The 71555-nt window shown below is 40.9% G+C and overlaps 4 protein-coding genes and 1 long non-coding RNA gene across 8 annotated transcripts; 3 read left to right on the top strand and 2 right to left on the bottom strand.

Moving 5' to 3' along the window:
- Window positions 1–13648: 13648 nt before the first annotated feature.
- Window positions 13649–38243, bottom strand: LOC122771928 (potassium/sodium hyperpolarization-activated cyclic nucleotide-gated channel 2-like). The gene is made up of 8 exons (XM_044029510.1): window positions 37072–38243; window positions 34601–35024; window positions 32155–32316; window positions 23585–23803; window positions 16989–17135; window positions 16556–16796; window positions 16299–16463; window positions 13649–15756 (listed from the first exon to the last, which is right to left on the bottom strand). Exons 1-8 carry the CDS (start codon window positions 38241–38243, stop codon window positions 14795–14797), a joined length of 3492 nt encoding a protein of 1163 aa, XP_043885445.1. The 3' UTR covers window positions 13649–14794.
- On the top strand, window positions 37981–41134 carry LOC122771946. Its single transcript, XR_006360717.1, has 2 exons — window positions 37981–38158; window positions 40414–41134. It is a non-coding gene; the product is annotated as an uncharacterized LOC122771946 (long non-coding RNA).
- A 392-nt stretch (window positions 41135–41526) lies between these two features.
- On the bottom strand, window positions 41527–48411 carry LOC122771937 (E3 ubiquitin-protein ligase RNF126-like). 2 transcript variants are annotated; one of them, XM_044029523.1, is made up of 9 exons: window positions 48313–48411; window positions 47015–47073; window positions 46880–46940; window positions 46559–46785; window positions 46335–46403; window positions 46173–46242; window positions 45944–46037; window positions 44987–45102; window positions 41527–43918 (listed from the first exon to the last, which is right to left on the bottom strand). In XM_044029523.1, the coding sequence occupies exons 1-9, from the start codon at window positions 48385–48387 to the stop codon at window positions 43766–43768; spliced, it is 924 nt and encodes a 307-aa protein (XP_043885458.1). In that variant the 5' UTR covers window positions 48388–48411; the 3' UTR covers window positions 41527–43765. The 2 variants fall into 2 exon arrangements, with proteins under 2 accessions (XP_043885458.1, XP_043885464.1); XM_044029529.1 differs by having other exon boundaries at window positions 46880–46935.
- Window positions 48412–49090: 679 nt separating this feature from the next.
- sugp1 (SURP and G patch domain containing 1) lies at window positions 49091–56670 on the top strand. Its single transcript, XM_044038960.1, has 14 exons — window positions 49091–49210; window positions 49601–49772; window positions 49958–50052; window positions 51132–51380; window positions 51534–51657; window positions 51736–51836; window positions 53550–53673; window positions 53784–54067; window positions 54185–54291; window positions 54460–54637; window positions 54739–54845; window positions 55540–55685; window positions 55797–55926; window positions 56155–56670. Exons 1-14 carry the CDS (start codon window positions 49192–49194, stop codon window positions 56179–56181), a joined length of 1863 nt encoding a protein of 620 aa, XP_043894895.1. The 5' UTR covers window positions 49091–49191; the 3' UTR covers window positions 56182–56670.
- Window positions 56671–57581: 911 nt separating this feature from the next.
- On the top strand, window positions 57582–71197 carry stk11 (serine/threonine kinase 11). Of its 3 annotated transcripts, none has more exons than XM_044023867.1 (11): window positions 57582–57769; window positions 58536–59474; window positions 62895–62978; window positions 63176–63265; window positions 63513–63654; window positions 64759–64895; window positions 65019–65146; window positions 66449–66506; window positions 67136–67329; window positions 68753–68987; window positions 69365–70699. In XM_044023867.1, exons 2-10 carry the CDS (start codon window positions 59191–59193, stop codon window positions 68959–68961), a joined length of 1326 nt encoding a protein of 441 aa, XP_043879802.1. In that variant the 5' UTR covers window positions 57582–57769; window positions 58536–59190; the 3' UTR covers window positions 68962–68987; window positions 69365–70699. The 3 variants fall into 3 exon arrangements, with proteins under 3 accessions (XP_043879802.1, XP_043879792.1, XP_043879811.1); XM_044023857.1 differs by lacking the exon at window positions 69365–70699 and adding an exon at window positions 70724–71197 and having other exon boundaries at window positions 57603–57769; XM_044023876.1 differs by lacking the exon at window positions 69365–70699 and adding an exon at window positions 70724–71197 and having other exon boundaries at window positions 57604–57769; window positions 63513–63645.
- Window positions 71198–71555: the final 358 nt, after the last annotated feature.

The following is a 71555-nucleotide window of genomic DNA, read 5'->3' as shown; positions in this document are numbered from 1 at the left end:
TGAATAAAGTTTCTAAATGAGTGTGTCTGAAGTGCATTTCAATCCATCAGAACAAGAAATTGTCTAACAATTTGCATTTTGACGATATTCATTCTTTCCCTATTCATAACAGGGAAAAATATTAAAATTTGGAATATTGTGAAATATTCCTACTAGAAAAAAACAAAGAATAATGTTCTAATTAATTGAGCTGGAGGTTTTTGAAGCTTGAATGGAGTTTCTATGTGGAAGTATGTGGAACTAGTTAACGGATCAAGAAGAAGAAAGATGACCGCCTCAGAACAACATAGCGGGAATGTTTGCGGCAATCAAAAACATTCTTTCTGTTCACTGAACAGTCTAACAGATCACATTGTCAAGCGTTGCCGATCACCAATTTCTACATAGGTACTATTTTCTGCTTGGAAGGGCCACAGCGTTCCAGCCAGTGGAGCATGTGATTCTGGTTTTACAAACACAGAACACAACATATGGGAAAGATGTCAATCGGGGTGAAAAACCATAGTGTGCTGCACATTATGCAGAGACAATACAGTGTCATGCAATGGAAATGTCGCCAAATCAGCTGTCAAGTGGCATCTGTAACCAGAGGCTGTGACTATTAACATGGCATCAAGTGTTCAACCTGCACCTACGCAGGAAGTATTTGTCGAAAACAAGCAGTACAAGGAGAACATTTGTGCTGATGCTTTTCACAAAAACATATTAGGAACAAATGCGTATCATCAGCCTCCAAAGCCCAAATCTGTTGCTTTAGTTTTTAATAATTGAATTTTTCCTTCTTTTTTAATGAGAGTGCAAACAAAAATTAAACCTCAGGGGTGCTGTGGACTAACAATATGCCTCGTTCCCACACCTGTCTCTCCGTGTGTCTGTGTGTGACACACACAAAGTGACAGTGGAGGGCATTGTGGAAAGCTGAATTACTGGTGTGGGGCTTGTGGATGAGGAAGATCTGGGGAAACGGAGCATGGAGTACTGCTTTCCCCTTTCAGTGACTCAGCAATATCCCAGATGAATATTTGTAAATAATCCCCTCTTCCTCGTTCCTTATCCATTTGTCCTTTTGACACTCCATCACCCGTGTCTTTTCACTCCCAGTGATCGTTTAAATCTCATTTCCTAATCGCTTTTTCACACAAAAATAACATTCCATTAGTGTAATGACACTCAATTTCAGCAAGAGCAAATTTGACCACACCTCATCACACCTTGTCCAGAAAAGGGATTGAGGTGGGAAACATAATCTGGTGAAATAATAATAATAACAAAAAAAATGAAATAAAGAAAGAAAGGGCCCTATATGAATTCCGTTGGTTTGCGGTGGGACCTTCAGCTGCATACCCGTCACTGACAGCTCTCATCTGTTTAGTGCAGAGAAAGACGTCAGAGGCACTTTGCTGAAAGCAGAGAGACGCAAGGACAGAAATAGACTGGGATATCTGAGGAGGGAGGAGAAGGGAGAGGCCCTGGGTATTCTGCCATCCTAGATAAAACTGTCCTCTCCAGCACACTGGGGTGGAGAATTAATGCCGGCAAAGACAATGGGGAGCAGGAGCATGCACGAGGTCATGGACTGTGGGCTGTGTGTGTGTGTGTGTGTGTGTGTGAGCGTGTGTGTGTGTGTGTGTGTGTGTGTGTGTGTGTGTGTGTGTGAGCGTGTGAGCGTGTGCCTCTCAGCCATGAGGTGGTCAAATCACGGATGGTCTGATAGAAGACAGGGAGGAAAGAGAAAGGAAATTAGCCTTTCATATCAACTCAATTAGGTTAGGAGAGAGTCTGCCAAGAATCAGAGGACACTGGACATTTCACGGACGCAAAATGCAATGTCAGCAGTATTAACTTTCCCCGTCTTGCTAATACATGTATGAAAGCTGCAATGTGTAACGTTGGTTGATTTCTGCCTTCATTTGGTCTTTGTAAAAAGAAACAAAACATTATTTTGTATGTTGTATTCTTCATAAACAGGCTCTGTCAAGCAAGACTATCAGACCTGACTCAGAAAGTCAAAGTTCAAATGAGCAGTTTATATATGTATATATATATAGTTTTCACTTTACACCCCCTCTCTGGTTTATTGTTTTGCCTATTGTGTAGCTGTTTCATTAAAGCATTAGCTAAATAGGACCCTCTAAATGGATCGTAGGTGTGAGTGTGTGGTTAAATGGTTGTTTGTCTCTATATGTGGTCCTGTGATGGACCGGCAAACTGTCCAGGGTGTAGGCTACCCCGCTTTTTGCCCTATGTCAGTTGAGGTTGGCACCAGCGACCCTCATGGAGGATAATGTGGTAGAAGATGGATTAAACCCTAGGGGAGAGTAATTCATTTAGGAGGTAATGGGGGAGTAATACTCTCTTCTTAATCTTAATCCCTGTTGGAGTCTGCATGTGGATGCCGGGGTGTTTGAATCATAAGCAGTATCACAGTGAGCGCAGAGGCAATCCTAGAAAAAGTAAGAAGAGGGAAATCTTGCAGCTATTATTGCAATAACTGCTATAGAGGACTTTGGAGTGTGAGACTTGTTCCATGAGTAAAGCAGTGCAGCTTGAGTTTACTGACTCAAGTTAGCTTGCAAGCATCACTTCATTGGACAATCAGACAAACTGACACTGCGATGGATGGAGGTCATGCCACTCGAGGGGTTCAACAGCCTTCACAGCTGCAGTGCAAACTTGCTCGCTTGTTTGGAGCCATTTCTCTGTCACTCTTGTACTGTTTTTCTGGCTTTCGTTCAGGAGGATGACGCCTCCGCTCTTGGCCTGACCACAAAACTGTGATGGGCTTGGTGTTTTAATCTAGACAGAAGTCTAGAGTAACTTATTGTGCTACTGAAACTTGTCAAGTAATCTTAACTCAGGCGCCCACGCAGCATCTTCAGACTACAAATGATGTCTGTCTCCATTTCAGCCTAAAGTCAGCGGGATACTCGCGTCAGCCACGTCAGACTGAACAAAGGGTCAACATGACTGATTTGACTTTTCCTCGAAGCTCACTGTAACCAAACCTCACTCCCACTGCTTTCCATTAGTCACCGCTTATTTATACTGGTAGGACTTGTTGAAGGCCAGATATGATGCAGAAGACGACAGGGGTTACACGCTGTGATTAATAAAGCAGCCATTTCCTTCAAGGCAAATTAGAGAGCCAAATAAAATATGTTTTACTCCATTCCCCATGAGCATCGTCATGTACCTGAAATAATTATTGTAGCTCTCTCCAGCAGACACTGAATCATCTTGTCATCTGTTTAGAGTGAAATTATTTAAGATGATTGGCAGATTGGCAGTTTTATTGCCACTGGCTGAATGCTTTTATAAACACTGATGTACTTTCATCAGTGAAATTGTTTGTCCTGCAGCTTTTAGCCACATTTCTGAATCACCTCACGTTTAAAGGCCCATGTGTTTGTGGTGTCTATGCCGCCTTCCACATGTCATGTTCCCGTCTTTTGTTACAAGATACGTTTTGTGCTTCCTGTAAGACACTGTGGATTAATTAATGAGGTTTCCTCTTCTTCTTTTTTTTTTCAATTACAATTTATTCCACTCACCTTTCTGACGATGCAGGTCACAGTCATCTGGATAAACACAAACAAATATATAATTACACATTCAGTTTGCAGGGAGGTTTTCTGTCGCACACAATAAAAGCTGCGGGTGGGAATACTGTGATCACTGAAAAGATGTTGGGTTTTACAAGTGAATATTGACTAAAAACACAATTATCCCTAAGTCGAAGAGTGTATTTGCCTGAGCTGGGTTTCCCAGCATGCTCTGAGGCAAAGTGTTAAAAATAGTTTTTTTTTTTTATCATTTTCGTAGACGTTTCTTCATACGTGGTAATTAACATTTCTGTTCTTCAAATGTTTCCAGTAGATTCTCGTTCATGTCAGGGAAGTTAGGTTTGTATGATTCATCTAATATTACACAGAGTGTAAATAGTCACTGAGATGCACTGAGTGCTGTTATGAATGATATCACACAACGTTTGTGTCGCAATGTCTAAATGCATTGAGTCGCTACCATGTGATTGGCTGATATGATACTTAATTATTGTACATAATAAAGTGGCTGTTGAGTGTAAATGGAGTGGCAGGATATAGTGGAAACCTGGGAGTAAAGAAGTCAAATTATCACTTGCATCATAAAACGGGGGAATGACATTTGTAATGACATGGCTGTGATGTCATAACTTCCTTTATCTGATGAACATCAGCTGTTTCATTGACGCATCACCATCACTGGCTCATTCTTCAGCTGTTTGACTAATGTCCAGTCATACCCATGATATTCATGTGGGTGTACAGCAGCACAGCCTCTGTGACCCCTGATGGTTCACTTATCTCCAAACTGTTTACTACTTCCACTCTCACCTCCACAACAACTACTTCCTCCTACATTTCTCTGTTTTTTTCATGCATGCATTTTGGTCCCACATTCAAAGTTGCGTGGTTAAAACAAAACAAAGCTTCGCTGAAATAAAGGTAAATGTGTCACGTCATGATGAGAACTATAAGTGGCTTGTCAGTTGTAGCAGCCAGACTCATTAGACATTATAGTGAGCACAGAGACAAAAGAACGATCCATTGCTTTTATGAGCGGTTCCCTGGTGAGAGAAAGAGAACAGGGTGCTGTTAGGACCCAGGGTACTCAGCGTGAATGTGATGGATACTGTGGGGTTTCGCTATCCTCCTAACAATTAGACCATTACTGCTGTTCTCACCTATCACCTAGAAACGATGGCCTGCTTGAGATGCCACGGCATAAAGTCATTAATCTTTTCTCAGGCCACTTAAAACTTAAAAACCACTCACAACTCCAGATTGTGTTTCTGCACAGAGTGCTGAATTCTGCTAGAAAAGGCAAGACCCTAGAGCAGTGCATTAGTGATTATAGTCACATAGCCAAACACAATGACAGAACAGGTGAGCACACCGGCCCCGTGGCTAATGCTCCATGCCAGAATTAAATAGCTGTGTAACAGGGTCAAAGCCGCAAATAGTTTATCTTGTTTATAGTTTTTCTCTTTTTTTCTGTCACTTTCTCTCTGCCCCCACAACCCCTCATCATCTGAGCTGTTAGTGAATAGTTTTCATAAACACAGTTGTTGATTTCCCCCCCAAAAAACCTGCGAATGCAATTAGGAATTGTTTGTGTTGCAAGTATAAGTCACTTTTTATTATGTCTTTCAAGAGGTGACGTTTTCATTCCCGTGAATTGTTTGCTTCTCTGAAGTTTTGTGCAGGGCCTAAGGCAGTAGAAACCACTTACTTTTCAACTGCAAACCATTTGTCAAAACAAATCAATATCTATAAAATCTATGAAATCCATAATTGAGAGAAGTTACCATTTAGCAAAGTCTTCAGTTGATAGTTCTGCAGATTCTACTGATTGCCAGTCCATCACAGGGCCTCATATAGAGACAAACAACCATTCCCTCTGAGTAAAACGGTACGGTGGTCTATTCTCATACAAATGTTGACATCTCCTTGTCAAAAGTCTGACCCAGGACTTAACCACTCCAAACCCTCCAGTAGTTCTGCAACACAACAAATCGTACCATGATGGAAATGTAGGGACCTACTTTTTAAGGATGAAATACCCTCGTGGTTTAAGTCAAGTCCGTTGTTGCTGAGAGTCACTTTCACTGCAGGACCAATCAGCTCCCACCTAAAACTCATGCATGTCAATCAATTATGCACACCTGGAGCCCTTCACACACACTTAAACAAAAAAGCAGAGCGATAGAGAGAGAGGGAGAGACAGGGAGGGATGGGGCCCAATGTTTAGTTGCTTCGATTTCTTGGCATATTATTACCACCAGGGAAATATTGTGATCAATATGAAACCATCCGCAGCATCGTGTTTTGTATCACCTGCAAATAAACTATGATGTAGTGTTGGCATGTGCTGGCACACAGCTTTGCAGTGTGTTAGTGTATGTGTAGCTTTGTGAGGACCAACAATCGTATAAATCATATGGATACATATATATATATATATATATATATATATATATATATATATATATATATATATATATATATATATATATATATATATATGTATATACATATATTATTTTAGCTGCTCCTCATATCTTGGGCTTTTTGGGGGTTAAGACCTGGTTTTAGGGTATTAAATTGTGATGGTTAAGGGGTTAGCAGATGAATCGTGTCAATACAGGTTCCACACTACGACTGCTGCACAAATGTGTGCGCGTGCGTGTGTTACTGCTTTGATGAATTGTCCCTGTGTCACTGAGTACAGGCTTTGAAAGAGCAGAACAGCTGAGATGATTCAGAAGCCTTGGCATTGTCCTGCCTCTCGTCACTTCAGCTGGAGGCTCAGAGTAAATATTATCTCTGGAAGTGGATGGTAGAGTGAAATTATTGAGGAGGGACATTCGTTTCCTGTCTCAAAACAATCACAGTTAAAAGACTGGAGGAGACTGAATGTTTAATGACACAAAGTGATTGGGGAGAAACAAGTTAATATCTGCTGTAGCAGATTTATATTTATACACATATATATGTGTATATACATATATATGTATATACGTATATATACGTATATACATATTTATATGTGTATACATATTTGGCGTATGTATATACGTATATACATACGCCAAATATATATATATATATATATATATGTATATGTATATATGTATATATATATACATACATATATATATTTCCCCTGTCCTCTTCACCAGGGAGTTGGTAGACATTCTGGGACATTCATAATGGGAAGTGTTTAGCAGAGCAGGTGCATGGAGTACTACTCAGACCAGCTGCTCTTGTTAGAATCACAAAAAAAGTTGATTGATGCCAATAAAGAAACAAGAATGAAACATTGTGCTTTTAGATCTTTAAACAGGTTTATCAATTTTTGTGGGCAGACATTTTGTGGGCTTAATTCTTGGCTTTCTTCACAAAGGAGAGGAAAAATGTGTGTTTTCCATGCCCTGCCTACTGATGCATGTGTGCAGGAAGCATGCCACCCAATGGTAAGTTAGATTACTGTTTGGTCATGTCAGTTGTAGGACATGTGTTCTTGGATGGAAGGGCCAATGATCACGCAAGAGGAAAACATAAAAAAACAAACAAACAAAAAAACTATAAAGGCCACAGTTACGATGACAAACAAATAAAATAACATTTCTCCCCAGCAAAAACTCACCACGACACACATTAATCAAAGGCACATTTACCTTTGATCAATATTGACATGCTGCATACCCACAGAAAGCTCAGAAACTCGGCTAAAAACTCATAAAAACCAACTATATTCACCAAACACAGACTAAACGCCAAGTAATCTAACCAAGACCAGCCGATAACACCATAACAGTGTAAACAGCAGAATCAGCGTCGTCATGTTGAAAAAAATGGTGATATTTATATAAAATGCAATATTTCATTGGCGAAAAAATCCTTTTCCATTTATTGTGGGTCCCATCTGCATTTACTCTGGCACAGTAGTATCTACAGGGAAACTTACACTGGAATCTCACAAGTGATATCTTTATTTTGAGATCAAGATAATTCACATAGAGCTTGTAATTGCAGAGATATACTCTATTAAGTTTGGGCATTTCATTTTCGAACAGGGACCCCAAAAAGAGGGTTAGGGAAGAAGAGATTACATTTATTCCTATCTTATGCCAACATACTCACTGTATAGAGGACAGTGTGACAGTTTGCTCTTGACCATTTCAGATTGACGCACTTCTCACTCATTCTCCAGCCCACTGTCCAGAAAACTGTGATAGTACTGATTGAAGCTGTATGATGATTTCCTGTATCCCCCACCCCTCTCTCGTTTTCCCATGTTTCTCACTCCCTCTCTCTCACTTTCTCTCTCACTGACTCATTCATGGATACATAGAGCTTTAGACAAAATACTAATCCTGGCATTCAAATCTGAGCTGTGTTCTATAGATGCTCCCCAGTGCAGAGAGAGAGAGAGATGCATGGTTAGAACAGCATCTGGAGAGAGGAAACATTGACAACATTGGATGAGATTTTGTGTAACATAACAGGTTTCGTGAAAAGCAGCAGGTGAAAATGCAGATTTTGCTTCATAAGAAACTGCTAAAAACACCATAGGCAATGCAAGGAAAAGAACTGAAAGAGATGGATGGGAAGGGGTGTAGATACCAGAGAGCAGCTAAATAAGCAAATTGCCCTCTAGAGAAAACAGCCAGGGGGGTAGTCCTGGACACGCTGATATGATTAATTGAAGTAGGACAGCCAGGGACACAGTAGAGGACCAGCAATGCAGAGGAAAAGAGGTAGAGGACAGTCCTTGGCCATCTACATGATGAAACTATATACTGAAGCTACATATAGCTTCACAACTTGGTGTAGTACGCGCCTGCGGCCACTATCAGTACATTGCTTCCTCATTGAATTACAATGAAATGGATAGAGAGAGGGAAAGAGAGAGAGAGAGAAAGAGGTTGTGTGTCAATAGAGCGGAAGAGAGAGAGAGAGAGAGAGGACATTATGTCACGTTAAGGTAAAACTATGTACACGCACTGCGGATGGCCTCACCCACATTTGTAGTAGCTGCATGTAGATCTGAGGAACATGACGGTGTGAGCTCTGTGTCAAAGCCTCACCTTGCATGTCATTTTAATCTCTCTATCCCACTGTGCCATGTAGAATCGCTGAGGATCGAGACTGTGTGTGTGTGTGTGTGCGTGTGTGTGTGTGTGTTTGTGTGTGTAAACAAAAAGGCTATAGACAGAGAGGTGGGTGCTGCTTCCAGGCTGCTCTGCTAGGGGAGTGTGTCCTTGGACTGCCCTCATCTCTGACGCACCCACCCCGTCACACACACTCACAGACAGACACACACACACACAATCCTTCCACTGGTTCATTTACTCTCTCTCCATAGCAGACACATACAAACCCAGGGTTTGTGGACACACGTGTTTTTCCAGGAATAAATACATTTAGTGTGATGCTGTGTGCATTCACATTCACAATCACACACACAGGACACTGCATTCACTGGACAACACAGTTTATCCCTAACCTTAACCATAACAAATGAATGCCAATTTTTAGCCCTAAACTTAACCAGTTCCCTTTAGAAATGAGGTTCTGACTCATTAGGACCAGGTCTCCATGAGGACTACTAGTCCTGACTAGGTCAGTGTTTATGCCAAAAAAAAAAAAAGGTCCAAAAGAGGTAACAAATACACAAGCGGAACGCTCTTAGACTAAACTCAGACATCTCATCAGGGATGCAGCAAGGTCCCTGTCTGCAGAAAGGGAGCAAGAGAGAGAGAGAGAGAGTGAGAGAGAGAGAGAGAGAGAGATATCTCATCTGATGTGGTGTAGGACGTGGGTGGAGGGGTTGCTGGTTGATTTACAAGGTTGAAGTGTGTGCGTGTTTGTAACTACCAATTTAACACCAGCGGGTATGTTAAAGGTTCTCACACACACACACACACACACACTGCATTTATCACAGAATACATACAGACCAATGAAAAGACACACCAGTGAATAACAGTCCACACACTGAGATATGTATGCCAATGCGCTCATCTTTTTATTGCACAACAATGTATCCTCTTTTTATGAACGCTTAAACAACATTGCCACTGACTGACAGACCAGCTTATTGAGAGAGACCAGTGTGCGGCTCTGTGTTCTCGGCCAGCAGAGGTGGTGGACAAGACAGCCTTTTGAACACAGGTTCAAATCAGCTCCATGCCCTCGCCGCCAGCTGTGCATCTCTGTCTGAAAGGACTGGACGGCCACAAGTATGGCCATCCTTCCAAGTATCCCATCTGATCTTTTAAGATCGATTTGGAAGTGCTGTGGCTCGGGCTCGGTGCTGACTTGTCCCTGGATTGTAGACATCAACTTAGACAGAGCTGGAGTTCTGACATACTTTAACCTTTGTGTTAAGAGCAGAAGCACAGCCAGGAGTGGATGAAGACTGGCCACCAGTTCGAAATGGAGAGAGAGGGATACAGAAAGAGAGAACACATGCTGTGTCAGATATCTGTGCTGTTGTCTACATGGTGCTGGTAAAGTGTATCTGGAGGCCCACACTGAGCTGCTTGTGTAGGCTGTGGAATGCTACTAAGTCTAGGGATGTGCCAGAGTCATTACAGTTTTTTTTTTTATTTTGTTTTATCATTATTATTATTATTGTTATTATTATAATTATTATACTTAATATATATATATATATTTTTTTTTTTAAACAAATGGAGTTTGTGAACAGGTAACACTTCCGAGCTTGTGGTGGCATCTCTCCTTAGCCTGTCACGCATTTTCAAATCCCTCAATGGCATCATATTCTCAAGTGGGACCAACATTATAGAAGGAAAGGCACAGGAACACACACACGCACACACAAACTCAAGCACACAATACACAGAGTCCTGAAGCAGAGAGAAGGCTTAGGTAAGTTAAGCAGGCTACAGTAGCTACGACACAAAGATTTAACTGTTAGACTAAATAAAATCATTGTACAGTAGTTGGTACAAGACAATGTCTAGATTTGAAGGTCCCACTATGAATCGTACACAGAACTTTGCTTAGATATGAAAAATACTAGCATGCACTCTGCTATTATCAGTTAAGGTAAGTCAACCAAGAGTAGAGCTCGTGACTGCTGTGGCTTGTGAGCCCAATTCAGCCTTTGAGAGATCTTTATTTTTTATTTTTTAAATGGCAAACACCAGATCAGTGTGCAACCAGCATAAGAGTGTTCAGAACTGTGCAGCAATATATTTTTGAGAAAGATTTTCCAGCATGTGCACAGCCGAGTTTTGTTTCTGTTCTTATTGTGCAGCCATTTCCACAGTTTATTTTCTTCGTCATTTTTGGCTCTGTGCAACAAGCAGATCATCTAAGCTAACGTCTAGACTGCCGATATCCACCAGAAGCCTGTCAGAGCTCACCCGCTCACTGTAGAAAATGTTTCTGATACAGCAGGTTGTGGTAAAAACACAACAATGTGCCCCACATCTCTGTGTATACCATATGTACAGAACATGAAAAGTACAGAGTACAGCGCGCATGGTGTTGGAAGGCTCAAACCAACAAAAATGTGCAATTTTGTGTTTCCCAAATTAGGGAAAATTATATATACTGACATTGTCATTTTAATTCAGCAGTACTAATCTTCATCTAATGTTTTTTTTGTTGTTTTTCTTTTTTACATATATTGCAAGTTGAAAATAAAAACACATGTTTGCATTTGTACAGGCACATACATACCACAAAAATAGACTATGTGGAAACTAGATATACTAGGCACAAGGTATATACAGTCCATGTGCATGGGGCACATTGTAAAAACAATAACCAAACAAAATACACTGATAAATCATAGACACATTTACAAACAAAAACAATACCCTGATTTGCTAACATATCAACACCAAGGCATTCAGTACCCTTTATATCTGGTCCAGCAAGAAAGAGAGGTTTGAAACTTAGACGCTCTCAATAATAGTCAGTCAGTGTCAAACATGTATGAGGGATTTCAATCCCACTTCACAGCAAGGTCCAGAAGAACCATGAAACAATTGCAACTGTGAACCCCGAGTCATCAGGCAAATACAGCACCCACCACATGTGGCTGTAAGCCGACTGACTGAGCACACTTGTGACACAGACACAAAACAGTGTATGTGCTTGTCCGTGGGGGCTGTATCAGCCTCACAGCTGAGGGTTCAAACAGAGTAGTACTGTTCAAAGTGTCTCGGATGCCATCCATTGAGTGGGAGTGAATGACACACTACAGTATCTTATTGGATGGATGCAGTGAAACAGAGACAGTGCCTGATATTGCCTGAAACATTAGCTCTTGAACTCTCATTCCATCTTGCTTTCATTGACTGTGGATTCATTCAAATAATATCAGCACAGTCCTGATAGCAGCTTAGTAGGGCAAACTCTGGTATTAGCACAAAGGAATAGGGAAGAGGACCAATTGATTGCACTGGAAAAGTATTGAACCACACAGCGTCTATTGACTCAAAAAGACTTCATTCACAATTGTATTGGCATTTTGGCATGTACCTTTCCTACAGGACAAAAGCAACAGAGTGTTTTGCTGATGACGCACTGTGACCCGACAAACAACAAGGTTTAGTGCATGTTACTGATCAAACAGACAAGACAACGTGTGGCTGCTCCACGGTGACGATGAGCCAGGGATTACAAGCAAAATAATGAAGCCCTTTCAATAACAATAATAATAACAAAAAAAACAATCACCTACACTTTGTTTCAAGATTTAAACAGCTCTCAGGAAGAGTGATCAAAACAGACCACCAGCGAGTTATGCTCATAAATATCTGAGGGTTATGACTCCACTAAATCCACCTAGTTTTTCGAAGCCAATTGAAATTCAAGGAGTATCGTTCCGCTTGGTTAAATCAACAAGTTGATTATGGCAGGATAGACAAGTCCACGTAAATCAATGGAAAGCGCTGCGCCAATCAATATATCACTCTGGAAAGGTAGCAAACCTGAGTAAAATGTCCACTGCATCGAATTTACTGTTTGGATCGATGCTCGGCACTGAAAAAGTTGGATGTGAACGAGCTGCCTCCTTTTTATCCCAATAGGATTTGATTTGCTTCATCACCGTTTAACCAAATAATGTTTCCAGGAGAAGTTACTGCAACTGTTTCAGGGAAAACAGAGTATTGACTTTCATTTTGAGTACAAGGTCATAGTGCAACACAAGGCGCTTAAATGGATGTCCTCAGTGTTTGCTATAGAATGAGGAATTCAAATTGGTTACAACTCGCTCCCATGCACACCCTATCTTACAAGAAACTAAAAAGAATAATCTTGTGTTAGGTCAGGTGTTACGGGTGTAGCATACGGATTACATACAGCAACATTCAACCCAGAGAGGCATCACGGAAACTGAAAAGATCACACACTCAGCAACACACACATAAATGCCCACAATCTCCCTTGCATCGTAAAAGCTTTTTTTTTTTCTTTTCTTTTTTTTTAAATCTCTGTCCCTTTATTTACATGGCAGTTTATATCTGATTAGCTGTCTTCCCTCTCGTATGGCATACATTCAGCAAGAGAAGGCTTTTGGGTTCAACAGGATCAGATTAAGATTAAGGATGAGGAAAACACAAGCGTCAACACAAACCCAAAAATGTAACTATAAGGTGGCTACGGATCTAAATGTTACGATATTAAAAGTTGGAAGTTTTGGATGATGCGGGGCACAGAAAGACATGAAAGATATGAGGCGACGACTTTTTACAAGTGAAGCATTCCTGCCCCATATTGCCTACCTAAAATCCCCCATTCATCTTACACCACTTAACACCTTCAAATGGGCTTTAAAGTGACATTTTATGAGGATCTGACTTGCTGAACTCAAAGTGTGGTATTCTCCTGTGGCTCCAAAACCAATTGCTCCTTCCTCGCATTCCCTCATTCCAACATTTTTGGTTAAGATAGCACATAGTCACTGGATTACAATACCTATCAAGTGAAGCCACAATAGCTGCTGGATTCTTTCAAATTTCACAATTAAAAAAAAAAAAAAGAAGAAGGTAAAAGTTCTATTTCCTGTACAGAATATGTATAGATATTTATAGTCATATATATATGTGTGTACATATATATATATACACATATACATATATATATATTTGTTTATTTATTTATATATATAGGCGGGGTAGAGTATTGCAGAATTATATTGCATGTGTTAATCAATAAACCTAGACAAAAACAAGCAAGTATACAGTGTGGGTTGTTCACAAATGTTTCCATTTGATAAAGCTCAGATTATTTAACCACCTTTGCCTTCAGGATTACAATCAGTATGCTGACCACCTCCCAGACGTTTGGTGAAAAGTGCCAATGTCAGCATGTCAGACCAATCACGCTTGACAAAGGATTGTAGAGATCATGTGAGTCCGTTCTCTGAAAATAGAACCAAAACATACCAACAAAGTCACACACGCAAACCTACACCCACATATATACATACACACAAACCAAATATATGGCTTCTAACGTTGAATCAAGGCAGTTAAATAAATGGCATTTTCTTCTATGCTTCTTTTTTAGTTGATACAGACACAACCAGACTTTGTGTTTGAGCTCAACTTTGGTTTGGATAGATACAATGAATATAATATCCTTCCATACGTTTTCATCAACTATGTACACATCGATGTAAGATCGACCAGCGGTCTAAAACACTATTTTTACTACTATTTTAAACAATATGAAGAGCGGTGTGTTCTTTTGCTACGACAGCTTATACAGAAAAAACTTACACTCAAAACACTTTTTGAACGCTTAAAATGTCATTGTCATTTGACCTCAAGTCCCTGATTTTCATTTTTAAGTCCAGCTCCTGCTAGATTGCATTGCATGGATTCTACACAGTATGCAATAGTTACATTAATCATATGTTTCTTCTTATCTTTACAGTAAAGACAGCAATATACAGTAGGTGTTTGGAAGCAGAGTGTACGGGGTGATACTAAGACTAAAGGTGCTGGTACAGCAGACTAGACCAGTTCGACCTTAAGTTATACATGTTTAACTCTATAGACTCCTCATAGCCAAAGTGTTGCAAGACTCGGAGTTTCTCTTTTCCTTCTCCTGACGCCACCACACGGTGCATCCAGGTCAAATGACTGGTGGCGATGGTGGTAGCTGATTGGTCATTTCGCAGGCTGAGAAGATCAGCTGGACTGACCTAAAACAAGCAGATTCTCCTACAAAAAAGGCCTCTTTCCTCAACTCTACCAGGGTCACAAGTTGGAAGACAGCCGGGATCTGGCAGAGTCTAGCTCTGGAAGGCTGACAATTGAATCTTTCTTGGGAACTCCAGAGTCTGGAGGTCCGGCTCCAGCAGCTGCTGCTGCTGCTGCTGCCGCTGCCGCTGCTGCTGCAGGTCCACCAGGAGGCGGAGTGGAGGCAAAGGCCACCCTTTGTTGACCTCCTACTGATCTCCCCACCCCTGAGGACCCGGGCAGGCCCGGGTGAGTGGGCTGAGGGGGACCGATGGAGGTGTTGGAGGTGCGAGTAGAGGGTGGAGGGCTGGGGGCTGCAGAGGCAGCTTGTGGTGTTCCTTCCTGGGGAAGTGAAGGTTGGGAGGCAGAAAGGGCCCGGGTGTCCTGGCTCAAGCTGCCTGTATGAAGGGAGTGGGTGCTTTTGTGTGAGGCAGGCCTCTGCTGGGTATATGTCGGGCTGGGTGCATGATGCTGTACTAGGGACAACTGGGACCCAGAGGGTCCTGCGCTTGCCATGTACTGGAAAGTCCGTCCTGAAACTGCAAGGGGGCTTTGGACAGGAGGGCTGGAGATTGCTGAGCCGAATGCTCCTCCAAGAGTCTGAGGTGGTTGAGACTGAAGAGGAGACATGGAGACTGGACTGGACAGGTTCTGCATCACCTGAAACCTTCGCACCATACGAGGAGACTGCAGAGAGCCTGGACCCACCAATGGACTTGCCATCTGAGGACAGAAGCTCATGGCCACAGCTTGTTGGAGGGTGGCAATTGCAGAGCCTGTCTGCGATTGACCAGGAGGAGCAAAGATACCACCAATGGAAGGGGTCATGGACATGGCTCGTGGGCGCTGCAGGTCCACCAGCTTCACCATCTCACGGTCATACTTGACAATCTCCTGGATCATCTCATTCTCCTGGTTGTTGAAGACACCAGAGTTGAGATCATGCTGAACCTTATGCATCAGGATGGAGTTCTTTTTACCTGCAGAAACAGATACATTTATTGATTACTAGAGAGCTGTAAGTTGTAATTAAAAAAAATGTGTGAAAGAAATGTGTGAAAACAAGAGGATTGGGAGAAAGGACAATATGGGTTTGATACAGGATGTGATGTACCCTGAGCCCAGGTACATTCTTCAGCAGAACAAGCCCAGAGGAATGGACGTGTCACCCTGTACTCTGATGTTCAGAGGGAGTAATACAGCCTATTTTACTGCATATTTTAACACTGATACAATGGAAACTTAAAACATAAAACAAAGACTTAAACATATAGTATGTAATTTCACGCAAGTCCAAATGAAACTGTAATAAATCATATTTGCCAAAGATTATATGATTGGGAATTGAATTGCTACTTATGTATATGTTCAGTCAGACTAGAGTTAGACTCAAGCTAGTCTGGGCGCATTGCACATGGTCTGATACAGATTTTAGGCCCATATGCCAGGCTCTAATCTTACATGTACAATTTCATTGCAATATGATCCGCTGTGAATCTATACTTTTTCTCTATTTTTTTACCTATTCGGTCCAGACGGTCAATGGCAACAGTCTCAAAGGCTCGTCTCATCATAGGGTATTCCTCCAGCACCTCATTAAAGTGGTCAACAGACAGAGAATAGAGTCGACAGTAAGTCTCTGCTCGCACGCTGGCTGTCCGCCGACCCCTCGTCAATAAACAGATTTCTGAAACGAGGAGAGAAAGTAAAACAGCTTAAGAAAGTTTTAAACACACAGAGAAAAAAAAAACATGTGGAAGTTACAAACAGGATTCCTACCTCCAAAATAAGAGCCATCAGAGAGTTTCATAGCGAGGGTGCCCTTGGTAATAACGCTGCAGACTCCATGCTGGATAAAGTACATTTTCTTTCCAATTGTGCCCTCCCTTATGATGTAATCATGTGGCTGGAAAACCTCAAAGTGCAGCTTGGTCAACATGGCTGTCACAAAGTTGGGCTCGGCATTGGCAAACAGCGGCATGGACGCCACCAGCTTGCGACAATTGAAGTTGACAATTTCCTAGGAAAAGACGCAGGAAGAGAAAATGAAATAAAATGTCTTGCCTGAGGATCCCTTGTATGCATTGATAAACATATTATCTTGTCCACTGTGTGATAAACTACACAATAAGGATTGAAAACAAATAGTGTATATCACAAAATTAGAAATTGATATTTAAATGTGAGAATGGTGTGTGTTATTGTGTGTTACCTCTCTGAGAGGCTCACTGAGTTCTCCCAGAATGCTCTCCTCGTCAAACATCTTGCCCTGGTATCTGTGCTCATAGTAGTCATGGATTTTCTGTCTGAAGTCAGCAGGCAGCTTGTGGAAGGACATATACTGCTCCACTTGTTTGTACTAAGAGGGAGTGGGATGGAAAGAGAAAATGTTCTGTTAATTCAGTTTATAATGACTTTTAAAACTGCTGCAAAGAGATTTCATGCACCCACAATCAGCATGCTATGGATTGCATTATAGCAGAGGTGCAAATCATGTAAAAACACACACAAACAATTCATCTTTACATCTTTTAAGTATATTCTTTGAAAAGAAAGTTTGACATAACCGATATCTTGGTGCAAGTAATTGTGATAGGTAGCATGTTCCTTTCTTATGTTTATCAGAACATGTGTCTTATTCAGTCCCACAAACACTGACCTCTCCATAGCTGGAACTACATAACTACAGTGCCCAGCTGATTTTAGATATTATTTATCTGTAGGTATAAAAAAAAGACTAATAGATGGACATGTGCACTGTTGCTGTAGGTCTGTCTCCTACATAGAAACAACTGAAATTCACATATCACGTGTGCTGTATGTAGAGGACTTTGAATAAAGAATAATGGTTTGAAATATATTAATACCTAAATTCAGTCTAATACAGCAGCCCCTCCATAATTGTGACTTTCGGTTTATAACACAAACTTAAAAGAGGCTGTAATTTATCCTACTGCTGGAATTACACTGAGTGTTCTGTAATATTTGAACACATTACAATTCAACAGCACTACAAACTATAGCGTTAAAAAAGGGACACTACTTATTAGTCACAGTAAGTGTTCCAGACAGTCAACAAAGACAACACAAACAACCGCACAGAAGAGTGCTAACTCACGCCCTTCACCTGTCAACTGAGATCAACACACTCCTCCTTTGATCAGTGCTACCTAGAAGTGAATCAATGCCAGATCAATAAAGAGTGTAGGCTCCATGGCAACATCACAAACAATCAGCTGCTATTGTTGAGATATGCTAATCGCAATCCATCCCAGAGTGGCCACTGAGAACGTGAGAGCTACAGTACCTGGCCAGGCTACAGACACGGGCAGTGACAGACATGGCGGTAAACACAACAGACAGTTACGTGTGCAGAGGGAAAGATTTGTGCTCGTTCTTTGCTGTCAGACAGCGCACTTCAGTCGCAGCTCAAATGGAAAGCTTGACAAGACCAGAGTGATACTCTGCACCTGTATAAATCTGTCCAAAACAGCTCAGCTCACACACTATGTGGTCATGACTTTCTGAGGACCTCGTCCTGCATACACACTTTTATCCCATCGGTCCTTAAAATCAATTGTGTGGTGGAGGATAACTGCAAACGCCGACAGCTGGAATCAAGTCATATTCTCTGACAGACAACAGGAAGGTCCCAGGTTCACTTCACTTCTGCAGCATCGTCTTTTTCCAACTGTGTTTATTGGATTTTCATAGTGAGTTTAAAAAATGTTTTTTTTTTACAACTAAACCCAAAACACCAAAAAGAATAAATAAAGTAATTCAAATAGGCTAGAGGTGGCCAAAATAGCCAATACAGAATTGTCCAATCCAAGCCCTCCCACCTGCACACATATTACAACCTCTGGATCCTCTCAGGCATCTGATAAATTGCTATGTTTATTAATAAGGAAGAGACAGACTCCTTGTGACCAGGAGAGAGACATATTAACAGATTAAGTTGAGTCATTTTAGACCATAGACACTCTGCATCCTTCTGCTACTTAACACAGACATTATGTACAGTGCAGGCATACACATAAATAACTCTGCAGATGGAGAGTGGCCTGGAGATATGACCCTGTCTCGCAGCTCTTTACGCGACGTATCATATTGCTGCAGCTGGTGATTCTTTCACAGAAAGGAAACGCCGAGCGTGGATAAAGTGAAGGTGTGGGATACTCTTGCGTTGAGGGGAAACCGTACAGACTCAACTTTGAGATGGTGGCATTTAATGACTGCACTGTAAAAGCAATATACTATGTCACCCAGAGGCCACAGATAAACACACATATGGGAGTTAAAATGACGTCCACTTTCTGGGTCATTTCATGACAGTGTGTGTGCAACAAAAAGCCCTGCTGACATTTTGCCATGCTTTAGTACTGTATTTTGTAATTTGTCATTCCGAGTGTTTGTTTTAAATGTAATTGTTCTACTTTTAAGCCCATGAACTACTGACCCAGGCAGCTTTCTGTCCTTTCTCTTTATGCGTGTCTTACTTTCAAAGATCCAGTGTGGAACATTTAGGAGCTCATTGGCATGAGTCAGCAGGAGTCTGTACTTGTGCTGCCATCCTGTTTCTACAGCAGCCTGAATGGACAAAGCAGCCAAAGTTTGTATTTTGTGTGGAAGCAAATACGGAAAGTAAGAAAAATGACATCCTTTTTTTCACTCTAAATCCTCCGTTTGTTAGAACCTGCAGTCTCACCTTTAAATATCACAAATTCGTACACAATAAGCCATTAATTTAGCTTGGGTCCCATCAAAGAGGAGAAACTTGAGCTTGTCTTCCATTGGAAGCTTTGTACAGGGGGAGGAACAACACACTGAGGGGTCTCAGTACAAAGACTCATTAGATGAAACACTGCTTCTGAGGAAACAGTGAAAAACCTAGTGTTCAGACAAAGGGAGAGACAAAGAAGACAGAATGATGCGGGTTTGTTAGCTTAATTTAGCTTCAGATTAATTTAGCTGCTCTTGCCTTAAATGTTGATTAGTTAGAGGAGTTCATCATGTGTGTGAGGCAGAAGACTCTACAGGAGACTTCTTCACATGGACAAAAGTGTAAACAAATATTGTTGCCATTTTGGACGGTTGCCATTGGATAAATGGTCTGTAGGATAATGAGCAATCGATCACTGTTTCTCCACTCAATAAAACTTATTAATGTCAAAGGATTTTCTACAGTCAAGTCGAGACAGTGGATCAGCAATTCACCTTCATGCAGAAACATAGGAATTATTCTGTATCATTAACGCTAACTGTGTTTTTCCAAAGGAGTACATTCTCATAAGCTTGAATAGACATATTTTTAGACTTACGATCACATGCTTCAGGTTGAATTTAAAGAGTGCGAAACCAATTTCACAACCTGTTATAGAACCTGTAAAAAAGTATAACCTCTCCCACCTGAGCTAATGTCAATCACGCACAATACGCCTGTATATTCCTGTACACGTCTCATCTACTTTATATTGTTAGACAGTCATTTCAAACTGGGACATCAGACAGAATAGTTCACATCAGCCTCCCAGCTGTATCAGGACTTTCTGACAGTCATGATATGTCTACCTACAGAGCCATCAACAGACAAGCCTCTATTACTGAATCAGAATAAATTACTCTTCCTCTTATTCAGACAGTGGTGCATAAATTCAGAATGAGACTAACACCAGTCGGGTAAAAGAGTGAAAACACCTGTGTGGTTTCTGAGGCAGACAGTGAGATCGACAATCGTGAAATCTGACTCTGCGTCTTTCTCTGCTATGTGTAAAAATAACTCACACGTCTTTGCACCAAAAAACCACCAGGCCGAATCTAACCTCCCTAATCTCCCTAAACCGAAACCTGCATGGATTGTGAACGTATGACATCACCGCTGGGCTGAAATGGAAACCTCCACACAATGGTGGCTCCAGCTTCACCTGCCTGCAGACCTGTTCTAACATGTTCTAAATGATAGAAATGACTCTCTCTCTCTGTCTCATTCCTCTCTGGAGGTGACGTAAATTCACCAAGCCGCATCATCGTCACCCTCACTGGCATCATGACTGGCATTTTTCTGCTTAGCAGCTTTTAAAAATAAATACATCTTCAGCTCAAATACTAATCCTCACAGAGCAGCAGAAAATCTTACAACTGGTCAGAAAAAAAAGGTGCTGTGGATTTGGACTTTTCTGCCATCAGCAGACAGAATATAATATTCTGCGGTGGGATGAAGACCTGTTAGAAAATGTCTACGTGTGTGCGTATACGCACAGATTTGTGAACAAAATGATGTTGCGAAAGCATAAATGAAACGTTCTTCATCCCAGCTCTTGTGCATAAAAGACTTACTGCTCACAGACAAAACACAGCACATTTGTCTCTCGCCTTTTAACTTCAGTCCACGCAGTAACGAGGAGAGCGCCAGACTTGCTGAATCTTCATCTTTCGAAAACCATGATTTATAGCAGCAACAACGCACATAGAATCCTACAAGTTTCACACAACTCTGCCCAGACCAAAACACTGTAAACAGAGAGAAACACACTCTTTAAATATCTCACAGTGAGCTGGGATTGAGCTGCCGACATCAAGGCCCTTCTGTCTCCCACAGGTTCCCCCTCCCCCCCTCTTCACTCCCTGCAGCACCCGGTTAGCTATAGCACTGTACCTCTCAAGGACACCACTACCAGAGAAGATGGATAGAGGGGGGGAGAAGAGAAAAGGAGACATACACCCAGATCTGGATGGAAAGCAGACACATGTGGGGTGAAGTCAAGAGGGAGATAGAGGAGGAAGTCAGATTTTTAAGAGGTTAAGATGAAGGGATAATGTAAGGAGGGGTAGTTTAAGATGCATATAGGGGATGATACAGAATGTAGGTAGATTAAGAGTCAGTGTGTGAGTGATCAGGACGGGGGAAAGAGGGAGGGAGAGTGAGTGAAAAGGCGGCCATGGTTGCTTACGTCACCTTCAGGATGACATTGGCAGGACACACAGGTCTGCTGCCTCATCAATTCTACTGGTGCCCAAGGGGACATCATATCATCCTCTCTTTCTCTTTCTCTTTCTCTCTCTCTCACACTCACACTCACACACACACACACACACACACACACACGGCCCCAGGCGACGTAGCTCTACCTGGCTGAACACACCCGCAGCATCTGATTGGCTGCTGAAAGCCAGCAACACTCCCCCTGCTCCCCAGCCAGCGAGACTCTGCTTAGAAACAGAGGCTGCACTGTTACCACCACAGACCACTGCTGCAGCGCCGCTGCTCAGCGAGGCTCTGATCCCCATCACTGCTTTAAGACATGTCTGAAATACCATCTCATGACAACGCACACAGTCCAACATAATATGTTGCTGTGGCCAGATGCTGTTGCACCACAGCAGTGGTTATATTCATCTAACCACTCAAATTCATATTAATTTCATAGAATTTCATAAAGGAGAAGATTTGTGGTCTGATTTATGAACTTCAAATATTTAATAATTTAATGAATGCACCTTTGTTTTAATCAACTAAAAGGAGTCACTGACATCCACCAGTAGGCCACTGAGTACCATCCATCCATCCATCCATCCATCCATCCATCCTTCCATCTGCTACCACTTTATCTTCCTCATGAGGGTGGCAGGGGTTCCAATCCCAGCTGACATAGGGAGATATGCGAGGTTCACCCTGGACAGGTCGCCAGTCCATCACAGGGACACATAAAGACAAACAACCATCCACTCTCACACTCACACCTACGGTCAATTTGTGTGTGACCAATTTACCTAATCCCCTCATGTGGGCTGTGGGAGGAAACTGGAGAACTCAGAGAAAACCCATGCACACGTGGAGAACATGCAAACTCCATGCAGAAAGGCCCTTGTTCCAACCGGGTCGTGACCCCGGGTCTTCGTCATTAATGTCTTAAAACCGTAACCTGATACAACATTAGTTAATCTTTGGTTACATGCAAGTTACTGTCAGTGTTTCCAGTGTGTAAAATCTAGGAGAGTTTGGCAAGTATGTTTGTACTGGGTTAGGCTCCAGCCCCCCGTGACCCTCATGTAGAGGATAAAGTCATAGAAAATGAATGTTTGTATGTTTTTATTAAAATAAAAGAATATGTTGTCTGTGTTGGCTAGGTCCTTTGCTTTATGGAGGCTGTATATTACACAGCCATGTTTCTACAGCAGCCTAAACGGGCACACCAGCAAAGGTGTGCATTACACATTGAAGTGTAAATAGTTACTAGACAAACAGAGAACAGCTCCACCTGCGTACGCGCGGTAAATAAACCAACACAGACGTAGACGGAAATGGCAGCGAGAGAGTCGGGAGAGTGTTTACATCCTGTCTGGGTTTCAGAGGCCAGCGCAGTTCACCAGATGATGACAGAGAAGCGACGTCTAGCAGCTCTTGTTTACATTCCAACATGGCAGCCGCCAAAGAGCAGCTGCCTTTCGATTTGGCAGTTGCTTCCATTTTAAGTGACCTACTTCAGAGCTCCCCCCGGGCAAAAAGTCGTTAGACACCATTACAAGATAGCCATCTCTTCTAGAAAACTATAACAAGCATGTTTGTTGACACGTTCACGGTCACTCTGCATACATCTTCCGGATCACTGGTCTGATTGGTTGTAGGTCTATCCAATTAAGTACAGAGGCATTTTTCATCTACGTCCATTGGTCCCACCTTGCACCCTTGCCAGACTCAATCTGGATACCTCGAGTGAGACTGAGCTGCAGTCTGGCATGAGCCAGGCTCATGGAAAAACAGCAAATTATTTAAAATGATGCATGAGACAGTGACAATTTACTCCTCACCTTCTCCTGATACTGACGTCTGGAGGAGTCCAGGGACTGGATAAGAGCCGTTGCATGGCCAATGAAAACAGCATAGCAAGTAGCTCCTACAATCATACTCAGCATGGTGAGCCAGATATCAGACAGACTTTCCGGGGCTTGCCGGCCATAACCGATGCACAGCATGTGGCTCATTGCTTTGAATACAGCAAAGGAGTAGAGCTCTGACCACGTGTCGTTCTGTGGAGAGATTGGAAGGAAACACAAGCAAACAGTTTAGGAGGCATCGAGGTTACATTTAAAAAAAAAAAGACATGTCGTGAGCAGAGAACCAGAGGAAAAACACTGAGGACAGAAGGGTCACAGCAGCACTTGCGCAAATTAGAAGTCAAGGGACAGAGTTGCGTTAGAAGGAAGAAGGAAGGGAGGAAGTAGAAAAGACAACAGGGGAATCCTTCGAGGCCTAATCAGGAAAGTAGAGACTGTTTGGAAATGATTTCCTCCAAGTCAATGTTAATGAGAACTCATTATGCATGTCCTCTAGAACTGTGTGAGCAGGGACCTACTGCAGGTGGTGACAGCTGGTCAGTGTGAATACAGCTGTCTGTCTGGAGCCAGGACAGACCACAGACTGTATTCATGTTAACTGTATTATTTATATTGGTTGAAATATTATGAATCCTTTCATGTCTTCCCATAAAAAAAAGTTCTGTGGCAGCCCATGGTCGAGTGGAAGGGAACTGGTCTTGTAACTGGAGGTTCGGTGATTCAAATCCCGGGACAGGTCAGGGGTTGGAGTGCCCCTGAGCAAGGTACCCAACCACCATTGCTCCCTGGGTGCCGATCATAAGTGCTGCTCACTGCTCCTGTGTGTGTGTTCACCAGTGGTGTGTTCCGTGTGTGCAAATAAAACGAATCCTAATTCAAATGTAAATAAAGACTCAGTGTTATTTCATTGTCTCTGTGAGCCAACACTCCTCAGACGAGGCGTGGATGAGATTCTGATGATAATCAGAAAATATCTTGGCATCGCAATCATAGCTCTGAAATATCACTTCCTTCGGGCTATCGTGCCATCACAAACACAGCTGAATGCTCACATGAAGCCAGAGGGGGAGGGGCCGTGTTACTGAAGAGTGTGGTTCCCATTAACATGGATCACAAATTTCTTTTTATGTGTGTGCTGTTTAGCAATATTGGGGGTGAGTTCACTAAGATAATCAATACGTCGGGCAACAGTTCATGGCACCACCGAAGGATAACAAGGCGTAATTTGATCATTAAAGAGCGCCAATAGCTGTTGATATGGAGGTATTTCATTGCTGCTGCAAATGCAATATTGTAGGAATATTATCTTCTTGCTCTCAGTGGAGGAATGTTGCTGTTTTCTATCAGTCCACACACTCCTCCTCTTGCCCACTGTGTCCAATGTTTCCACTGTTTTTCCAGCAGAGCAAAATGCAAAAGCGTCAGTGACATTTCAGTCGTGTGATTTCTAAACGTACTGTTTTATTCATGTATGTCCAACTGCAGTCACAGGAAGAGAGGATTTTTTTCATATATCATATATTTAGCTTTGCAGTTGCAGTTATTTTTTTATTCTTTTGTTATTATTTTCTGTTTGCACAACAATGAGACAGGAAACATTTCACTCTGTCTGTCTATCACGACACAAAAGCACAAATATGTGACAGAAAATGTTCACAGTCTTTCTGATACCTTGACTTTTGAATATCGTGGTTTTCTTTCTGCATCTCTCTTAGCCACGGGAAAACTGCAGCAGGCATTTTTATACATCACTGTATAATGGATTAATCAATAATAATTTATTAGTTAGATGTAAAAAGGGAGGACCATCGTTCACACCATATGTCTCTGTATAAAAATTGTCATCCACAACATCAAAGAACCACACACACACACACACAGAGTCACCGCTCTGTCATGAACCGAAGAAAATGTAGGGTCCAAAAATAAATACAGCTCAACCAAGTCATATTTGAGACTAACTGGTGTATGTGAAAACAGAAAGAAAACAGTGGAGTGAAATAGATTGAATAATAGATGAACGATGAGCACTTTGATTCTGAAATAGCATTGGTAAAAGAGAGAGAGAGAGACAGAGAGAGAGAAAGAGAGAGAGAGAGAGATCTTCACAACTCTCAACAGGGGGCTTCATCTTGGGAACTATCCACTGCTTTGTTGATCACCGTCTCCATTCGCAGCAGATTGTCAATTTGATATTGGCTGATGATGCACTGACTTTAAATGTATCTGCCAGATTCAGCAGGTTTTATTTAACATTTCAGCATTTTAAATGATCTTGCATCTGCATGTTCTGCATGGTCAGTCGGGTCTTTTCATTGTGTTGTATCAGGTCATTTTAATTTGCCTGGCTGCAATCATAATTTTACAAGTTTGATGATGATGATGATAGCACCAACCCAATCGCAAATCTCAGGGTTTCTTATAAGTGACACAACTTATGAGTCATAACTGGTTGCCACTGTGTAAATGCACTTCATATCGAAATCCCAGATTACCACCATACTTGGATGATCTCTCTTCTCTCCAGAAGATTTAATCCAATTAGGACTTTTATTACTCAGACAGACATACAAATGCAGCCAAAAAAACATGACAGTCTTGGTGGAGGTAATTAACACAAACAATAAAGTACATCTGTGGCTGATGATTATCACAAACATAAATCAGCTGTCTAAATATTTAGATCCCAACTACAGGAAAATCAGGAAATCTCCACATCCATTCAGATTCATCACTCATTTCTGCACCAAAAGGAATCATCAATATCACCACGCCTCGTGCCATAGCACTATCATAGCTTAATAATCTGAGGTGCACCCAAAGACTTCCCTGTCTCTTGTCCTCAGTACAGTAATCTCCCTGTACTGAGGCTCGATGGACTGCTGCACTCTGTGAATGAAGTCACACACAAAAAACAACTGAATGACCAATCATTCTATGTGTCTGACAGATGATAAGCTTTACAAATATCAGAAGATAACAAACGCACATGTAACAAGCCCTCGGGCCCAGCCCACTAGTTTAAATTACAATGGCTTATCTGAGTGTATTCTGCAGTCACCTCTGCCGCCTCCTTTCACTCCCCCTGTCTCTTTCTTCCCTCGGCTCACTTGCCTCACTCAAGTGCGAGTGTGTGGTTTCTTTATAATCTGTGGAGTTGACATGGATTTCTCATGCTTAACTCAGCAAATAGCGACCTGACGGTAGCTTTATAGTTTACATAATGGCATCAAAAGTGGTGTTAATGTTTTATCTAACTCTCTAAGTAAGTGATAATGCACTTCTGCAGGTTCTCTCTTCTCCGTGACAGATATGCTTTATATTTAAGCTTACTGACTATGAATTAGTAAGAGAGGGAAATTTAAAGACATTTGGATCAAGGAAATCAACAAATATTAATAAATGTTTCCATCCACGACCAGCACAGTATGATAATGCTGTGCTTTAGTTCATCAGACTATAGCAGAAGAAGAAGAGGGCACAGTCAGTGAAATTATGCAATAAAAGAGCTCCAGTCGAACCGTAAAGAATGAAAATGGATGTTGGAAATGTGGCATTTATGTTGATTTAGTGTATTAATGTGTAACATATAGTCTGCTTCTATTGCATTTTGTCTCCACCTAAACCATTCATAAAAACAAATTAAAATAGTTTCTTTCAGATTTGATCGCGCTCCTTCATAATGCATTACATGGATGGTTTTTTACAGTGGAAATCCCTATGAAGTCACTGAGGTTATGTTTGAGGTTAGCCTGTGTTTTGCTGAATGTGAGCGGCGTAACTCAAATAGTTCAAGACAGGTGTTGATTAAAATTTGATGTCGGTCATGGCCCAAGAAAAAAATGATTAGATTTTGGCGGTGATCTGCATATAAAACTGAGCAGCCTAGATGGAGGTTTGTGCTTTCTGAGTGCTTTCTCCTGTTCCATTTTTACCTTTAGCTTCAGAATTTGCTTAATTTCTTTACCCTCATGAGGTGATCCGTGATCCCATTCACCCCACTCTGTCAGAAGCATGAGTGAAGTGGGGAGTGGATCTATTGCAGGAAAGTCGAAGTTTCCACTGTGACCATATCACTGCTTAATCTTCGAAACATTTAGATGTCGACATAAATATCACTGCTGCTTGAGTAATATTAGCACTGCCTGCACAATGAGATCCTTCTGAACAAAAACACATTATTTTTCCAGTGGGACAAAGATAATCTCATCTTTTCCAATTTCTTGTCCATTTATAGAGGCTGGTCAGCATTTTTCAGTTCCATATGTCTATATATGTTGCTGCAGGCCTAGTTAGCTTAAATCAAATCAAATTTGCAACTTCCAGCACCAGATGGTGATAATATTTGATTAATGCTTTGTTTCTTTGGTTACATTTTTCAAAATGTATTATTTTCATGTAGAAAATAAAGGTCCATGAAATGATCATGTACAGTCCCACCCAATCAAGTGTGTATATATAAGAAAAACATAAATAAACATTATTTTTTTTAAAAACTACCCATCACTATCCAAAAATAGGATATAAATGTATAGGTATGTTCAAGAAAAACATAAAATATACATCATTTTAAAACATTTTAGAACATTTTACTCAAATACTGCCCAAGGGCATTATTTCATCCTCAGCATACAGGTTTTCATAAGGTAAAAAGATAGTTTAAGGTAAGGGAATTAATCTTAATAAAGAGATTTAACAGCATCCATAGCAATGCTTCTCTGCTAGTACCAGAAATAGATGATAGTAGAGTATTGTCTCTGTGACATGTCAGATAGGGTTGTTTTCACTCATATTACCCAGTAAACTCTAGTCTCCACTAACACAGCAGTGCTGTGCTGCCAAACAACACCATGGAAAATAAGTTTCCAGATGACAAAGTTTTGTAAATTTCTGTGTAAAATGCTGGATATAAATTAAATGGAAGCTGGAAGCGTAACACAAAAACAACAAAATTACCCTGAGGTTTTTTGCAACTTCCACCAAGTCCAATTACTGGTTGGAGGATGTCATTGTGAGTTACAGCGTGTGCCCTCAGTGGGTCCTGCCTGTGGAGTCTCTGTACAGTGTGAAGTTTGATGGATGGTTTGGCTGCGGCGCACTGGCTAATATTACAAGTTGTCATGCACTCAATAGGGGGTCGGTCTCAGGTGGCTGTAGGCAGACTATAACATGCCAGGCTGATACTTTAGTTTGAGAGTGACGGCTCTCTAGAGACTGAGTGTCTCTGATTATGCACAGGGACAGAGCAATGGAGGAGCCAGTGATCTGTCGTCCCTCAATATCATCATCCTGTACTCTGCTCACTGTAGTGTTGTCCTCTTGTGTGTCCTGTCAGTTTTTAACATTTTTAATATTGAAGTTTTCCTGAGGCTAACGGTTGCACTAACGTAGAGTGAAGACCATCACTGTACATACAACAAAAGGTAACATTAAGGTAACAATAATGTGGATGTTGTCTTTAATCACCAGGTTGAACAAAGACAAATGTGTGTGAGATAGGTACTCGTACTGTACATCATTTCAATTTTAAGAATTACTGCTTTTTCTTTGAGCTAAACATATGCAAGTCCTTATTTTACGGACATTTACTCCCCACAATAGCAGTGTTTTCATTTTTATTTGTCAAACCAAAACACATTTTAGTCTAGGTTAACTGTCAATTCGAGCAACGGAATCGGTTTGAATACGTTCAGATTTTTTTCAGAATAAAAGCTCTGGACTCGATATGAAATTAAAACATGTTTGTGAAGATAAGCAAATAATTTAACACACATACTGATGCTGGCGGGCCAGTTTTTGACCACTGCTATACATTATACATTCATGTTATGAAATTTATCTTGACAGAAAATAAACTGTTTTCATGATAAGTGTGAGAAATCAATGAAGGAAGGAACTAAATGAGGAATATTGTGGAAACATCTTTATCATCTTTATATGTCAAAACCTATCCTCAGTTGTCTTGTTGTTATTACACACATATATAAAAGCAGCAAACTGGAGCTGGAATTGTTTTATTATTATAATTTAATTTCAGCTCTCTTTATTTATCCAGAGACAGTATTTCTCAGTTTATGTTTGTTTGTTTGTTGCTGGTGTTTTACTGCAGTTGGCATCCACGGTGATGTGTTACCAACGGCTCTTCTCTTTCCTTTGACCCTCACCTCCACGGAGATAAAGTTTTCTGGCAGCGGTGAGATTTAAACCCCCACCCGCAACAGACAGGAGGATTAATCTAGAGGCTTGGACCACTTGGCCACCCTACCACACTAATGCAGGGATAATATGTCAGCTTTATACTATCAAGTTCATATTCCATCACTACGAGGATCCAGTAACTGCATTTATTTGTAACACTGCAGTTGAAAGTGTATATTTCAGTGGACGGAAAACACCGCAGTTAAAGGAAAGCACGACGTCAGACTTGGTTTGGATATGGTCAAGGACATAACCTGCACTGAGTCACTCATTCTACAACACTGAGGTATACTTAAATATTAGGGCTGAACGGTTTTGAATAAATATCTAATTGTGATTATTTTGACGGAAAGTGCTTAGCAGAGGGAATTGTACAGTGTGGTTCCACTACATATTTGAAAAACAGATTTAGATCAGGACAACAATTCAACGAAAATTATATTTTGACACACATTTTGGCTTTATCAAATATTGCGCCTCCTGCGATTTGAAAATTGCAGTAAGCTGTACTGTAAATCGAAATTTCAATAAAATTTCGATTAATTGTTCAGCCCTAGAGGGTGGCATTCATTCATCTGCATTTTCTTTTTGTACATGTATTGTTGATTGTTTTATTCAACAGAAAATGAACCAAACTCATGATAAATATTAGGATTTACATCTTTTTCTGCGTGTATAATATTGTAGGAAAGAACCTTTCATTGTACCTCAAATATTCCCACAATACTGACACTGAGACCTAGAGTCCACATTAATGTCAACTTAATGCCAGTGAACATGCAGTAATTTCATACTTGGCACATTAAACAAAGAGGAATACCTTCCCTTTCACCAACATGACAGAGAGAATTGTTGCTTTGGATTATTGTAAGTCGCTTTGGATAAAAGCGTCTGCCAAATGACATGTAATGTAATGTAATGTAGAATGCAGGCAATGTATTCTTGTTGTCACATTAACTTACTGTAATTGGAGTTGTGGTTGTACAGCAATAGTCATCCAGGAAATACAGCATGTAAATCTTAAATTTACAAGTAGCCATTGATGACTCTGACAATCGAGTGGCGGGACCCAATCTCTTTAAACCCTATTTGGACGTGTGCCTCGTGTCTGGGGCGGTGTGGTCTCCCCTCGCTCAGTAAAAGGCTGGGCTGACAGACAGACCTATAAACAACCAGCTTTTATCTCTCTGAGAGAGACATGGCAACAAAGAGCGCAGCTGGCTGGCCCTATACCCCCCAATCCCTCTGTTTCCCCCCCTTTTATCTTTCCTGTCATCGCCGCACTATGTTGAGGAGGAGGCATCTAGTGGTGCACTTAAATCTCTCTGCTCCCTTATCGGCAGTGTTTTCACTACTGTCCTATCGCTGTTTTCTACATGTGTAATAGCATCATTTCAACAGACAACTGTTCAGTTCCGTTCAAAGTGGACCCTGTTGATCCAAAATGCTGTGCGCTGTGTACAACTATCACAGCTTACCACACTTTGCTCCAAATGGAAATACTTCTTTGTAGTTCAATACACCAGTCAGCTCTTTTAAAGAGTTAATTGTGAACCATCAATAATGTGATTTCGAACTTGTTTTGTGGGATCAGTTACTTTTCATAATGTAAATGAATTCAGAGAGTCAAAAATACACAAATCTGCCACAGCAGTAGAACCACTTGCTGGTTTTAATATTTAATGTGGCTGATCAGTGTGTATCTTAACAGTTACTGATTTTCGTACAGGCATGATGTCCTCAGAGAACCATTTCTCTATCAATTTAATTTTGCATGAAAGACAATGAACTAAGATTGGGAACAATAGGCTATGAATAACAAGTGTGCATGCTTATGTCAGTATTTATGTGGACGCCGCTGTGTCTACCAGATGTGGCTCTCTATTGTTAGTCTGGTTTTAGTGTCTGTTTTAGTGATTTATTTATTACTGCTCCTCCTTTCAAAGGAGAACATAGTCTATGACAAAAGTCCATCCTTGTAGCATGACCCATTCTTGAGCCAAGTATAAGACATAATTAAATTACTATTTGATTTAACAATTGTTAATTTACCAGACAAATGAAAAAATTTCTCCAACTCAAAAGAATACAATATATCTCATCCACAGGCAACACTTCATATTAAGATATGAGGATCTCTCAACTGTTGATATAGTTTATCTTCCGCCGCAACATATTGACTGACACTCTGCCAATATTTTCTGATTACAGTGAGACACTTCAATCAATAACCTGTGACCGCGATCACCTCTTCCCCACTCAGCTCAGAATACAAGATGTAAATCTGGCTCCAGAGTGAAATGTGTGAAGTTTGCATGCACAGACATGTTTGTCCTGACACATACCTCCATCTTGTTAAGAGACACCCAGCAGTCTGAGGGGAATTCCTGCAGCATGGGAACCAGGAACTGTAGGCAGCCGTCCCAGTGACACAGCAGCAGCATCATACCAATCAGATTAATGATCCGCATCACCGCACTGGCCAAGTCATAGGTCATATGGAAGATCTGGAGCAAGACAGTAAAAAGGCAGGAGCGTTACATCAGGGCTGAGACAGTTTCAAAAAAAGATGCATTTATTCTGTATTTGTGTGTGTGTGTGGGAGGGGTCTGAAATTTCTTAAATAAATCATCACTGGGGATCCACTCAACTCCAAAGTCTCCTTCGGATTACCCGAAGTTTGATTAATGAGTGGGAGAGACAGGCTCCCATCAGTCCCTAATCAAACACAGCAGGAGCAGGAAAGAAATCTGTTACATGGAGACATGTGACATCTATCAGTGGTTCAAACACACACACACACACACACACACAGAATCCAGACACACGCACACAAGCCTGCAGCACAAAGACTAACAACAAGACAGACATGCCAACTTGTGCAAATACACACATTCAAACACACAGGATGATCGACAGGGCCCGGTCTGATCCTTAACAACTAATAGTCCATGTTGCCTCACCCATCAATCATTCTGAGTCACTGGACAGTCACCAAGGCCAATCATCTTTCACCTCACTAACTCCAACAAAGACCCTCCCGGCTGCTGCATAACAGTGTGGTGGTTGTCTCAGTGCAGCAGTTTTATCAATAACATGCAAATCTGTGGAGGTTACAGGACTTTTCATATGAAGAAATTTGTCTGATAAAATCTTCCATGAAAGAATGAGAAATAGGTCATTTCTTAGTGCAGTTGAGTGTTGGGATGGTAGTGATGAATGAGGCTAGACATGAATCACATGAGCTTTCTAAATGTTGCTTTAACCTTTTTGGGAGTTCAGTAACAGACACTGTCTGACCCTTTTACGGAGGACGGATGAAAGAAACTCTAAACTGAACACAGTTTTGTATCTTTCGGATCTTATATGTGTGAAATGCTTCTGTTAGTGACAAGTTTCTATAGTTTCCTGTCCGTAGAAACATCTGAAACTCTGAAAATCTGCCTTTAATCATCGGACATTTATCGCGATGGCTGCTGATATCAGCAGATCTGAAAATGTTTTATTGTGATAACCTTTTTGGCCACATTGTACAGCCCATCGTGGGGCATTTGAAAACTGTCAATGCCCGTGTTAGTGTCTCACTCTCCGCTCTAATACTCCATGCATGCCAAGTATCACTTCCCATCATGCACCACTCTATGTGTGTGTATATCCCGTCATATCTCCAGAAATCCAATTATCCAAAGGTCAAGTGAACAGCCGAGCCCCACTGCACTGCTCACCACTGCAAAATGCCAACGCCATGCCGCAGATACTGGCATAAACGATAAGTCGCGTGATCTGATGACCTCTTTGATGTGCATGTCTCTCAGACTGTTCTTCTTTATTTGAGGAGGGAGTTTCGGGGACAGACAGGAGCAGGGCCCCCCAACAAAGTCGACCATCACAGTGTAAATAAGAGCTGAGTGGCCAGGAATGGATGCACTGTATCTTTGAGTTCAGTCTGAGGACTCTAGCGAGCAACCGCACCCATCTTCACGTCAGGCCTCTGGAGAAGAGTCAGCTTACCTAACCTCTCTGATTACATTAAATGAACAATTAGTGACATATATAATCACATTCAACAGCACCCTGGTGCTGCATATTATCAGTGCCCTCTACCCCACCTGCACTTGGCACCATAATTGATTAACTGTGTTTGGCCTGGTAATAGGCTGCTTATTAGCCAGCCTGGTGCCGCCTGTGGGAATTGTCAGGTCAGTCAGGGAAACAGAGGGAAGATGTCAGACAATAACAGTAATTACAATGCAAAGTTTGTTAAAGCACTGTGCTGACATACATTTCTCAGCAGGTGGCAGGAGAGGCAGGGATGCAGATGGCACCAGGCAACGTTAAGCAAACCACTGACGATTTACCCTCTGCTTCTACAAGTTGTGTAATGAAACACAATGTTTACGGGAGTACAGTCTAGAGATGGGCGTTAACATTAAAAGATTTGATTATTAAAACAGTCAGTTAACTCAAATATTTGGTGCTTATATTAATAAACGACACCAAAAATGTTTCATTTTGTTGGGGATTGTATTGATTTCTATTGCAGTAACTACCTAATTTGTGGAAAGGGGGCAGCAGTAGCAACAGTCATTTAGTTAGTGGACATGTGTGTTTGCAGAAGTGATGAAATTTACAAGGTTGCTTGAATGCATCTTGTAGCTGCTCCACTTAGCGCAACACATTTTGAACCCTGCATTAGTTTCACTTGCTCTCATGCGTTGTAGTTTGTTGTTGTTTGTTTTCCTGCTCAATTCTTTCCCCTAGAACAGACAACCACGATGTGCATGCTCTTACCTCTTCCCACTGGTGAATATAGCGTATTAATCTGGATAGCCTCAACAGTCTCAGAAGACTAAGGATCTTGGTAAAACGGACAATCCTCAAGGCTCGAGCAGTCTTGTACACCTCCGAGTCGATTCCCTTCTCCACTATGAGGAATATGTAATCCACTGGAATGGAGGATATAAAGTCCACAATGAACCAAGTCTTAAGGTATTTCGTCTTAATGGTTTTTGGGTCCAAAATGATGTCCGAGTTGTCCTCAATGATGATTCCAGTGCGAAAGTTGAGCACCAGGTCCATGAGGAAGAAAGTGTCTGACACCACATTGAAGATGATCCAAGGCGTAGTGGTCTCCTCCTTGAAGAAGGTGATGCCCACGGGGATGATGATCAGGTTGCCCACCATAAACAGCAGCATTGTGAAATCCCAGTAGAACCTAACAGGCGTGTGTGTGTGTAGTCATGGTGTGTGTATGATGGTGTGTTTACATGGGTGTGTGTGAGGTACAGGAGGGTGAAAGAGGGAAGAGGAGAGAGAGGAAAAAAGACAAAAATAGAGTCAGATAAGAAAGGGGAGTTGTTGTGGAAAGCTGATAGGCACAAGAGACTTCCTAGCTCAAGATGGAGAAAAAAACAACCAGCAACATGTAAAAAGATAATATGATGATATAGTGTTGAAATTATATTTTCCAAGACTAACATGACATATAAAATAATCAAGACATAGAATGTTTATAAAGGTTACAAGATACAGTAGAGGCACATTTCATCATCTATATTTTTCCTTCTTTGTCACTGAAACTCATTACTTCCTTCTTATTCAAGGTTCCACTGTGAAAATGTATGGTAATGAAATGACAACAAATAAAAGCTTTTATTTTCTTCTCAACTTAATAAGGCTCATGATGTAGATTAGGTCATTATTCCCTTAGATGTGTGATGAAGTTAACCAAGTTATACTGTTTACTTGGTAAAATTGAAATTTTGTATAACACAGTGCACTAAAACATATTCTATTGCAGGCTTTGCTCGAAATGTAGGAGGTAAATTATACCTCTTGAAAACAAACATAAATTTCCAATAATATTAAGATGCAAATAGACTATTTGTCGGGGCAACTGTAAGTCTGTTTAAATGTATCCTCATTAAATTAACTTAGTGAATATCAGGCTGATAAAAGAGGGCCAGTCACAAAAGGGTTGCACTCGCGTCATAAGCTCACACCGGCCTTGCGGGTGCAGTGGCACCAGTGATGTGCAGTTTGGGAGTAAAAGTGTTGAGTGCATGGGGTTTGCGCTCAGCGTGAGGCGTCTCTGCAGGACAGGTGCGGCGCTGAGTCATTACACTGCGACTTACGCAACAGGCTCTGACTCCTCCACTCCACGGCAACAGTAATTATAAGCAACAACAACGATCATGAGCAACTTAGTTGATTTTCCATTAGGAGGAAAGGAAGGAAGCGCCTGCGGGGAAAAGAAAGCTCCATCATGGCTTCTTGTCATATTAAATCTGTGCTGTCGAACACGTCTTTCCAGTTTTTCCTGTATTAGAGACGGTTCAAATGTGAAGGTGGTGGCGGTCAAATGTATAGCGGTCAAACGCGCGTGACAGTTCCAAATCACGCGGGAGCTGTCCACTGCTTGTGGTGCTGAAACCTAATCGTGCAAGCAGAAGGAAAACCCGGGCAGCTGTGGCTCGATTCAGGGACTATATTACACCTGTGTGAGCGAACACAGACTCACCGTGGAGTCCCACAAATATGTGTTTGTTAAAAATATCAGCTGGCTGTGTGTCCAGCTGGGTTATTTATCCGCGCTGAACCGTGATAAAACTGAGCGCGTCATTAAAATGCAGGATCCGGGGAGTCATACAGGCGGATTCATCTCCAATGAGCATGCTTGAGGTTTTCGCACGCTTGGCTCAAGGTGACATTCCATTACTGAGTGCATCGCGTACACACACACGCTACTCCCCCCCTCTCTCTCTCTTTCACACACACACACACTCGCGAGCAAACATAGCCTACAGTGTGTCAGCATGGCCCTGCATGGTCGCAGAACAAATATTATAGCGTTTCTTTGAAAACAAACCCAAAAAAATGAATGATAAACAGCGACAGAGCGCTGTCCTCTTTGTTAATCTCAGTGTCTGCTGCAACCAAAAGTGAAGATGTGTTAGCAGGCCGAGCTTGTTGCTCCACCGTGCAGATACAGACCGGAATAGAACGTGTTTACAACACCCATAAAGACATTATTTGCAAAAAAAATCTATTTGCCTGACAACAGGTTGTTTGGTTATTTACAGTTCTCCACAGGTTAAATCAGACGAAATGAAAGCGGGGGGGGGGCAACCTTGAACAATAACCACCATGTGTTGCCATGATGATGGAGCCACAGTGGTTACTTACTGTAAAGTAAGTTGTGGGTGACAATGTGGCCCCACACGGGCCCCTCATGACTTCACCGTGCAGCCCCCAGCTCTTACCTGAAATCACTGTACGGGTGGATAATCCAATTTCCAGCTGATTTGACCCGCTCCTGTTCCCTCTCCACCGCTTTTTGACTGCCATACATGCGTAAGGAGAATTTGTTAACTCCCGGCTGCAGCATGCTGCTAAACTGCCGCTGCATGAAGCTGGCTTGGCTGCCCCGAGGCTCCGCATCCTCGGCGGGCATGATCTGCGGTCCATCCTCCGGCTTCTGGAAAGTGACAGAGTTCCGCGGCTGCTGGGTGTGAGTCGGGCCGTGCAGCGAGGACGAGGCTTTCCGGCTCGGTGCGTTTGAAAAGGACACCTTGGAGTCCTTTTTCTCGGGGACGCCGCCGGACACAGGGTTTGCGCTGTCTCCTCCGTGGCCCCCGGTCAGGGACCCACCTGGTGTGATGGAGCCGTCCATGCTGGCGGTGGTCGAGTTACAGGCTCCTCGCTTGGCGCTCCCTGCGTCCTCGGCCCTCCCCGACCCTCCTGTCTGCTTCTCCTGCTTGGAGATGATTGAGCGCAGGCTCCCGGTACCAGAGTCCCTCCTGCATTCTCCGTTTTTGTTGCATTTCATGCTGGAAATTGGAGCAACGCACACATCACCCGCTGTCGCTCCTACAACCTTCTCCGCTGATTCCGACGCCTCCGCCCTGGATGCTCTGTTGGTCTCGCCGCGCAGGACGGCATCGCCCGGACAGGGTGTCTGGGTGTTGGTGGCTCTGGAGGCAGCGGAGGGCCGTGGAGCGGCAGCAGCGTCCTCAGTGTGCGTAAGGCAGGGCTCCTTGTTGGAGTTTCTCCTGGAAGCCGAGGACGCGGCTCCCCCTCCTGGTGTAAAGTTCTTCATCCTGATACTGCCTCCTCCTCCTCCGCCTCCTCCTCCTCCTCCTCCTCCACTTCCGCCACTGCCGCTTCCCCCGGCTCGGCGCAAACGCGGATGCTGAAACTTGGGCTCCTCTTCTCCGTCCTCGGTCTCGTCCATCTCAACGTTGGTGGCCACACCGGGCTGCTCAGCGGTCGGTGCTCTAGAGGAGCCGGTGTCCAGACAGCTGTGGCCGCTGTTGCTCCTGGTGCATGTGGACGCGGCTGCAGCCTCAGGTGCGCTGATGCCGCCCACCGCCTTCTTTGTCGTAGTAGCAACAGACACCGGTGAAGCCGCGTCTCTGTCCATGGCATGAAGCATATCACATTTTGTCTTCAATTATCTTTGGAGGAAACCAATCAGGTTCAGAGAGGCGATGGAGAGAAGAAGATAGAGGGAGAGAAAGGGCAGAGGAAAAAAGAGGGAGGGGTGGACGTGACTTCTTTGCAAACTACTGCACTTCTACTTTCAGTTGTCATCCAACCAGGGATGCGCAAGAATCAAATCAACACGTCCAATTATTGCATCAAATATCAACAAATGATCTATAAATAATTGGCTTATGTTGCCCCCAGTTTAGTTCAAGTAAATCTGAGGCATTTCAGGAATGACCTAATGATTAAATAGCATCAAGGAGCTCTATTTAATAAAAAAAAAGAAAAAGAAAAAAATCATAGAAGAATCAAATACGTTACTTTCTAACATCTAAAGTTTAATTAGCACGTGTTAGTGACATCCAACATGATGTCATACATTTTAGAGGGTGTTTTCAATGACAACTTCCCTATAATGGTGCCACTCTTGGTTGGTATTTAGCGCACCGTAGTGGCCATGTAGAGGGAGTGCTAAATGTGATTTTGTCAGACAACAGCTTCTTACTTAAATGAATAAAAGGTTCTGGTTCAGAACATGAAATCGGTGAAACATTATCTGTTAGCTACTTGTGTTTATTTGTTTATTTATTTAATTTATTTCAAGGGAATATGCTGTGAAAACAGACCTTGTTACCTTGTATTGCACTGTACCAGACAATAGACCTAATTCGCAGCTGTACCTCATGGGGAGGATAAAGCTGTAGACAATGAATGGATGGATGGATGGATGGATGGATGAATGAATGAATGAATGAATGAATGAATGAATGAAAAATCACCTGTCAGGACAAAACAACAGAAAGACAGAAGTCATTATACAGCAACAATAACTGAGTCAGGCCTTTCTGCATGTTCTCCCCTGTATGTGTGTGTGTGTGTTCTGTGTCAGTGAGTGGTTGTTATTCTCTATACGTTTGCCCTGCGATGGACTGGCAACCTGTGCAGGATGTAACCCGTCTTTCACCCTCCAGAGAACCGTGACCTTGTGGAGGATAAAGCACAGTAATGAATCACACATTCACAATTCTAATTTAACATTTGTCCAAACCTTTTAGCTATTGACACAAAATACATAATGGCAAGAATGCTGGTAGATAATAAAAATGTACTTAGTCTGATTTTGTAATATTGTGCAATAAGTGCCTGTCTACACTTACACATACATGCACATACATACGTACATGTATGTCACATACATTGTGCTGTTGATTCACAACAAAAAATCATTTGTACTGCAAAACAGGGCACACCAATGAATTATGAGTTGCAATCCTGTAAACAACATCCTAAAAAAAACAAAAAAACAAAACAAAAGACATTTGTTACACTGTGGCTTCATGCCACAAATCCTGTACTTCAATCACAGAACATTTGGCTTCTATACTCTGAAGTCTCTTTTTAAGTTTAGAGGTAAAAAAGAAATGACAAAGCACAAATATGGATAGCAGCAGTTTAAGTTATTTCACGCTATAAGTAACTCTAGGAGTATCCAATAAGCTGTTGACATCCTATTTTCTACAGCGTCTACATAATAAATTCCACCTGTAGCCAGGTTAAACAAATACAGCAGAGGAATGAATGAATTAGACAGAGACTGACAGGGGAATGGCTCAAACTGACTGACATCTGATATGAGCTGGGAATAAATGAGTGATGACTCATTTTCTTTGAGATAGTTACTGAATTTGTCATTTAGCTCACAAATGAATGAAATAGATCAACTGTGCATACAAATATAGCTATATTTACGGCTGCAACGATTACTCGATTTTTGTCAACGAATGAGTGTTTTTTAAAATAATTAAAACAAGTTTTCATATTTTTCAGCTTCTTGCATGTGAATATTTTCTGGTTTTTTTTGCTCCATGTAACAGAGAAATCAATGAAACTGATTAATTTTTGGTTTGTGGACAAAACAAGACGATCAAGATCCTCTTGTTGGGGTTTGAGAAACATCAATCAACATTTTAAGTACTTGATTAATCGAGGAAATAAGCATTAGTTGCAGCACATGTTATATAGCATCTCTGCAACAGACCGACTTATTTTCTAATAGTAATTTAAGTTGAAGTTAGTCTGGTTGTAAACTCCTCTCCTCATTTTTCTCTCTTTCAAAGCAACTCAGCTGCACCCAGGTTAGTTAATTTCCTGGTGGAGAGGCAGTGGCACGCAAACAGCACAACACAGGAGCAGAACACAACTCTAATGGCCTTACTCGTGTGAAGCACCAGACACAGCCAACTCTCTTCATGAGGAAAACATGAAGAAATAGCTACCTTTTTATACGACAAAAAAAAAGAATGTATTATGTGACTATGTGGATGTGCATTTCCTTCTGTGAACCAGTTTACTGCACCATTCAATACCCTGGTAAAGGAGAAGATACATGTGTGCGTGGTGTCTGATGACAAAAAAAACAGTATCTACAACTCACAACCATGTTCTAATTTTTTATATCTGTTCATCAGTCTCCTCCAACTTTGAAATATTGAACAGGAATTATGGTCTGAATCCACACAGCAAGTGCAGGAATAATACTCATACCACCACCTACTGGCAACAGGAAATTGTTTCAAAATTGTTTTTTTTTTGTGACAAGATTCACTTCAGTGTCCAAAAAAGCCATAAGCCCTTGTTGAGGAGTTACACCTCTGACACAAGGTGTTTGAGGGGATGTCTAAGACATGTTTAGGACATTTGATGACTGTAGAACTTTCCAGCAGGCAAAACTATCACTCTATTTATTGTTATATGTGACAGATATTATGTTTAAGATAACCTCCAGTCTGTGTTTGGAGCATGCGCTGTTCTAATTAAAGCTTGGTTGGTATCAAAACACTATTGTCATCAAAGCTTTTGTTATATGTTAACCTTTATATGTGTCTCTAACTACTAACCATCAGAATCCATACGATTTGTCGGTTTACAAACTACTGTCTAACTACTAGCTAACTGTGTGTGTGTGTGAAATAAATCTTCAATCTTCATTCTTGTTCTGCTTGCCCTTTCCAGAAGGGATTATTGAGCTGAAAGGATCAGGCAGTAAAAATGTGGACAATGACTGTGTGATAGTGATAAGTGTTTCAATGCCTCTGCTAATTAAATATATTCAGAAAAATCAAGGTCAGCTGTCAATAAAAGTGTTTTGTCAAGGCAAAGCTGAAACTGAGGCCCTCTTATTGAATCATTACTGTGTGGTTTTATTATTTACATATTGCAAATAAGTAAAATTAACCATCAGAAGGAGAACACTTTATTGCACATTATCAGTACAAAATAGCTTGAGCACTTCATAATTGTACAAAAGATAAGTAAATACAATAATCCGTGTCGAGTGTCAGTGTTAATGCCGAGTCAGCATCCACACTATTGATTTCCACTCTTTATTATTATGATTTTGTATGGAATAATAATGACGAATGGAAATGCTTGAAATGCATGTTTTCTTATATACACTCTTTCTGTGAAACACTTTGTTCTTCACTACTTCATTTGTGCTTAAGGACTTGAATAAATAAGTGGATTTGGGAATTTTTCAAAAATCAAAAAACGTCGTCAACACCGTTAGCTGCAAGTCTTCATTTTGTTCACATTAAATCACATCTGATCCCTCAGAATATTAGTGCAAATTAAGAAAAGAAATGTGCAAATAAATAACAATTAAAACACTCGGATGCATACACTGGCTTCACCACCACAGGCATTTTAAAAAAAACAAAAACAAAGAGGATTCTGTATTATTTTGAATATAAAATGTGACCCTCTGTTATAAACTCTGGTCACAATCCGACTATCATAATTTGAAGGCCAGGGAGCGACAGTCCCTCAGCTGCAAAGATGAGCCAATACTTTAAACCATGTTTAACAGAGCCAGGCTTTCTTTGCTTGAGCTGGCTCAACTAACCCTAAAGCTCCAAACGGAGAATCGCCACAGAGGCTTTTTCAACCCCGCTTTACATTATTTGACTCTACCTGCACATATAATGGACAGATCACATGCTGCCTACTTCAGTCAGGGGGGAATGGGTGAAGAGCTGGAACAATTAAAACAATTTAAAAACATTATTTAAATGATTAAAACTTAAAGCAGTGGCGATGTAAGACATCCCTTTTCTGCTCTAACACTGCTTCCTGTTTATGTGTAAAGAGACAGTTGCACAGCAAATACACACATTCTACTGAAAAACTGCATTTAGGTCTAAATGTCCAATAATGGGGGGGAAAAAAAATTCAAAAATAATACTGTCCAAGAGTAAATTGAGACACAGCGATAACCTCAATGTGGGGCCAAAGTGAAATGGATTGAGTTAATATTTGTGATAAACTCTAATCAATTTTCTACCTCTTCAAACATTCCTTATTTTAATGAGAGCATGAACCTTGAGCAACGCCACTCAAATTCTCTGCATCTCCAACTAAATGCAGAGCAAAAGAAAACAAGGCAATGCACAGTTTGAGCTACTCTAAGTGCACAGTTAAGTTGCCATGGTGATCTAACCAGGTTAAAAGACAGCCAGTCACCTTTGTGCACCTTGCCAACTCACTGATCTCCCTTCATAGTATGAACTGGTCATGAAGCAGCTGTTTTTTTTTTGTAAACAGTGACATTTACAAACTTTTGTAAACTTCACTGTGGGACAAATTATGAAGCCCAACTCTAATAAAACCAACATTCTACACAGATTTTTACATTTATGAAAATTCAGCCCCCACTGCATCCAAACGTTTGACCGTAAACACTGTTGTAAATGTATTCTTGCACATTCTGACTAAATAAACCTTCAATGCTCATGTAAAATTAACAATTTACTGTGTAATACTTCAGAATTTTACCTTTAAAAAAAAACTGTCTTCGACAGCATTTCAAATTCTGCACTCATGTAAACCTTTGCCGTCTACGGAATAAAAACAGTGTCAAAACCATGATCAGGTTTTTTTTTTTCCAATTTATGAGGTAAATTGAACAAAAACAAACATCTCTAAGTGTTTCGATGATAGCAAGTGATTTTCAGCATTTTGTCTTGATAACTGAATTTTTGCCGCCGCCATGTAGTGTAAAGTATACTTTGTCACATGGCGTGCAGCTTATTAGGATAGTGACTTGCCTTTAGTGTCCGTGGTTGCGAGCTCAAGCACTTTTGAGGCAGAATGCACATTCTAATGCATAGTTGTTCACCGTCTCTCAGTTCTTCTGCTGCTGCTTGTTGTAGGAAATGGCCAGCCCCCACCCACTGCTGAGCAGCAACTATAATTATTATTCACAACCTTTCTAGATCCTCCTTTGACACTTCCCTCCACCTCATTTGGAAACAAAAGCAGCAAGAGCTGGGGGAAGGAATGATGACTAATAGACCGCAGCACATGCAGAGTTCACCTCAACTCTTGAGACAAACTGTCCTGGTGTCAGTTGTAAAGAAGAGCCGTAAGGGTCTCTGCTGGTGCAGGGTGAGTGATGATGCTGGTGAAAATCTATGAGTTGTTGGCAGAACTCTCATTGCTAGGTGAACTTGAGGAAGAAGAAGACAAAGAGGAGCGAGAAAAGTTCATATCTGATAAGCCAGGTGGGTCTGTGGCTGTGTTCTGTCCACTGAGACTCTTCCTGCACACAGGACACGAATCATGCTGTGGGGGGGGAAAACAAGGAACAATGAGCAAGAGTGTGTTCACGTCACAAATGATTTATTTTTGTGAACAATTAATTGCACCCAAATATGTGCATATATTCCACAGATGTAGCACTTTTTCAATATGAATCATTGAACACCGTGTTATTCTCTGTTGGACCACACTTGGGTCAAATAAAGAGTCTAAATGTATTCATTCTGTACGACCACAGTTGCACTCTAATTCACATATGATTGACAGCTGAACAAAAGTCTGAACAGCCAACTATTACATTTGTCCAGACACTCAAATGTCAGAAGTCACACACACACACACGCACACACGCACACACGCACATTTCAAATAGGAAAAATGTGTTTAGAGCTAATGCTGTAGTGTAGAGCTCAAACAATTAATCGATGAATCGATTATTAAATTAATTAGACAACTATTTTGATAATCGATTAATCAGTTTGAAGCTTTTTTCATGATTAAAACAAGATTTCTGATTGTATAAGCTTCTTAAATGTAAATATTTTCTTAATTTCTTTGCTCTGGATAACAATCATTCTGTTTTGTGGACAAAACAAGACATTTGAGAACATCGTCATTTCCAGGTTTGACGAACACAATCAACATTTAAGATTTTATGAGATTTTATGGACCAAACGATGAATCGATTAATCGAGAAAATAATCAACAGATTAATCGATTATGAAAATAATCATTAGTTGCAGCTCTACTGTAGTGCCACCCAGTACATGCATGGTTTTGGATACTTCATTCAATGAAGAAAAACAATGCACAGAAAACACACCACTAAACAGTAGCACCAAAGCAAAGTCGAAAACAAACGTTTTTATCCCAAAACTGTGCTGCTGACTGATTCATAGTGTGTCACTAAGACTATCATTATCCTGAAATGATACTGCTGCCGGCTGATTGTTTGTATAGTTTTGCAGTTCTATTGGAGTGAGTAACAGCATTGGACATAAATACAATCTGATGTAGATGATGCTATTCAAAAACTGTGACCAATGTCTGATGGGAAGATCTAAATGGGACATCATTGACAGACACACATACCTGTTCCAGCCATGGTACTATACAGTCATTGTGAAATAAATGACTGCATGGCAGTTGCCTAACGCTCTCCTCCACCCTGTAGTCTTCTTTGCACACGGGACAATCTAAACCAGCACCTGTTCCAACAGAAAATTATTATAGCATTTGTCCGAGTGTCTCAGTAGAGGATACATAGTGTGAAGACTGTGAAAACACCGATTCTGTTCATTTCAGTTAAGGCAATGTTATGCAGAGCAGGGACATTTAAGCACTACTCTACCATTAACAACATGTACTTTTTCTTGTCTCGTTTTGACTGTAATGACACGAAATTACCCAAAAGACCGTTTCTTTATTTTTCCACAGCCGAGTCAAGTGTATTGCGATCATTTCTGAGCAGGCTGTTTGCAGGTTATCAATTGCCAGTTCCATACTGTAAGAGAAAAACTAATTATTCAGCCTTCTCTAAAATGAGCTTATTACATTCCTAAGCACAAACCTCAGCAACTCAGGACGGTGCCAGCTGCAACTCTCTAATCACAAAGGCCTCGGTGTAGCACTGGCACCAGTCATTTATCTACAAAATGTGCCTCTTTATATTTTTGCTGTGTCTGGCTTGACTGGGACAGAGGACTGATAACTCAACTGTACAGTCCTCCCAAAGGTCAGCTCTATGTATCAGCAGAGAAAGGCCTCCAAAAACCTTTAAATATCCTAACTCTGGGACTCACAGGCAGACTGACAGAGGATGCCCAACTGTTAACATCATTGTCTCAGTTCTCCCCAGATCTGAGCTGCTTCCAATAAAACTTTTCAATTCAACTCATCTCTGACTCCAGAAACTCCATCTTTGGTCAGCTCACCTAATAATCAAATCTCCACTACACATACTGGTCTTTTTTTGTAGTTTTATCATATTGTGCCAATACCATAACTACTTGTGCATGCTAATGAAATGTTTCCTGTGTCTGGACTTACCCACATGCTCCTCTGTGATGGGGATGGTGGGTATACCATCTATCATTTCTCTATCTGCAGGTGGAGGACCTGTATTTTCAAAACGGTTCAGTAACTACAAGTAAAAAAAGAGCAGAATTTGTATTAAATAGCTGATTTGTAACAGATTTATATACACAACACTTTTAGGATGTTCTCTTTAAACATTTAGCCAAACTGTATTTCCACTTGCCACCTACAGAAGTTGTACCTGTGTAATGATTTCATCAAGTCCATTGATGCCCCAGGCATAGTCCATTGGGTTGGAGTGTAGAAAGCCCCTGCAGCACAAGTAAGCAGCAAGAAACACAAAAAGAGCATTGAAAGATAGCTGTGAGCTTCTACAGCATGCCTCTCAGTTTCTTACACTTACCATGTTTCAAACCCAACATTTGCCATGGTTGTGGGGGCAATGATTCCATTTACTAACTGCTGGATGATTCTGTGGCAGGAAAAAAAAAGCACATGTCCGAGATAGTTAATTTTCCCTCTTGACTTCTCACCTTTACTGCACACTTGGAAAATGGAAAATACCTGCATATGTGTTGTCTCTTAATAAACTCAACCTCCAACACACTACTGCTGAAAATGCCTCACCCCTCTAATGTGGGCCCTCCTTCATGGCGTATTCCCTGTCTTCGAGGATTATGTCGACCCTGTGATTGATGTGCACTGTGCCGTTCCCTTTCTCTCCTGTTTTCTGTCTCCCTGCTGTCCTCTGATGGTAGCCATGTTTGAAGATCAAAATTTTCATCAAAAATCCCAAACGTGAATGGACTGTGCCCAGAGGAAATTGGTGAGATAAACTGCCGAAGACCAGTGTTCTAATAAAAAAAAACAACAACAACACAGAGGCAATGTAAAATCCTGATGCAATGTGCAAACCCTAGATGAGCTGATTTTTAGAGTTCCTCTGACCTCAAAGGTTGAACTGCTCCCTTCAGAGGTGGAGGATGTGGATGCAGACACATTTTCTGTACTGGAAAAACACAGCAGTGATGAAAGTGACTCGCTATAGATCAAAATGTATCTTGAAACAAAACCCTTCCATACCTTCTTTCCTCAGGCAGTTCCTCAATAAAGCCAGAATTACATAGAGGACAGGTGTAGTCCTAGGAGTGGAAAAAAACAAAATCAGTGTGTACCCCATGAAGAGAGTGCAGCATAAATCCTAACTACAATACTACTGAAATCGAGGATAATGTGGAGGATAATGGGGTAGGAGATTAATGAACAAATTACTAATTTCAAAATGTTTTAATCGGGATTACATTTATGGACGTCCATTCTACACTGCAGCACTGAAGGTTTGATACACGCAATTCCATAGATCCACTGCTTCAAAGCTTGCTTTGTTGCAAAAAAATATATCACGTAACACATGGCGTCCGAAGCAACTGCTTCCTGAATAAATCATCCGACTGGTTTGCGGTCCAATTAAATGATTCACTGGCACTGTTCCTTGTGAGTATTTTCCAAATGTGGAGAAGTTGTGAGTAAATGAAAAGAACCTGGCTCAATACAAAATCTGTTGAAAGATAAAAAAAGGAAGCTCAATAATAAATATTTCAGTGTTCCCCATCCCACATGATCACCCCCTGCCATAGTTACACAAGCACACCCAACCTATGCCATATTTCCCCAGCAGTCTCTCCTCAATAACACAACACACACATTCATCAATCTTTATTTGTAAATATAGCATTATATTATTCGTAGTCAGTGTCAAAGCAAAGACACTTAAGAACAAAAGGACTTTCCTAAAAAAGCTGTTTCTCCAACACTGCTCATTAAGGTGCGCGTGTGTAATCTGCCAAATTTGACCGCAGCCTTGCACTTCCAGTAATAAACCCAATTTTGAAGCTCAGGTGGTTCACGAAAGCTACATTTACCCATCACTGTAAACGTGGTTGTTCCCCCACACAGATTGCTTAGTTTTGTTTTATGTTATACATCTGCCTTAAAATGACTACGTCAAACTACACCACCAAGCTGGAACTGACTTCATGGAAATCTGCCTTTAACTCTAAACCTACGCTTAGCTAGCTCGCACTACGACGGTATTTTAGGGCGTCGTCTGTTTTAACATTAGCTCAGTCACAGTGTTGTTGCTGCTCAACATATTTGGATAATGCTGCAATAAAATGACACCTATACATCACAAGATTACTATGAGCGTCCCTTTCAACTTCTTGACTGTCACTCAAGAGACTAATGGTGCTAACGCTAACTAGCGTAGCTGTCTGAACAGCAGAGGTAAGGCGACGTGATTTGTGCTGCGCACAAACACACGGACAGAACAAATCATTTCTCATTCTTGAGATAAGTAGCTATGCTTCTTAGGTCCTTACCGGTAAAAGTGGATTAATCTCTGCTGAACACCGGTGACAAAAAAACCGGCATCGTTGTGTGGGAGCATCAGCCATATCTAAAGAGACCAATCCGTCCGTCTCTATGGAGGGAAAGCGACAAGGGACAATAAGCACTGACTTTTTGAATTGAATTACTGCCTTATTCTACATGACATCATATTTAGAAAGCCTTTGATTCTATACTTTCAAGGAGAAATGTCACACTAACTGAAATACAGATCTCCGTCCAATCAAAACGTTACTGTGATATTAACAATGTTTGACAATACAAAGCAATTTATGTTGATGTATTGCAATTTAACTTTGTTCAGCTGCAAATTCTACCCCCAAGGAAAAGACTTGCCAACACTTGATATGTCTCATAAGATAATGAGGAGTAATTAACATACTTAGTGTAATAATTATAAAATAGAAAATACTTTTTTTCTTCGGTATATTTTAGTCTTTGCTTGTGTTCGGTTGGTTTTCATTGATTAAATAAAGTTTATGGGAGGAAAAACAAACACCATGGCAGCTACACAAATACACAATTAAGTTCTGGTTGAACATATTTTCTAAATAAAAGCCTAGAGAAAATAGACCAACACAGTAAGATATTTTCACCTAGTTATTTCTGCCATGTTGTGTCTTTGGAAATTCGCATTTTAATTTAACAACTTGAATTTATTTTCGACTCACGTGCAAAAAGTAGCTAGATATACCCGTAAAGAAAGTGCTTTTATTCTAGTCAACCTAGTACCGGAAGTTCTGCTTTTGCTTTGCTGTCTTTGATTAATTATCAGACTGACTCCGCTTTAGCTACACGTTAGCTCCCCATGAACGTAGTTTTGGAAATATAGACTTCGTTTTGCTACAGACATGGAGTCAAACGATGCAGGTAAAACTTCTCTAAAATATTTCGCTTGATACAAAATTACACACGTTAGTTAGCCAGCTTCAACATCTATGTTTGCTGCTGGCGTAAATAGCGTTAGCTAGCGTTAGCCGGGTAAGCGAACGTTAATATACAAAAACGATCTAGATTGAGTGTAATTAAATCGACAAGTACTACATTTCCTACGTTCTGTAGTACGTAGGTACGCAGCTAGTACATGCACGAATTACATGTAATAATACGACTATCTTTTCAGTAGCTGTTTAATGATCTTTTAGTATACGGTGGCAAATAATAGTTGAGTAAATCCCCAAAATGTCTCAACTACCACCACCACAGATGAACACCATGCCAATTGTCAGTCACGTAATGTGCTGATCTGTCTTTCCTCAGGGCGTGGAGGATGGAAGCCCAAGCCTGTCCAGCAGCAAAAAACCAAGATGAACATGTTTATTCTTCGTCAAGAAAAGCTTATTGCTCAGAAGAAAGAGGAGATTGAAGCCAGAATGGCAGAGCAAGCAAAGATGAGTGTGCAAACCACCCCCAGGAAGACCCTACTTCCAAGGTCAGAATACACACATGAGCCCTCAAACGTTTGGCAGACATTTAGGTGTAAAATAAATGGGTTTTAATTATATTAAAGTGTGTCAGGCACTGCCAGAGAATGTTGCAATGCTTGAGGGTCTTTCAGATTTACACTAAGGGAATGCTAAATTTATATTTCTGTTGTGATCCCAATATTTATTTCAGTCTCCAAGGACCATCCACCAACAAGTTTGCAAATGATGGAAGCTTTTTCCAACAGTTCATGAAGCTGCAGAAGGAGAAATCCAACAATGTGCCAGGTAAGTTTTGAGGGCTGAAGTAATGAGTTGCATTTACTTCAAAAGAGCCAAAATCAGCTGCTCTGGAGAAGAACCTTTACAGGGTTTTTGTTGTGTAACGATAATGCCAATACATTTAAAAATACAGATTAAAGTTGGACATTAGTTGCTGTTGAGGAATTCTGTCAGAAATTATTTGATCGAGTCTGAGCATAGACTTACAGTATTGAATTTATCACAAATAAAATGAATGGCCAAACTCAATATATGATATCAATTACACACATCCATCCACATATTATCAAATTAAAAATGTGCAAGGTCTCTAAATCAATATTTTATTTTACTATAACATTTTTCAAATTAACAACATTGAATTTGCACTGTTTTAGTAATAGTAAGATAACTGTTAAAGTACTGGATGAAATCATGATCCACGTATTAGTGTGAATGACTAATAAAAGGTGTGGCTCGAAAGAGACAGTCGCCTGCTATAGGGCTAGTGCGTTGAAGTAAGAGCCTCATTAATGTGCACTATGGTCACTATAGGGGCCTACAGTTGTTAAACTACTTGTATGGACTGAACGCACAGGGCATCACTAAGAACTATCATGGAAATTGCGTCAAATGTTTTGGAAATGTGAACAATTGGAAATTTAAGTATGTGTACAAACCCTAAATGTCGTAACCTCAACTCAAATTTCACCTGACACCTTAAGGGGAATTTCTATTTGTGAACTGTTTCTTTTAGAAAGACTGGAGTCATATTTGTAAAATTACATGGCAAATATATATTTTACTGCGATTTTGTGCAGTAAACGCTAGCAAAGCAACGGGAACAATAGACATTTCTGTGATAGATACATTTTTGTGTCATGGCTCACACAATTTCTTTCCTCATGACAGCTTTTGGGGGATGAGGACTGGGTTAGAATACTGTGAGCTTAACTTTCTGTGACTTACTTAACTTAGATTGATAAGCTGCTCAACATGGTTGTGGAAGAAGGCTTACAAAACCTAGAAGGCACTTGGACAATAATAGTTTTGAACAAGTAGGCTAACTACTACTGTTTTGTTAATATGCCCCATTTACTCTTTAGGTTCCCCCAGTGATGCCACATTTCCTTCAAGCTCCGCTTCATCACCAGGAGGAAACACGTCTCAAAAGAAGAGCATTCATGTTGGCAAGCGGCCTGGCCTTGGAGTCAGTAGCATGCTTAATCAGTTCAAGAACTACTCACAGACCAAGAAAAACCCTGTTCTCAGCAAGAGGCCGAGCGTTTTCTGCTCTCCAGATGGTGAAGATGAAGAAGAAGATGCTGATTACTCCAGATTCTTAGAGATGAAAGGTAATTCAAGACCTAAGTATCTCTCTGCTGACAACTCAGTAGCTTGGACTTAACAGTGCATCTTCTGCATACTCCAGTAGTGCAGTTGCCTTGTGTGACTGGCATTTTTTCATAGGTGCCCTTGCAGTAAATATACTTATAGCCTGCTTAAAGTCTCTCCCCCAGAGGATTCTGACACCAGACTCATTATCGACAAGATGGCCTCGTTCGTAGCAGAGGGTGGACCTGAACTGGAGAGAAAGGCTAGAGATGACTACAAGGACAATCCTGTTTTTTCGTAAGTCTGAACAAAGTTGTTTGCCGTCTTGATTCATTTTACATATACATTATTTTTTAGTTTTGATTTTCCTTTCAGGTTTTTATATGATAAGAGCAGTTTGGAGTATCTCTACTTCAAAAACAGAGTTGCAGTTTTGGGAAAGGATATGCTAAGTCCAGAGAATACATCAAATAAAGGTAAGGTTACCCCCCTCTGTCTCTTGTCTTTGTTGTATATAATTCTATGAGGAGTGGACAGTGGAGTTGTATACACAGTGGGATTTCTTCCTGTAAACCAATGAAGATTGTAATAACCTTTCATTCATTTGGTTGTATTTGTATATTTAAGCTAGTACATAATTGTTATGGAGCTCTTGACTGTCTGGTTAACGTGACATGAACATTATATACCACTTGTTTTAGATCCCCAGGGATGTTGATAGGTACACATCCTGCATCTCTGACGCATTAAAATCTAAAAGGACGCATCACACTCACTATCCATGCATCCCTGGTGATGTGGTATGTCTCTTTTAGATCTGCTGTGTCTCCTCCTGGTTCTGGTGCACACACACATTCATACGGCTGTCGCAGTAGGGGCCGTTCAAAACACACCCTCACGACACCCGTTAGAGTTTTGTCATGAATTAGTGTTTCCAGACATATTGTGCATACAAGATTTAAAAGAAACGTTCTTGGACTTTATGGTCTAACTTGTTTATTCTGTCTCTGGGGATTTTTCTTTGTTTGTGTGTGTGTGTGTGTGTAACAGAGGTGATATTTATGTACAGGGGTGGTTTTATTGCGATTTTAAAAACGCAACATATCGTCCTATCATTCCTCTCCCTGCTCTCTCGCACTCTCTTGCTTGTTGATTATCTAATCAGCAAAGCATCGGCACATTTTGTGTGTGTGCGTGTGTGTGTGTGTGTGCGTGTGTGTGCGCGCCACGGTGGTGGCTTTCATGGGTGGGGGGTCAGTATGCTCACTACAGTAGACTACACTACACCACTTATCTCAAACACAACAATCACAGGTTTATTGTATGTTATCAACACAATGTGACCTGTACAAGGTGTACCCTGCTTTTTGCCCCATGTCAGCTGGGATTGGCTCCAGCTCCCCCGCAACCTACATGTGGAGGATAAAGCAGTAGACAATGAATGAATGAAGGATCACAACATCATTGTTAAAGACACCCCACCACCACTACCAAATTCAGCATAGGCTGCCAGCATCTAAGTTTAACAATGCAATTTCTCAAGAAATAATTATTTGATTTGGGACCATTGAATGTCCCTGGGACCCATACAAATCAGCAGCTGTGGGTCCAGGGACTCACTACATTGAAAACCTATCAACATCACTGGATCCATACTTCAAGTGAAACTGTTATTCATAAGTGTAATGATTTGAATTTTAAAAGGGAATTAAAACAGCTACATTGGCAAGACCACTCTGTCATATCAGTCTGGCCCTGGGTAATTATCAAACTGTTCATTATTTAAGACTGTGCATACAATGCAGGTCACAGTTTCCCCAGTTCCTCTCTTATTCACTATTATTTAATCAATCATATTTAAGTTTTTATTTGGATTTTGAATCTTGCAGACAGAATGCTGCTCTGTCCATAACACTCAACTCAAATTGTGCCTGATATAATGTACATGCAGATATACATGTTTGGCCATAATGTATGTGCTGGAGCCTCTGAGCTTAATTTTTTCTGCATTTGCTACAGAAAAGTCCTTGCATCTTTGCAGTTCCCTATTCACCACCCCTGTCATCCTTGCTCCTCCTTCCTCTTCTTATCCCCCTATTGGCTCTAGACTGGTGGTGTGTGAGGGCCAATTGAGTACGGTACAGTAGTAGAGTGTGAATTGAGTCCCAGTACTTATAGGCTACTTAAAGTCTCCCCCCCAGTGGATGCGGAAACCCAGCAAGTGGCTGAGAAGCTGGCCAGGTTTGTGGCGGAGGGTGGCCCTGAGGTAGAAGACATCGCTGCTGAGCGCAACAGAGACAACCCAGCCTTCAGGTCAGTTTCTTTATATGTGACTATGTTCCCTGACTGTGACATTTGTAATTAAAGCCCAGTTCTACTTTTGTAGTTTTTCACATCACAGTTGATGTCTGTTCTCCCTGCAGTTTTTTGTATGATCAACAAAGTCCAGCTTACCACTTCTACAAAGAGAAACTTAAAGAGTATCGTGGTACAACCTCCCAGAACACTTTACCTACAGCAACAGCTGATGATCAGCAAACGACTGCACAACCATCATTAGGCACCCAGGAGCCAGACACCCCGCCTGTCAAAAGGAAGAGGAAGAGCAGATGGGGTTCTGAAGATGACAAAGTTGTGTTACCCATTCCCCCCATCATTGCTCCTTCAGAGATTAATATTCCAGACCCTAACACACCCTCGCTCTCTGGTACATGAAAATGTGTTGTACATACTTGGTCAAATATGCACTCATTACTATTATATTCATATTTTCTCAGCCGTTCCCCTACATAATTGATGAACATCTGCATTTTTGGTGTTCCAGCCCAGGAGCTCAAAGGTCTTGGATATAAGAAGGGGAAGCCCCACGGTCTGGTTGGAGTAACAGAGCTATCTGAGGATCAGAAGATACAAATCAAAGAACAACAAGAGGTCGGAATATTCCAACTGAATATATTTTATGAAATAAAAACTATGATGCTGTCATTTTTAAACCATACTACACTCCACCCACTTTATTTCTTTTTCAAAAGCACTTGAGTAATAACCGTTGTAATGTACTCTTACTGTGTTTGTGATGTCTTCTCACATGTACTGTAGATGCAAGAGATGTACGACTTGATTATGAAGCATAAGCGTACGATGGCAGAAATGCAGGTGATGTGGGAGAAGGCCATTAGGGACCACCAACATGAATATGACAGTGATGAGGAAGTGGACTACCACACGGGCACATGGGAGCATCGGCTAAGAAAGATGGAAATGGAGAAGACGCGTGGTAAGGCTGATCGTCAGCATACACCTCCTGTAGTGGTGCCTGATAATTTTCTAAGTTGGTTAACATGATCGTTAGTGTAAAAAAATTCATATTTTTTCCAGATTGGGCAGAATCTCTAACAGAAATGGGTAAAGGGAAACACTTTATTGGAGACTTCCTGCCACCTGAGGAGCTGGAGAAATTTATGGAGACTTTTAAGGCTCTCAAGGTCAGTTTTCCTCCGGATTCACATTTTCTCCAGTCTCAAAAGGATGCATCTTACCATTTATCAGTTCTAAAGATTGTCCTTTATCCATCATAACATCAAGTGAAATATATCTTAAGTGTGATATGTGTTGGCCTTTTGTCATGACGTAGGCCTGGGATTAGTTACAAATACGTATAAACAGGATATTAACAGTCCATCTGTGCCATCGTTTAGAAGCTGCTCATGCAGGTAGAGAACAATGTGGCAACAGCCAGCAGAGCATATTTTCCCAGCAAATTCCTCTAGGTCCTCCTTTTGGAGCGCCAGGAAGAGACTGCAATTACCAGACTGTTTGATTTAAACTATTTATTTCAAATTGGCAACATAGTAGAAACCACACTTTCTCTAAGCTGAAAAGCCTTGTATGTATACATAGTTTTTATGTGTATTCATAGCTAAAGTGAGGGCATGTTACTAGAAACTCATAAGAACCAGAATATACTTGTGAAACACAGATACTTAACAGCCTCAGATCAACTAAATTAAGCTCTTAAAGGCAAGTAATTTATTTCCATCTCATTCTAAATCTTCTAGTAGGCTCAGGGAAAAGATTAATTTGTATTCAAACTGCGATCTTGAACTTGGTGATATGGTGCAACTCTTCAATGTACATGTTTGTGGACGTGAAGTCAACTTAAGACATCTTGACTTGCAGGAGGGCCGAGACCCAGACTACTCAGAATACAAAGAGTTTAAATTGACAGTGGAGAACCTTGGTTTTCGAATGCTGATGAAGATGGGCTGGAAGGAAGGTGAAGGCCTCGGCAGTGACGGACAGGGAATCAAGGCTCCTGTCAACAAGTGAGCATCTATCTCCATTATGTTTTTAATACATTGAAATACCTAAAATAACCTGTACAAATAGACATAAAAGTGGAAACTAATTTTAGGGATCTCTCTATCTCTCTCTAGGGGATTGACCGCTCAGAATGGAGCAGGTTTCGGAGTTGACCGTCCAGCTGAGCTCGCCAAATCTGATGATGAATACGATGCTTTTAGAAAGAGGATGATGCTTGCATACCGCTTCAGGCCAAACCCACTGGTAACATAATGTTTTTTGTTTACTCTGAACTCACACCAGTTCATTATATAATTACAGAATATGTTGGTACATGACAAAAGTATGAAGAAATGCATTCTCCTTGTTTGACAGTATAATGTAGCATCTCTTTCTGTTTACTGTGCTGCTGAGCCTCCTGTTGTGGTCAGGTGGCTGTTGCTATGAGGATTCAATATTAATGTCGTTTTTTGTTTTTCCTTTCCTCTGCAGAATAATCCACGGAGACCCTATTACTGATAGAGGACTGTTTGTTTATGCTTGATCTTGTTTATGATATAAATCTGGTTCCAGCAGTTGCCACAGTTTTAAGTTCTGAAATGGAAACATTTGCACAATATACAGTACACCATGATGGTAATGAGAATAAACTGATTTGACTGACTACATTTGAGGTTTAATTTGGCTAAAGGAAAATACAAAATGTTATCTGAAATTAAATGATCACCTGTCTTGTTACATTTAAATTAAATACTGTGACAACCTTGAACATTTACTTTGTCTGATATCTATGATCATTTTATTCCTCTGTGCACATGTTTGTATGTCAATGTGTTTGTTTTATTCCACTGAAAATAAGACAATTCTGTATTAACCTTTGATTACTTTTACATTATGTGCTTCAGCAGTGTTCACAATTGAAAATGGCCACTTACAGTGACTGTTGTAACTAATGTGGAAAACTAACTGTACTTGTACCTGTTTATTAAAACAATGAGTAGGTGCTAAGATGAGCCTTCGTTTTCTGGCACACCTGTGTATGAAATGCTGGTATTGTTCCAGTCCTGAAAATTGGTATCTGTCCCTTTCTGGGTGCCTGTGGTCAGCAGTGAGTCACTGAGTAGAGCTGACCAGGCTTGAGCAGCCAGTGACAGGTCAGTGAAACGAGACCTTCCGTTTGCCATCCCCCAAGGTAATTTATATGGGATAAATATAACTCCAACATCCTAGCTAAGCAAGAGCCACTGTGGTGTTGGACATAACATCAATCAGATAAATTTAGCTGTAGTACTAGGTAAGATTAGTTAGTGGTATGGTGAATGTCTTAGTTGAATGCTAGAGTGCAACTTATTATTACCTCCAGAGGAAGTAGTGTTTTTCTACCTATGTTTGAAAGCAGAATAACTCAAAGTAAATGATGGACTTTGCTGGAATTGCCTGTGGGTGTAGTTAATGGCCCAAGGAAAAAAAATAACATTTTGGTGGTGATTTCTTTTTTAAATAATTAACCTTGCATAACAGGGGAGATAAATTGGGAAAGTAGTTGGTGATGGTCTCTGATTACTTTATCAATTAATTATTTGGTCCATTTCAAATAAATATATACATTTCTAAAGGTGTAGGAAAGGGAATATTAGTCATTTTTGTCGAGAAAGAAATCAAATTAGTTTCTGCAGTTGCGTTTTATTCTTCATCTTCAACTGCGTGTATCTATTGGTGGGGAGAGTGCTTGTGGCCAGTTAAAATGTTTATTTCACTGATAGAGAATTATCATTGGTTCAAAAAATGGTGCGTCTACTCTTAGGACCGTCCTTTGATGTCATTGCATCAAATTACTCGAGTAAATCAACATGACAAAATAAGCAAAAAAAAAAACAAATACAAAACCATTGTTGACGTTCTCTTCTAGGAAAAAAAACTGATTTGACGCATTCACGTATGAGCTGTCAGTCAGTGCGAGTTTGGGGGGAGGTAAACAAGATGGCGACAACCTGAGTGGCAAGAGTAGCACGAAGAGTCAGAAAATTTAACTGATACCTTGCCAGACCGACCACAACACAAGGAGGAATTGCAACCTGCAACGAAAACGTGATTCACGAGTCTTTAGGTGAGACCCGGTCCGGGAGTTAGTTAGAATAACTAGCTAGCTAGCCATTTACATTGAGTGGCTTGCTAATCAGCGCAACTCCGGTTAGCTTGCGATAGCTGGATTCGTGTGATTTATTTTCTTCTTCTGTCGATAGTTGGGTTGGGTGTCAGCGTTGATGCTGGTGTCGTTGCAGCCTGAGCCTTATGCACTGCAACCGAAGAACAAAGCTCGTCGCGCTGATTTCCTCTGTTACACCGGTAAACGAGGCGAAGTTGGCTAACGCTAATCTCCAAGCACGGTAAAGTTGGCTAGCTAGCGCTACATCCACCGCTAGCTACAGTTGTGTGACGCCGTTTGGTTCATCCTCTCCAGCCGAACACAGTCAATTTGCATCTGTAATCGAAGTGTTCTGGCTATTTGAATACAGACGTCAGTGTTAACGCCTGCATTGGTCACCAGATGTTTTATTATCGAGTGGCCAAAAAGTGCAAGTTACTGATGATGAGCTAGTTCATTCAAGCAGATGATAGCTTACCAGCTAGCCACTGTTAACATTTAAATGCCCGTTTACCCCAACAGTGTATCAGTCGTAACTTTTATGGTCACTTGCTTTAAAATAGCTATGTGGTAGAAATTGACATTTAGAACATGAAGAAAGTTAGTGAGATTAACCGATGAATGTTGACGTCTGGACATTTTTTATGCTAGATTGCGGACTTAATTCAGAAGCGAGTGAAGGCCATGTGTGTTTTCTAATTAAAGTTTAAATTACTCGTGTTTTCAGGCACCGGGCTGTAGGGACCCTTTGTGGCATGGAGGACACTTGAGGACGGCTTGACACATCGGCTGGTTCAGTCAGTCGCCTCCCAGGAGCCGGGCTGACACCACAGATTCGACTGATACTGCTGCATGCTGTTTGACAGTAGACCTGCACTTGGATTCAGTCCAGCCGTGCACGTATATGTGTCGCGAGGAAAACTATACTATGCACCATGAAGCTTCGATAGATTTGCTGTCCTGCACAGCCTTGAAGAAAGACGTTTCTCTTTCTAACGCTGCATTCATATAGAGGAGGGTGACAACAAGAAGAGAAGAATTACATTTTAGACTTACTATCTTCCTCACTTGTGTTCAGCTGCACTTGTCACACATCTAGTACATGATGTATAGTGTAAAGCACTAACTCAACAGGACCTGAATCATCTCTGTCTGCACCGCACAGTCCTAATGTTTACAAATTGGGATTGATCCCTCACCTCCCGCTCAACTCTCAGGCATGACCACTCCCTCTTTCATGTTAAGTATTTTGTAATTGGTCTGTATTACATCATTTGGAATCAAAATACTCACTAACTGAAAGGTTGCTGCTGGATTACTCTCCAGCAGCAGTCATAGCTATTTGCAAAAAAAATTAATCTGTAGCTGTTGAACTGTCAATCATGAGTTCCGGGGAGCTGCATCATCTTGACTATCTAAATGAAAATGAACTGATGGAGATGGATACTTTTATTCACCGCATTGACTCTACAGAGGTGATCTACCAACCACGGCGGAAGCGGGCAAAACTGATAGGAAAATACTTGATGGGGGATCTGCTAGGGGAGGGATCTTATGGCAAAGTCAAAGAGATGCTGGACTCAGAGACACTTTGTCGCAGGGCTGTCAAGATACTGAAGAAGAAGAAGTTGAGGAGGATCCCTAATGGAGAAGCCAATGTGAAAAAGTGAGTTGTTTTTTTTCTTGCATTTAATTGTCTAACTTGTTTTTACTTCCACATCACAGCATTAAAGATCAAAGAATTTCAGACATGATGCTTGAACTATTGAGCTCAAGAAATAACAGCAGCAGCTCTCTCTATTTTTTTCCACTTGGCATTTTTGCATGTAGATACAGATAGTAGTCAGTACAAACCAACCTTATCAGGTTCCCTTATAGGTCACTGAAAACCTGATGCATTGTTGGTGTATGTAAATTCACGTTTAAACAGTCTTAGTGCCTCAATTAATCATTAGCCCTCCATAGGTGTTAGAATTTGGTTGGATGAAACTTCTAACAGCGGTCTTAATATCATCACTCCTAATCTGTTTCAATGCCTCTGATTTCTATTCATTCCTACTTTTTTTCACATGGCCCATTTTCTGATGAATATCAGATGTTTTAATCACACTGTAGTTTATTAAATATTACTTCAACCATTAGCTGCAGGCCTCTACTAATTACAGACAAGGCTTAAGAAAAATGTCAAAATTAGTTCACAGAAAGAGAAAGATTGTGTGAGGGGTTTTTTTAGGCTGCCATTTAAAATGCACTCTGCTCTTAGTCAAATATCCACACTGACTTTATTGAAGCCTCTCAAACTAATTTGATGACCAGGTTCTTCTTCAGTAGATAAGTAGCATAGAATAGAATAAAATATCTTTTGCACATTCACACAGTACAACAAAATTGCATGCGGAATTGAATACATTTCTACCAGTGCAACAGCAGCGTGACAACTGAAAAAAGTGAGGCGAGGTGAACAGAGTTGAGGCTCCATTTCCACTGGAGTCTGTGCTACGGTGGTGTGAAGTGTGGAAATCAGTGACAGGCATTGTAGATGGTGCAAAGACAAGTTAGTGAAACATTAACATTTAAGCTAACAATGATGAAAGCATGTAAATGTGTAAGTTAAGTATTATATTGTACACCAAGAATCTTTTAAAACTGGTGTGTCATTTTAAAATATAAACATTCAAACCATTGTCAAATCAGTTCACAGTTCTGATCAGGCATTATATTTTTCATTATTAAAATTGACACCAGCTGAATTGTGCGCTATGTTAAAATGTTGTCTTTGACCAGCATTTTCTTTCAAGGAAATGTTTTTGTCACTTTGTAAAATACTCACTACTCTGCACTGGACTCCATTGACTAAAACTGCCCAACTCTGGCTGCTTCACAGCACAGGGAGTATGTAGACATTAATCACCTCACGCAGTCAACCCCATTCCATCCTCACTATCACTTAAACATTGATAGAGAGTGCAATGTTTGCAACAACAAAAAAACTAACAGCACTGAAAACATAACCCCATTGGTGGGGGAAATCATCTTTGGCTCTTGATGTAAAATGAAGGTGGTTTGCTTTTTTTTGTGTTTTCCTTTATAAGAGCTAGAAAGACATGTATGATTCTTTAGCCTTAGTCAGAGGAGTTGTGTACTAGTTGAGCGTGAGTCTACTTGTTTTTGTCTTTAGCTTCAGACAAAAATGCCATCCCTTGTGGTGAACGGTTTGTTTTAGTGTCGAAGTGAAACCAACAGAATCAAAATCATTTACTGATCAAAACCACAAAATAATTGACCCCTTCAGTCCTTTTACTCGACACACTTATGCTGCAGTCCTGTGTTGACCAGGTGGTCCAAGTGTGAAATACATCCACATCTGCAAAATCCACTGGTGCCGTGAAGACCGTATTTGACATAATGTAATATTGCAATGTAACACAGAGGACGAAAACATTACTGAGGTTCAGCGTCTCGGTTATAAATAAAAGGTCCTTGTGAGAGAAAGCTACTTTGAGGACAGACTGTTACTCTGTCGAAAACGTCTCGCATGACAACTTGGTTTGTGTTTGCTGCAAGTGAAGGTAGTCGTAGATAAAAATGGAAAATGCTTAACCGAGAGTAATCTTGGTGCAAAAACATGCAGTTCATTACTGTGTGTTTGTTGTTTCTAATTATGTTAGATTAAAATGTACTGTTTATGCACAGTTTAAGGACAAAGCAGACGGGACAGACAACACGGTTGTGTCACTGTGTTCATATGACCTCAGCAGTATCCCTTAATGTGAGAAAGCGCTATGTTCGTGTTTCCTGTGCTCTTTTTTTCTATATCCCTCTCACATAGCAGTGACTGCATGTTTTTGTAGCTGAAGCAAGCAGGATCCTTGAGCCTGTATAAGCTCATCTGTATGTGGATGCCATAGTAGCCCCCTAGCCTTCCATTCAGCCTCTGTACAACATTCCTGTCTTCCACACACTCCCTGCTTTCACAGGGTTACCGTGGGGACGGGCATGCTCATACAGGCATTTATCGAGTGATGCCACTCCCATTTCTATGGCAACAACCCAAGAAAGCCATGCCCTTGTTGGGAATGACAGGAGGCCACATGGGTGCACACACACTGTGCATCAGTTGTGTGTTGAAGCAAATGTTCATCAGTTGTTTATTGTCCTGGCGTAGTCGGGGTGAGTCGAAATATCGATTTGGTGATATATCGATGTCCGTCCTTGTGCAATGTGATGGTCGATATGCCACAGCAAATATCGATATTTTAATGAATAAATGAAGGCGCTCTAAAATAAACAGTCCCTACCAGTTTCACTCGCCTGATGTCTCCTTGCAGCAGCGCTGCTCAAATGAATGAGGGAAAACTTGGGCGGAAGTTACCTGGCCAAAGAAGAGGGAGTTTACAGCAGGATAATCGTGGAGAAAGTTCCGCCAAGAGATGCCGTATTCACTTTCAATATATAGACTTTATGCACTTTGGTCCCTGTGTTGTAAATACATAGAGAAATCCTGCACTTTTCGCCTCCGTTTTGTATACTTCAGACTGATATCGTGATATAATTGTCTTGCAATATATGGATTATTGCAGTAAAATCGTGATATTATTGGTATCGTGGACCATGTATCGTGAGGTACCCTGTGATTCCCACACATCTTTCACATTAGTAATACCAGTTTCCCCCTCCTCTTTGAGTGCATTTGGATTTTACAATCTAGTTTAGGTATAATTTTTTATCCACACCGTGCAGTGGTGTCTTTTGCTCCATATAAGAAAAAAAACAAGACTGGTATTACAGTATCATACAGTCTACTCACATTTGCCTGATTACTAAAATATGTTAGGTATTTTACTTTTGTAAACAGATACATGACTAACTACAACTGCATTTAGAAAAGATTTTTATTGCACTAGACATATCAGTGTTGAAGCAGTAAACAACTTGTGCTCATGTTATCAATATCATATGAGTGCTGATGTATGTCTTGTAGCCTTCTGTCTACTTTGGCACCAAACAAAGGGCCTATTATGTATAGCACCTGCCTATTTGCTTACCTGATGTTCTCCATGAATTGTGTTCTTTTGTTGATTCATAGGGAGATTCAGCTGCTAAGAAGACTCCAACACAAGAATGTCATTCAGTTGGTGGATGTCCTCTACAATGAAGAGAAACAGAAAATATATCCACTTCTTGTGAATTTACTGTGTATTTGAGCTGATAGTTTTGATAGTTAATGAGTTACAGACAGTAAATGTTGTTGCTGAAGGGTTATTTCCATAACTAATTATCTGTGTTAGCCATTAGATCGCTAATTGACTCACTTAATTAAGAGATCTGTTTGTTGTGCTTGGAAAATCCCCTTGACTCCTCACTTACGTATATGGTGATGGAGTATTGCGTATGTGGGATGCAAGAAATGCTGGACAGCGTCCCAGAGAAAAGGTTTCCAGTATTTCAAGCTCACGGGTAAGTCTCTCTCATTTCCTCTGTCCTCTTCTCTCTCTTTCTCTCACTCTACCTGCTATATTTAGTCTGTGCGTCTCTGCAGCCTTTGCTCCAAGTCTAAGTTTAGATCCTCAACTGCAGGGCCTCTGCTGTTAAAATAACTGACCATAGATTGTTTGAATGTGTGGTTGCTGCAGAAAGCCACTGAAGCTAAAGCACCAAGTGATGATGAAGGCAAATCAGATCATAGTCCCCTCTCTCTTTGCAGGTACTTTTGCCAACTCTTAGATGGCCTTGAATATTTGCACAGCCAGGGAATAGTTCACAAAGACATTAAACCAGGGAATCTGCTGCTGACCACGGACGGGGCACTTAAAATCTCCGACCTGGGAGTGGCAGAGGTAAGTGAGGTGTGCAAGTTAATGGTATTTGTTGTTTGTGAAGTGTTCTTTTTCCCCGTGTCTACATTATTTCAGCAACTTGAGGTTGTAGTGTGTACATTTGTCATATAAATAAATGTCCATTACATTCAAACCGTTTTTAAATGGTTTCACACAACGCTCATTCAGCCCATCAGCTCCATGCAACTCTGTGTGTCTAAGGCCTCATTTAGACTGCAACCCAAATCGGATTTGTAAACATATCTGGTCATGTTCACAGTATATATTTCAAGTGATCAGATCCGAGGAGAATGCTGAGTTATGCCTCCTTTTGTGTTGCCATCACCACTGGAATGGCAGTGGAGTGGGACGTGTGGCGAAGGTAGACAAGTGATGTCTGGTGTTGTTCTTTTCCACGCTTTTAACCTGTTTTTTTGTTTGTTTTTTTTAAAACTGATGTCTTCCAATGTGTTGACTTCCGGATCTATGTCTTTGTTGTTGTTCATGTTGCACTGCGAGTGATGCAGAAGACACTTCGAAAACCTATCTGAGAGACTGACTGTGGCATGCTAGATGCAATCTGGATATGGTTAAAAATCTGATTTGGGCTGCAGTCTAAACAAGGCCTTCAAACTGTATAGCAGTGTTTTGTGCTCATGTTGCCTGGCAACATTCCCACGCTGTATACAGGAATGATGCATTTTACATCATGATCAATGGAAGCAAGGTGGAAACACAACAGCCACCTAACACTTGTAAAGCAAGACGGTTGCATACAGTTTAGACTATGGCAGAAAATGCCCACAGCAGTTTTAGAAGTGGTCTCTACTGCTAAAAGTAAACCTGGATCTTCAGTAGGGCTGCATTAATTTTCTCTACTTAATATTAAATTAACAGATACTGGAAAAGCATGCTTTGTCAATAGAACACAAAGAAAATCAAATGCTCCCCTAAACAACTCACAGCTGCTGCTGTTCCTGCACCATGCAGCTCCAAATTTTCCTGGATGGAAGTCTAGAAGAGTAATGCCTAGTCTTATATTGTTTTTGGTTTTTTTAATATGTATATACAGTATATTTGTTTAAACAGAAAACCACTCGCATTCCTACAATTCATATGTAATGTGTTTTACAGGCCCTTCACCCATTTGCAGAGGATGACACTTGTCGCACCAGTCAAGGCTCTCCGGCCTTTCAGCCTCCAGAGATTGCTAATGGACTGGACACCTTTTCAGGGTTTAAAGTAGACATTTGGTCTGCTGGTATAACACTGTGAGTTCTCAGTTACATCAGGGATAAAATTCATAGTGTTTTATACACAAATTGTTTGATAAGTTTTTTTCAGTGTCTCACGAGCAACCAGTGTAATTGCAGTTTCTTCTCTCTTCCATTTAGATATAACATCACGACAGGTCTGTATCCATTTGAGGGGGACAACATCTATAAGCTATTTGAAAACATTGGAAAAGGAGACTACACTATTCCCGAGGAGTGTGGACCACTCCTGTCGGACCTGCTCCAAGGTTGGTGTTGTTCAGAAAGCTTTTTTCAGGAGACATTAAACGCCTCTCTCTAATTGTTGGTGTTGTAACAATACTTTAATTATTTTAACCAAAGTAATTGGTAAGTTCTCTCTTGGTGTGTTTCTCCTTTTTGCGTGGATGTTTATGTAGCATTTCAGAATATTAAGTGAATAAATGGAGTTGGAGCCAGCCAGTAAATCACAAGGAATTCCCTGCTGCAGTTGCTGCTCCAAGAGCTTGCCTCTGTGTGTCCAGCAGGTGGTGCTGTTATACTGACTCTTCAGCAGGGAAGGCTTTCTCCAAACTGTAGAAATCCCTCCAGCTGCTGACGTAGTTTCCATTGATCTTGAGCCAGCAGCAGAATACTAAACGCATCATAGTGAGGCATTGCCTTCTTGAGTGAAATGCTGCAATGCTTCTGTCCCATTGTAAAAAAAAATATATATATATATATATATGTGTGTGTGTGTGTGTATATATACATATATATATATATGTGTGTGTGTGTGTTAATAAAAAATAAGATGACATTTATAATAGCTTATTTTACAGTCAAACATATAATCACTTCAATGGCAGCAATATGACCATGTCCATAAAATCCAGGAAGAATGCTAGAAAGATTGTTTGTACCATCTAAGACACCCAGTTCCCAGTTTAAGAAGGTGGAATGATTTATTCACTTATTGCACTATTTACCTTTTATGGAATCAACCCACTTAAATCCAATTAAAAATCATTACATTTCTAATAAATGTAATGAAGGTGTTTTGAACAGTGTTTCAGTTACATTTAATCAAAAATTAGTTTTACCGTGAGTAGGAAAAGAAACCGCTTTATACCACCGGCCCTCCATCCCCCACTGTGTGTGAGAGTGTGACGTCTGTGTGTGATGACGCAGCACCCCAAGAGATAGTCCATAATAACATGGTCTAAAATAAGCCCTGTGCCACAAAAGGTGTCCTTCAGCAAACGCGGCACTACTATCAGCACTCGGCATGCTGCCTCTGTCTGCCTACAGGGAGACAATTACATTATTAGGTCTGGATACGCACTGCATCAGTACTGTCTTATCACTCAGTGTTTCCCACACACTCGACCAACGTTAAGACATAAAATCTTCATTGCAGTGATGCAGCCGTTTTTCCTCACTGTACGTCATAGGTGATTTGAGCTTTGCAAGATTTCTGGACACCAAGGGAAATCATGACTTTGCATTCATTTGAGTTCCTTTTTGCTGTTTGTCACCACACAAGTGTACTGTAAAAACTAAGTAAATTCACTTTGATGTGTGTATTTTAGGAATGCTTGAGTACGATCCTATGAAGAGGTTTTCCATACAGAACATAAGGCAACACAAGTGAGTCATTCTTTGTACAGTATTCATGATTGATGAACCCCATACCCCTACTACTGTAGGGCTTTCTTCAAAAATTAAGTGCGGCAACCCCCACCGGTCGTTCACTGACTTGGGAGGAGCTAATGGCTAAGCTAAAAGCTTAGTTGGCAGATGTTTTGCATGATAATAGAGAACCAGAAATACACCCACATGCCGCTTTTTAGATGCTTTGTCTTTCCAGGAGGACCGTTTAGCTTGCTTTTGATTTGTCTTACATTTTCATCCTCTGGATCCAGAAGACTGAACTGGATCTGTTCTGAAATTATACACATCTGAACTAAATGGGACTTCCCTTGTTAAATTTAAATTGCTACCAAATTTCTAATTTGGATCAGATACTGATCCAGATGTTTGTTTTTGTTTTTTTACAGTTTTGCCAATTATTAAAGATAAGGGTTTTCTTAAAAACGGGATAATTGTGTCAGTCAGTGGGTAGATTCTTACAAAAAATTTGAAAGGGAACATACTTGGGGGATCACCACCACATCACAAAAATCATTGATCTGTCAAAAACTGTAGACAGGAAGTTGACAAACATGCAGATAAATCCATGACATTACTGATGTGTCTATCCCCCCCGTCTCTGCCAGCTGGGTGCGGAAGAAACATCCTCCGTCTGAGCCTCCCGTGCCCTTCCCTGCCAGCTCAGAGAGCAGGGACCCTTGGCGGAGTATGACAGTGGTGCCCTACCTGGAGGACCTACACGGTTACACAGAGGAGGATGATGATGAGCTCTATGACGGAGAGGATGAGATCATATACACTCAGGACTTTACAGTGCCAGGTGAGCTGAGACCATTAAAACATTCCTACATGTTTGCTTCTCTTTTTCGCAGCCTTACGGTATGCAAGTCAACGGAGATTAGTTGATATGTTGTGTTTTGGCAAGTTCTTAATTCTCCTTATTGACTCTAAGATTAGTCCCTGTGTGTTTTTGTCTTTTGTCACTCAACGCTCAAGTCTTTACTTGTCATCAGTCACTTTCCAGTTTGGCGTGACATGCCACGCTTGATTTGCCTTTTCTGTATGCTGGCATCTGGCCATTTGAATCATAGAATCCATACTCAGAATCCATACTCAGTGCTTTGATTACAGTGGGTGGAAGTTACTGATGTGTACCTGAGGCATTTGGGAGAATGAATGATGTCAGTTTTTTGTTTTTTTTTTAAAGAAAACTTGCAGAAAATACAGCTTACAGGCCATTGTAGTTGATTGTGGAAATTCTATGTTTTCAAGTTGTGATTTTTATTTATTTGGATTTTATTGGGATATAAAAAAAAAAAGATTAATGCATGAATAATCAGCCCTCTGATAAAAGAAAATACAAAAGTGTGTTCTAAAATTCAAATCCTTTATATGTCGTTCGGTAAAAGCCAGCAATGAAAAATGCTCTAGTCAGTTTTTGGCATCTAGAAATGATGCCCCACATACAAAGCAAATGGAGCTTCAGAAAGTGAATGAAGCGGTTTAAAAATAGTGCGGTTGAAATGGTTTTGGTGTAGGAGTTTGAATGGTTTTCCAGGGTTCACGCCTACACACGCGCTTGCTCACAGTTTGCCTTGTTTGAGTGAAAATGAAATTGTAATGTTGTAAATGAAACGGTTTAATTTGCCGTTTCTTTCTTTATTAGTAACCACATCTCACCGTGTCTAATATCCTCCGCTGTTGCAGAGTAGAAACTCATTTTCACACACAGCTCAAGCTCGATGACAAACTTGCTCACACACACACTCACTGTTCTGCACTTGAGATATGGATGAGTCATACAAATGTTAGGGCTGCTTCTTTTTTTTTCCACTCACCACGTTTCCGGTTGTTTTAGGTGACAAAAACAGTATTTCTCGCCTGACATTTTGCTGTTGCTGCTGAAAAATACAGCATTGTTTTGTTATATGGTGATTAAAAAACCATGCATTTCAAATACATGATGCAATGATATGCCACTAATATATCCCATCTCAAACCCCGAACAAAATATGCATCTGAAACGGTGTGAATAATCAAACGGCAGCAGCTGCATTTCTGTCAGCCATTTGCTTTTTATAGGTTCCTTGTTAAAAAAAAAAACATGTTTATAGTTTGTGCAGCAGCAGGTCTCTGGTGGTTTCCGTTCAGCACACTCATGACTTTACCTAACATACAGCCAATAAAGCAGTGCTTGTGTCGGCACTTTTCTGGAAGTGTGACCTGGTTTGTTTTGTGCTTAGGACAAGTGAACGAGGAGCATCGGGATCAGGGGAACGCAGATCACAGTCCAGCTGTAGCCAAACCGGTCTGTGTGAACGGGACAGAGGGGGTTTCTCTGAACAGCAAGGCCAAAGCCGAGCGCCGTTCGTCTTCGTCATCCAACCCCTCGCGCAAAGGAGTCTCCACAGCCAGCAAGATCCGCAAGCTCTCCACCTGTAAACAGCAATGACCCCTCCCTCAGCATCAACCCACCTGGTGAGTGTGTAGACAGAATCTAGGTTATCCTAAACCCTAGAATTGCATTGGAGCTGATCCTGTCATTTATTTGTTTATCAGAGATCACCATATACTAGTGGCATTTATTTCATATTACCCACGTTTGATATAATGACTCATATTTAATTGTGATGTCTCGATTTGATCCCTGTCAGGTTCTGTCCTCTCTGTCCTGAATAAACACACTTAACACGCCAATATTAAATCACCTGTACACCAAACATGTTGAGGATCAGTATTTACAACATTTTGCTCTCAGTTTAACATGTTTACTCACACACACAGCAGTGGTTTTAGTAACAGAGAGCTAGTGATAACCACCGCCCTCCCCCTCTCTCTCCCTATTTCTCTACCAGGAGCTACTTGCAGCCTTTGCGGCAGCAGCAATACGGACATTACAGAGATTACAGAGGAGTCTGTTCTTGTTTCTCTCTAAACCTAAGTCAGGAACATTATTTGTTTGACTGACATTTGTGCAGCTCAGTTTTTTGGCAAATGCAGCTATCAGACTGAGACTGTTACAGTAGATGGATCGGATCAGGGACCAAGAAAGCTGATCGGGACTTCCCTACTCGTTTATTCAATAGAATGAAAAATGATGATAAACACTGATGGAGAAAAAGGTGCAGCAGTACCAGATGAAAAGATTGGAGGGATGAAAAAGACACAGGTGTGGAGATGAAGATCTGTCAGGAGGAAATCGTAGAGGGAGCGAGAGAAAGAGAGAGAGTTTTGATATTCACAGGGCAGTGCTGTGACTCACCACTGCTGTGCAGGCGCACACATCAGTGCTTCCCCATACAGTCATAAAAACTACATCTGGACTGGTCTGGTCTGGTCTGGTCTTGGCAGGTTTATCTCGATAGTACCCTCCCAGGTGTTCGTAGAAGGATCTGATTCAGGAGGAGAGGATTTATGCTGCAAGTGTATACACTAATTTAACAGGTTGTCGTCCTCTCTTTCCAGTCACCACCCACAGTGTGCTCTTTAAAACTCGCACATACAAACCACTCACGGCATGAGGCTGTTTGTCATGGCTGCAGTGCAGAGGAGATACTGTTTATTAATTTTCTCAGGCAATGACTCATCCTGGATGAGATAAAGTGGGCTGTGAAGTGTTTGTCTCTCTTCCTTATCCCTGTGTATGAATCTTTTTCCATTTGTCATGTTGTGTCATACTAGTCCAGAGGTGGGCAACAGGTTTCTCCAGAGAGCCACAAATAAAGTTGTTTTTTAAATATAATAATAATTGAACCCATCTTTATGTGCAACATGCATGGCATTTTCATTTTAAGTGCAAGCACGGTGAAATTGTGTGTAATCTGTAAAATAAATATAAACAGAAATATGAGCTCTACAAGGGAACTTCTTTAATAAAACATCCATATCTAAGGAATAAAAGAACGGCCTTTCTTTCTTACTAATTGTTTTTATCTTGTGTCTCTTTATACGGTTTGAATAAATCTGGTTTTATTGAGTGCATTTTTATTTTTCACTGTGAAGCACTTTGATAAATATCTGAAAAGTGCAAAGAAATGAACTTTGCTCGCAAGGGGGGGAAAAAACATCTTAACTCGCTTTTTTAGGAGATTTTGTGAAATTGAGTGAAATCAAATCACTGGCAGACACATCCATATGGAAGTCTGGGCATATGTCAAGCACAGCTAAAAATAAAATGTCCACAAAAGGTTTATATGTGTCTCTGTCCTTCTCAGGTTTATCTGTTGCCGTCCTGTGTCTGGAATCCCAACAGTCATGGGAGAAATCTGCTGACGATAAATGCTCCTATACCTCCTTGGACCACTGGTCTGCAGAGCCTTTTGAAGATGCGAAGAAGTGTTTTGAGTGATGTGGAGGAGAAGGACAGCGAGAAATGTTTTTTTTCTGCTCCGAGACTGAGGCACTGGCTGTGAAAATTGTTTTTTTTCCCCCATGTTTTGGCACCTTTCAGGTCCTGTCATCCATTTCTGTCATCTGGTAATTTCCCCTCTCTCCACCCCATTTTATGGAGAATCCAGTGTCCACTGGATATTACAAATCCCATCACCCCTGTACCCCACCCATCCACGCACACACACACCTTTCTGTTTTTTTTTGACCACCTTTGTTTTTACAGAACCCTAATGGCAGTTTTCGAGACACATTGTGATGTGTAAAAAAAATTAAAGAGAAAAAGATAACAAGAATAATTCTATATTTAAATCTGTGATGAGAGTTATTATAGTACTCTACTACTACCAACATAAAACCTGCATGCTGTACAGAGCTGGATGAAAGGGAAAGACTGACTGACTGAAGCCTTGAGATTTACTGCTGACCTGTTGGGTGATTTCTGATTTCCATTTAGTTTTTTTTTTCCCCAGTGAATATTTTTTAATTATTATTTATATAAAATATCTCCTAAACAGGCTGTTTTGTTGAATGATCCTTCCTCTTAAACATTGCGTTCAGAGCACTGCCGTTATGCAGTACAACTCGGAGGTTTATGTCCTGTTTACACACTGATAGGAATACTCTGGTTGTGTTCAGCAAATCAAGCTTCTTCTG

This window comes from Solea senegalensis, linkage group LG1 (assembly GCF_019176455.1).
Source record: "Solea senegalensis isolate Sse05_10M linkage group LG1, IFAPA_SoseM_1, whole genome shotgun sequence".
NCBI classification, from domain to species: Eukaryota; Metazoa; Chordata; class Actinopteri; order Pleuronectiformes; family Soleidae; genus Solea; species Solea senegalensis.
This window is presented reverse-complemented; position numbering and strand designations above follow the sequence as displayed.

Bases quoted from the DNA above. Each gene is read 5' to 3' on its own strand.
- LOC122771928 (XM_044029510.1), bottom strand. From the start codon at position 38,243: ATGCTTCATGCCATGGACAGAGACGCGGCTTCACCGGTGTCTGTTGCT. The intron at 17,136-23,584 runs GTGAGGAGTAAA...ACTCCCTCTTAG, and splicing joins GACGTCAGTATCAGGAGAAG to TACAAACAAGTGGAGCAGTA. The intron at 15,757-16,298 runs GTAAAAAAATAG...CTGTTTCTGCAG, and splicing joins TGACCGTCTGGACCGAATAG to GTAAAAAGAACTCCATCCTG.
- stk11 (XM_044023857.1), top strand. From the start codon at position 59,191: ATGAGTTCCGGGGAGCTGCATCATCTTGACTATCTAAATGAAAATGAA. The intron at 59,475-62,894 runs GTGAGTTGTTTT...GTTGATTCATAG, and splicing joins GGAGAAGCCAATGTGAAAAA to GGAGATTCAGCTGCTAAGAA. The intron at 62,979-63,175 runs ATATCCACTTCT...CTCCTCACTTAC, and splicing joins AATGAAGAGAAACAGAAAAT to GTATATGGTGATGGAGTATT.
- sugp1 (XM_044038960.1), top strand. The intron at 51,658-51,735 runs GTAAGTCTGAAC...TTTTCCTTTCAG, and splicing joins AAGGACAATCCTGTTTTTTC to GTTTTTATATGATAAGAGCA. The intron at 54,638-54,738 runs GTAAGGCTGATC...TATTTTTTCCAG, and splicing joins GGAAATGGAGAAGACGCGTG to ATTGGGCAGAATCTCTAACA.
- LOC122771937 (XM_044029523.1), bottom strand. From the start codon at position 48,387: ATGGCTGATGCTCCCACACAACGATGCCGGTTTTTTTGTCACCGGTGT. The intron at 46,941-47,014 runs GTATGGAAGGGT...GTGTTTTTCCAG, and splicing joins GAACTGCCTGAGGAAAGAAG to TACAGAAAATGTGTCTGCAT. The intron at 46,038-46,172 runs GTACAACTTCTG...TTTTACTTGTAG, and splicing joins TTGATGAAATCATTACACAG to TTACTGAACCGTTTTGAAAA.